The sequence below is a fragment of the Haliotis rufescens genome, unplaced genomic scaffold (assembly GCF_023055435.1).
Source record: "Haliotis rufescens isolate VD_foot unplaced genomic scaffold, xgHalRufe1.0.p SCAF_20, whole genome shotgun sequence".
NCBI classification, from domain to species: domain Eukaryota; kingdom Metazoa; phylum Mollusca; class Gastropoda; order Lepetellida; family Haliotidae; genus Haliotis; species Haliotis rufescens.
Genome location: NW_025963891.1, coordinates 11,662,427 through 11,723,374, shown reverse-complemented (window position 1 = coordinate 11,723,374; position 60,948 = coordinate 11,662,427). Strand labels below are relative to the sequence as shown.

The following is a 60,948-nucleotide window of genomic DNA, read 5'->3' as shown; positions in this document are numbered from 1 at the left end:
CTAGGTTGATGCATGTCTTCGTATCCCAATCACTTAGATCGATGCTCATGATGTCAGTCGCTGGATTGCCTGTTCCATTTACAGACCGCCGTCAATAGTTAGTTCATTGCTGTGTGTAGCTTTAAACAAGAAACAAACAAAACGGAACTCCATATGACACACGTAAACAAAGGGCTGGTCTTTTTAACCAAAAACAACAAAGGAAACATTTCCATAAACTTTTAATCTAAGCAATAGGTATAGCTTATTGTTTCATACAGTAAAATCGCCATTAGATATAAGGCGCAAATGATTTTGGATGTGCAGGTGGATGATTTAATACTGACGCAGCAAAAAATGCTTCCACTTTATTGTGGTTTCTTTCCATTTTCACCAGTATGCTTAAATGGATTTCAACATGTTAATGTACTATGTAGGCTTTTCAGCTGGTGTATTTTTCATTTTTTCCACTATATCATAAAATGGCTGATTCACTTCCTTGTAGTATGGTAATTCCTGTATTCTCTTGTACCAAGCCACGGCATTGGGGTACTTGGACATATCTCCTGGATAGATGACTCCTGCAGCAAACCCAACTACCACCGCAAAGTCGGCAATGGTGAGGGTATTTCCGGTGAGGAACTTCTTATCCTTGACCAGTGTATCAATCCGCTCGAAGGCCTTGAAGATGTTCTCTTCTTGTTCTTTTGTCCTATTGGTTTTTGATCTTAATGGCATCATCTGAAATGAGGTGAGGTCAGGTGAGATGAAATAGGGTTTAACGTGGCCTACAAGATTATTGCACTGATATAGCGACGTGTGTGTGGCTGCCTTAGTGCTTGTCCTTGTCCGGACTAATGCCGATTTTATGCCACAGATGCCATGCCACAGTTTAGGTGCAATTGGTTTTAACGTCGCGTCCAATATTATTGCACTTATATTGCGACGTGTATGCATGTGCGTGTGTGTGTGTGGCTGCTTGTACTAGTCTGAACTGATGCCGACTTATAGTACTAGCTCACTGAGATACCATGCCGCACTCAGTATACTGACTCCGAACCGGGCAATCCTTGTTTTATTCCCTTTATGCCGAGCGCCAGACAGGGTAACAACAAGTACCATCTTTTAGCGTCTTTTGATATGACGCGGCCGGGGATCGAACCCCGGACCTTCCGCTCTCCGGGTGGACGCTCTACCACTAGACCACGGAGGCGGTCTGCCATGGTTCAACATGACTACCCCACTCAGACACAGAAAACTGACTCCGAGCAGACCAGTCCTTGTTTTAGCACCTTGGTGCCGAGCCCCAGGCAGGGTAGCAATATGTACCATATTTTAACGTCTTTTGGAATAACGCCGGACCTGCTCTCCGGACGGACGCTCTACCACTAGACCACGGAGGCGGTCCCATCCGAAATGAGACATGTATTCCTTTTACAGGGTTTCCAACGTGTGAGAATCGTTCTTTAGTTACGAAAAGTTTTAATGAATATCCTCATCCAAATTGAAAGCAGTTCTCCAGATTCTTCAGTCGTTATCTTACAACTACTGTCTATTTATGAAAGAGCTCTACCCATTTGATCACGTAAGTACATTTATATCTCAGGTGGGCTGTCATCACCGATAATTGCGGGCATAGGAATATATACATGTATAACACTTCCATTGAAGGTCTCCATTGCTTTGCAACAGATACCATAACATACAGAGAGAATACTACACTCATTCTCGTTAGATACTTTTTTACGAAACGAGTTGACTTTCTTTGGTATCTGACCAAGCAAAAGCGAGGTCAAATACTATAGAAAGTACACGAGTTTCGTAAAAATGGTATCTTACGAGAATGAGTGTGGTATTTTATTCATTACCCACGTTAAATATGTATTTAAGTGTAAATACAAAACAACTTTCGTTCGTTAACAGACCAAACTGAAACCGGTTGCAAAATCTGGTTGCGCATGGATATTGATGTATGCCCAAATATGGGCATTGTTGACATTTCTATGCATACGCATTAACAACGTGCTCTTGCAGTTGTGTACGACACACTTGTGACGTACGGATTTAGTATGTTACCACCTGTATCCTCACCACGTGGGTAATAAACACTTCTATATAAAGATAACTAGAAGAAACCATATTCGTTTCATTTCATAAACATTGTTCGTTTTCTTCGTGAAATGGGGCATATACTTGTTATTGAATATATATCTTGAATATTAGAACACGTTAGTATTTCCATTTTCAAATCACTAGTGTTCCACGCCACATGTAAAGAATGTTACTATAAAGGGTTGTTGACACTGTACAACACGTGCACTGACCACATCGTCCAACATGGCTCTGTAGAAGACCCCCAGATCGTAGTCCAGGAGCCGGTCCACCTCTGCCCTCTTCTGAAGGTCTCGGGGGTACAGGCTGTTGTCCTCACCCCCATACTTCCCCACCAGGTAGCGCATGATGGCGCGGCTGTGGATACAATGCAGTTAAGTGGTGAGAGTTACAATATCATAAGATAAAATTGTATCCTCATCCTCGATTACCTGGCTATTGTCTCCATTCTGTTATGATAAAACACCCTGAACCCGGTCTCCAGGATATCCCCATCCTGGACCTGATTTGAATGCGCAAGCGCAACCAGTAGTCTCAAGTCAAATTACTTTCATGAGCGAGAGCAATCCTGCGAGAAATGGAGATTGCGATCATCACCGACAAGAAGCAATGGTTGCGAATGGGTCCACGGTATTTATTATAACTGAATGGAGATATAATAACACTGTGTAATCAAGGATGATGTATCGTCAGAAAAGGGCCCGTTGAAAAGGACATCTTAGATTTACGACTGCCGTCTCATAAGCTAACATAGAATTTACGATAAGTCAAGCGCAGCGGGGCCATTTGGCCACCACTTCCGATGAATGCTACTGTGGAGCATGACATGCTCGACCGTTTCGCGAACAGTTGGTGTTAGAAATATGAGTGAGTGAGTGAGTGAGTTGGGTTTAACGCCGCTTTTAACATTATTCCAGTCATATCACGGCGTGTCAGCTTAATGTGAGAGGAAAGCCCGAAGTGATGCAGGTCTCAGACGTTTACCACTTTGGTGAAACCCACGAGCACGGGTATGGTGCTGACAAACCTAGAAACATAATCGGGGCGAACCGGGATTCGAACCCACAATCATAGGTTTCTGGCGTGCCCAAGGGACGCAACACTGCACAGCGAATCGCGGCGCCTTAGACGACTGGGCCACCCGTGCCCCCGTTAGAAATATGAATACGTATGAATCCCTGTAAGGTTGTGGCGCTTTCAGGTGTGCGTAACGTTCTGTCTTGTGCACAGTAGATGCTCTTACCTCTCCCACAGCGTGAAGTCGCCATCTACAATTGTTGGGGTCGTGTGGTCCGGATTTATCTAAAATATTCACAAAATACGTTCACAGACAACTTGAGTGAGGGTGTTTCCGGCAAAGCAAGGAACAAAATTAAAGCGAATCTGAGATTCGAACGCACCGGCAGAGGTACTGACAAGGGAGGCAACTCCGTACTGTTCATGCAATATCTGGTCTAAAGTATAAGTATCGCTCTGTCAAAACGTCCCTCTCTCTGCAGGGTAGTATGTTTGTTTGGAACTTTGTGGTATAACCATTTATTAGTTGCTTGAAGCTACCTTTCACATAAAAAATACGAGAAATAATAGTTCAATCTCGAAATGTAATTATATTCCAATAAAGAAATAAGGTGACTAGAAAATCAATTAAAAAGGTACAGTTAACCCTTCACTATCGTTCCCCGAACGTCCAACTTTCCCCTAACCGGCGTGACTGTGTGTGTGTAGTAACGATATTAATGCTTCACATTATCGTTAATAATGAGGACAACTAATTTGACTGGGTTTTTTCTACTTTTAGTATATCTCATCTCATTCAGTTGTCGATATGAGTTCATAGATCATATATATGGTCATGCTAGAATGCGATCATTCACTGGTTTGCCTGGCGAAGGATCGTGTATTTACAGGCTGACGTGGTTTAGCTGGCGATCATTCACTGGTTTGCCTGGCGAAGGATCGAGTATTTAGTATTTACAGGCTGACGTAGTTTAGTTGGCGTCATTCACTGGTTTGCCTGGCGAAGGATCGTGTATTTACAGGCTGACGTGGTTTAGCTGGCGATCATTCACTAGTTTGTCTGGCGAAGGATCGTGTATTTACAGGATGAGGTGGTTCAGCTTGCGATCATTCACTGGTTTGCCTGGCGAAGGGTCGTGTATTTACAGGCTGACGTGGTTTAGCTGGCGATCATTCACTAGTTTGTCTGGCGAAGGGTCGCGTATTTAGTATTTACAGGTTGACGTGATTTAGCTAGCGATCATTCACTGGTTTGCCTGGCGAAGGATCGAGTATTAAGTATTTACAGGTTGACGTGGTTTAGCTGGCGATCATTCACTGGTTTGCCTGGCGAAGGATCGAGTATTAAGTATTTACAGGCTGACGTGGTTAAGCTGGCGATCATTCACTGGTTTGCCTGGCGAAGGATCGAGTATTAAGTATTTACAGGCTGACGTGGTTAAGCTGGCGATCATTCACTGGTTTGCCTGGCGAAGGATCGAGTGTTTAGTATTTACAGGCTGACGTGGTTTAGCTGGCTATCATTCACTGGTTTGCCTGGCGAAGGATCGAGTATTAAGTATTTACAGGCTGACGTGGTTTATCTGGAGATCATTCACTGGTTTGCCTGGCGAAGGATCGAGTGTTTAGTAGTTACAGGCTGACGTGGTTTATCTGGAATATTGACGACTACAGCAACACAGCCGCTGTCCCTTATTACTGGCAAAGGGCCATGAAGCTAGTTCCCATATCGATGTCATTCTTTTGTGAGCACCGGTTTCTGAAGTAGAGCTAATTACTAAGTTGGTTCCCGGCTCTCTATGCGTGTCGTCAACTTATACTGAGACATGGTGAGCCCCAATTTAAGCTATGGCCATCCATTTTAAGCCCAGTTCTGTTGGGCGTCTCAAATAGCCAGTTCCCTTGAAATGATTTCACCACCAGAGGAATGCTATAACCTTGATCAAACAACTGACAATATGTAGGGCAGTATTCCAGCAGCTCCAGCATTTGGTGACTATTTTTAACAAATTTTGAGATACAATCGAGCATGCTCTTTCTACGAAGATTTCAAAGAGAGCCATACGACTCTTGCTAAGCTGTATACCTATGTATCATACCAGCATGTGGCGGCGTTAAGAGGGACAGTCAATGACAAGGACTGGTATTGCGACCCGGTGCAAGGTGCATCCTCTCTTATACAAATTCCGAATAGAGGAATATAAAAATTGAATCAGTATGGTCAACAACAAAAGTTCCTGTGACATTGAATAAGATTTAAGGAAAAGTTATGTTTTTTACCAAATCTAAAACAATTTCGGTTTGCAACAGATAAAATACTCCTGTAAGTGTTCAAACGGTTTAATTTGCAATACTGACTTCAGAAAATGCGTGATTTCATAAAAAAAAACATGAACATGCCAAAATGTCAATTTACAATTCAATAGGGTGTGTCCACCTCTGGTTGCGATCAGGCGCCGATCCATCTCATCCCACATGTGCTCGATTGGTGAGAGATCAGGGGAGCGAGCCGGCCAGGGGATGACATTCAAGTTGTTTTGTTGAAGAGAATCCTGAACAAGTCGAGCAATATGAGGCCGGGCATTGTCATGTTGAAAGGTAACGCCTGGGTCATAACGACGCAAAAGCGGTAGAACAACAGGGCCGATGATCTCGTCGCGGTAGCGCTGTCCATTGAGATTTCCCTCTACCACTATCAAACGGGTCCTCTGTCTTGCTGTAATCCCACCCCATACCATAACGCTGCCGCCCCCGAACCGATCTTCTTCCATGACACAATGATTGACGTAACGTTCACCTCGACGTCGGTACACTCGAATCCGTCCATCGCTGTGGCTGAGGTGAAAACGAGACTCGCCAGTGAATAGAACTTGTCCCCACTGCATGGCCGTCCAGCGTAGACGCTGTCTGCACCACAGTAGACGTGCTTGACGGTGGTTTCCTGTCAAAATGGGACGTCTGGTGTGTCTTCTGGCGACAATCCCTGCACATCTGAGGCGACGACGTACGGCTTGTGAAGATATTCGTCGAAGGCCAGGGATGCTTCTTGCAGTCACTGTTGCTGGCTGGAATCGATTTCGTAGGTGTGTTGTTCGAATCCAGATGTCTTGTTGATTATTGGTTACGCGTGGCCTGCCACTCCGAGGATGGTCTCTGACTGCATTCGTCTGTTGCCAAAGTTGCCATAAACACCAAATGGTGTTTCTGTGGACGTTAAGTTGTCTCGCAACATCACGTTGACTCGATCCTGCTTCAAGCATACCAATGGCTCGCAGACGCACATTTTCGGACAGGCGTGGCATTTCGTAATGTAGAATAATTGCGCGATTTTGTTGTTTTTCTGATTGGTTGTTGTCAGCACGATGCTCAACAATGCATATGGAATCCCGTTAACGCACATGTTTTTATACCCATTCTTGGGTAGTGAAATGAATGGGGCTTGCATAAAAGTCAACTTTTGCATGGAATGCATGCTTTTCTGTAGCAGTTGCGTTTTAGTGACTTGATTCCATATATGTACTAACAATTTTGAAAACCAAACTTTACTTGTTTTAAAAATACACTAAAATATTGGTGTGACAGGAACTTTTATTGTTGAGTATACGATGTAAATGTATTTCTTAGCGAAAAATCTACGAGGTACGAGGAAATATGAATTATCAGTCCCGGTCGAATTCTTTTAATTAAGTCCAGAGCCTCGATCAGACACTTGTAATTTCGTTACAGGTATCCATGTACACAGTAGGATTATCTCCTGAGCGGAGACATCAGCTCAGTCGGTTGACTCACCCTTTCCATAACCATAAGAAATGTCTGCAAAAATAAGACTCCATTGTACGATTCCGATTGTATCATAAACATAAAATTTATGAATCCTATGAGTCTTGTGGAGAGTCTTTATCTTTATGCATAGATCTAAATAGGAAACTGCTCGGGTGAGTGACTTCAACGCTGATACGTTTAGACATGTATCAGACATACCAGACTGCACTTGTGGATATCACTTTGAAGATGCAATTCACTTTTTCAATATCTGCCCAAAATACGATAATATCAGAAACACTGTTTATTTCTACGCACATGTATATGATTTAAAAACAATATTACATGGCAGTAGTTCAGTCAGCAGTTCTACAAACATGGTTATTCTTCAATCAGTTCACGATTTCATTGCCAAAAGCAAAAGATTTGAGTAGCTTAATTTTATGCATGTAGTAATGGAAAACTGCATTATATTATTTCACAGACACCACCTGCTTCAATGTATTGGCTTCATGTATTTCATTTGTGTATTTAGTATGTTTATGTTTAGCACTGTCTTATATATAACCAGCTGTTGTTAAGTTATTACCTGGAGAGGTATTTACATAAGCAAGTTTTGCTTGTTTGACGATCCAGATTTAGTTTGAGATAAAAAATATGCTTAAACCAAATAAGAAACGGGAGAAGCCATTTCACTGGTCTCCCTTTTCTATCTCAGGTGGGTAAATCAGTGGAAGGAAATTAGCCATTTGACCATAATTGAACGATATCAGATCACCGATACACCTGAAGCTTAAGTTAAACTAAATCTTAAACCAAATTCCCGTGTTTTATGTTGCCAGTCCCAGCAGAAATGTCGATTCATCAACATGAAGAAACAGATCAAGGTGCGGAGCACACGTGGGGCTGATAAGGATGTTTATGAAACATTGCAGGTAGCAAACATGATGATACTCGGTGAGAATCATTGTCAAAAAACACAGGTAACCCTATGCGTCATATCAGACAGTTGAGAAAGGAAGGTCTCATCCGTGTTTTGCTGACCTTAAAGACACGGGTGGGTAGCTGTGTCGAATGTTGTTTGTGTGAAGCCCGTTTACCATAGCAATGTACATCGTGTTATGTGACCTGGTTTCTGAAGTGTGTTGGGGGGGGGGGGGGGGGGGGGGGGGGGTCTGCGGGGCCTCTGAGTTACGCGGATATTCCCCTACTTAAAACTCATCCCTACTTTTACATTTTGACAAAACATTCTGATGTCAGGCTCACTGACTTGGTTGATACATGTCATCGACCCCAATTGCGTGGATCGATGCTAATCATGTCAATCACTGGATTGTCTGGTCCAGACTCGATTTTTTACAGACCGCCGTCATATAGCTGGAGTATTGCTGAGTGCGGCGTTAAACAACAAACCAAACCAAATGGCATAGTGGGCCACACCCGCCACTTAATCCCCAAGTTGATTTGGCACCCCTACCAATGTCGGGAAAGTGGAGGGACACCCCCGTGACTCGGCGGGATTCCTTGCTTTCGGTGTCGCAACACGCTCCCCGTACCTGACATCGTTTGGCCATCACATATATGTAAGGGATCAGTTCCAATGTTCGATGTCCGATGACACAAGATTTCTTTAAAATTTCTGGTACTCAAAAATTTTATGTATTTTATTATATTCGGAAATTGCGTATATTTATTCGAGATAAGTTTAGATCTAGATACACGGAACGCTTCACATTTAAACAGGTAGTGGAATTCATCGGCTATAGCTGGCGACATACACAGTTTACATGTCCTAATTTCTCTGTTTATACCAAGCCAACGGCCAACTTCGACAGGTAGATTATGGTTACAGGTTCTATGTTTTAGAATAGGATAATAAATGTGTTCAGGTAGGAGAAGAAAGTTTTCAAATGACGGGATATCTTTTAAAGATATCACGTACAAAATTGAAATCATGTAAGTACGCACTATGCACGCACGCCAATGAGTTTTAACCGAAATCGAACATTTGAACTGGTACCTGATATGACTGTCTTCGAAAACACATATAGAATACCAATGAGTTGTTAAATCTAAAATTGTAATTGAAATTCAGGGTTGAATGTATTTTCCTGTTTTTATTTTCAGTTATTTTGTTTGCAGGAAAATTTACCTCGTTAACCTGGAAGTAATATGGGTCATGTATATAGTCGCTTAAAAAAGAATATTTGATGTTCCGTGCAAAATATATTTTATAGTGAGGAGTGTAGGGTCTGTAGCATTCGGACGTAGGGAGTCTGACGTCTTTGTTGCAGGCATCCAATGTAGATAAAGGTGTGTTTAATAAACATTTCAAAAGATAATTACAGTTCATTAATTCGACCGCTTCGGTTAATCACGAATCTCTCGCATTATATTATGATACCGGATAGATCAATTAAAACGCATGTTTTTGAGTGAAGTTTGTTTGTTTGTTAGTTGCTTTACGCCGCACTCAGCAATATTGCAGCTATATGACGGCGGTCTGTAAATTATCGAATCTGGACCAGACAATCCAGTGATTGACATCATGAGCATCGATCCACGCAATTGGGATCGATGACATGTATCAACCAAGTCAGCGAGCCTGACCACCCGATCCCGTTAGTCGCCTCTTACGACAAGCATAGTCACCTTTTACGGCAAGCATGGGTTGCAGAAGACCTATTCTACCCCGGATCTTCATGGGTCTTGAGTGAAGTAAGTGGATGACCGTTGTTTACTGCCGTTGTTGGCAATATCCTAGGCCGTCATTTCACGGCCGTCTGGCCACAATTGAGTCCAGCAGATTAGGCAAGTTGTTTGTTTGTTTGTTGTTTAACGCCGCATTCAGCAATATTCCAGATATATGACGGCGGTCTCTAACTAATCGATTCTAGACCAGACAATCCAAGGATTGACATCATGTGCATCGATCCACGCAATTGGGATCGATGACATGTATCAATCTAGTCCCCGATCCCGTTATCTAGTCGCCTCTTACAAGCATAGTCACCTTTTACGGCAAGTATGGGTTACAGACGAACTATTCTACCCCGGATTTTCACGGATCAGACCAGGGCAAGATCATGTGAAGTGGTTATCAGAAGGTTTTGGACAAAGTTTTTGTGTTATTTAACGCCGCACTCAGCAATATACTAGCAATATGACGGCGGTCTGTAAATAATCGAGTCTGGAGCAGACAATCCAGTGATTGACATCATGAGCATCGATCCACGCGATTGGGACATGATGACATGCATCAACCGAGTCAGCGAGCCTCGACTCCCGATCCTGTTAGTCGTCTCTTACAACAAGCATAGTCGCCTTTTACGGCAAGCATGGATTGCTGAAGATCTATTCTACCCGGATCTTCACGGGTCGGGGCAAGATGACACCAACCGGGTCCTATTTAGACAACTTTCGGATACTGGGCACATTCGGGGTGACAATGCAGGGAAAGTGGGAAATTTGCAGGAATTGTATGACATAAATGTTTCGCAATACTGTTTAAGAACTGGGACTTGGACGGCCAGGTCCGATTTAGTGGCCCCTTACAACCAACACTAGGATGGAGGGGACCTAGCCTAACCCGGTCTCTGTTGGGATCTCACCTTTATGAACTCTGGGCTAAGATGACCTTTGTTGTGGTACTCGAGTTGTTTTAACTCAAGTTGTACACCAAGAGCCTTGGCTGTCATGCGGACAGAACGACATGGCGGGCTTGCGGGGAAGTGATACAACTGAATACTCGCCATCTTAGCTGGGGCCACGTTCCACACAAAACTCGCTCTCGGGTTTCGACCTCGGGTTTATGAATGGGGTATGTCAACATCCGGGCTATCTGCTGTTGAAACAGGTCGAGCGAGAAGAGCTACCTTTATCCATCTAGGTCAAAACATAGTTAGGAAAGACTCAAAGATAAAAGTCCCAAGGTTGTTTTAAACGTGATGAATGGACTTGAATTGGTTAAGGTTTTATTTATTTTATAAGGCATGCATTCCTCCACACTGTATCCAACGTTTGCTGGGGACACAGTGTCTCACCATGAGCTGTAAACTGTGAGACTAACCCTCGTGTCTCAGAAAATAACTTACGTGCTACACCGACTTAAGGAATGTCTGCTATGTTGTGCGTGAGGTGAAATGGGGTTTTACAACGCGTCCAAGATTACTGCATGTGTGTGCGTGCGTGCGTGCGTGTGTGTGTGTGTCTGATATGCCGATTTATATAATGCTAGCTCACTGAGATATCATGCAGCAGTTTAACATGAATATACTGACTCCAAGCCGACCAGTCCTTGATTTATTCCCTAAATGCCGAGCGCCAGGCAGGGTAACTACAAGTACCATTTTTTAACGTCCTTTGGTATGACGCTCTCCGGGCAGACGCTCTACCACTAGACCACGGAGGCGGTCGCTATGTTGTAAGTGAAATGATGTTTAAAGTCAAAATTTGTTTGTCAGGACAGACAATCCGTAATTTCTCGTAACTCGTGGATTATTCTTCAGTCAAACATATTGCCAACCGTAATTATAATATCAATAGCTTTCAGTTTAAGTGCGTGATGTATCTACATGATTTCGAATGTGGGGAAAATATATGTATCATGCCATCCAGACAGCATACAAAGCTACAGCATACGTTAATTTTATGGCAGTAAGCAAAATGGTTGTTTTAGTAATAATGTAATATGCATGCCATTGGTATCTTTAAAACAATCGCTGGGTTCGAATCTCGGTGAGTCTCGATTATGTTTCAAGGTTCTGCCGTGTTCGTGGGTGAGGTGAGGTGGAATGGGGTTTCACGTCACGTCCAAGATTATCGCACTTGTATAGCGGCGTGCATGCACGTGCTCCACATTAAGCTGACATGCCACAATATAACTGGAATATTGTATAAAGCTGCTTTCAACCCGATTCACACACGGACTCATTAAAAATTAAACAATCACAAATACAAAATCCCTAATTATCAATATTCCTCCCATAGATGAGTTCAAGATACAATTTCGGCTTGAACAGAATTAAAAATGTCATTACTTTTTCAGGAATCGGCTTATAATATCAGTTATGACAGCCTTCATGTGTTTTTTCTCTGGAACCAGAACCCCTGGAACATTGACGATGCTATCAAAATTTTGTTTGATTCATCAAGACTTGAATATTTTCAAGCAGCGTGATATATCAAGAACAAGGCCGCTAAACCACTCCCAGAAGCCACTTGTCTTTGTATCGTGCATCAATTTGGCAAAATCACAGGGTACCGGAAGACCTCCTCTTCCATTTTGCAAACACATGGTTCATAAAAGTGGTTATCAATAGAAACTACATGTATTTGCAGCCTCCAGCGATGTTGAAGTGAGTGAGTGAGTTGGGTTTAACGCCGCTTTTAACATTATTACAGTTCTATCACGGCGTGTCAGCTTCATGTGGGAGGAAAGCCCGAAGTCATGCAGGTCTCAGACGTTTACCACTTCGTCGAAACCCACGAGCACGGGTATGGTGCTGACAAACCTAGAAACATAATCGGGGCGAACCGGGATTCGACCACACAATGATACTTATATTAGGTTTCTGGCGTGCCAAAGGGACGCAACTCTGCACAGCGAATCGCGGCGCCTTAGACGACTGGGCCCCCGTGCCCCCCGCTATGTTGAAGAGATACCAGGAAGAATAGTTAAATAGTTCAGGTGTACCGATGTTGGCATATTTGTTGCAGATTTCTCACCTTTGTACACCTTTGGTATCTTAATATCTTCATGAACCGCCTCCTTCCTAGTGGACCGTGCCCTGCCTAGAGAGCGAAGGTCACTGGTCTCACACACAGACACAGACACACACACGGTGAGTGAGTGAGTTGGGTTTAATGCCGCTTTTAACACTATTCCATTTATATCACGGGTGTCAGCTTAATGTGTGAGAAAAGCCCGAGGTGATGCAGGTCTTAGATGTTTACCTCTTCGGTAATACCCACGAGCACAGGTATTGTGCTGACAAACATAAAATACATGATCGGGGAGAACCGGGATTCAAACCCACAATCTGGCGTGCCCCATTTCATTGAAACCCCATTTCATTTACCTCACCTAAGGTGAGTGATTCTGTTTGTTGTTTAACGCCACACTCAACAGACCCATGAAGATTCTGGGGTAAAATAGGTCTTCAGCAACCCATGCTTGCCATAAAAGGCGACTAACGGGATTGGGTGGTCAGGCTCGCTGACTTGGTTGATGCATGTAATCGATCCCAATTGCGTGGATCGATGCTCAGGACATTAATCACTGGATTGTCTGGTCCAGACTCGATTATTTACAGACCGTGGTCATATAGCTGGAATATTGCCGAGTGCCGTGTTAAACAACAAACCAACCAACCAACCACACTCAACAATGAGGGCGGTCTGTAAATAATCGATTCTGCGCCAGAAAATCCAGCGATTGAGATCTTGAGCATCCATCTACGCAGTTGGAATATGATGACATGTATCAATGAAATCAGCGAGCCTCACCAAACAACGTCATTAGTCTTAGTGCCTCATACATGCTTGGTTGCTGAAGGTCACTTCTAACACTGATCTCCAGGGGTTGCAGGGGGTTAAGGTGTGTGAAGTAACTATAGGGATGATATAAAATGAATTAAAAGGAAAATATGAGAGTGAATCTTTTGACACTACAGCCAGCAACATCAGGGGATCATGTATATAATGGGTCTGGACCAGGCAAATCAGTCACTGGACCCGTGAAGATCCAGGGAAGAATAGGTCTTCAGCAACCCATGCATGCCATAAAAGGCGACTATGCATGTCGTAAGAGGCGACTAACGGGATCGGGATCGGATGGTCAGGCTCCCTGACTTGGTTGATGCCTGTCATCATATCCCAATTGCATAGATCAATCCTCATGATAACAATCAATGGATTGTCTGGTCCAGACTCGATTATTTACAGACTGCCGTCATATAGCTGGAATATTGCTGAATGTGGTGTTAAACAACAAACAAATCAGTCAGTGACTTCATTAGCACCTTGGGACATAGCCAAATCATAGAACCTGACCATCAGCTCTTACAAATATGATGTATTGGGAACCTATTCTTATCCAAAATAGTAAACAGGGCAAATATGTTTGTCTCAGGCTAAGTCTTCGGACAGGGGTGTCACAGTTATCTAAGGCAAAGATGTCTTTTTTAGGGTTCCGGAACTTATAATTGGGTTCGAATCCCAGACTTGCCCTGATTTCGTTTGTTGGTTTGTCAGCACCATACTGTGCTCATAGGTATCATTAAACACCTAAGACCTGCATTTCTGCTCGCTTTCCACCCACAAGAAGGCGGTGATCAAGATGACAGGTCATGATATATATGAAATACTGTTCAAATACTCTTTCACTCACATACATCTTCCCATTCTTAAATTGTTATTAACAGCAAAGATGGTCAATGAAATAAAAAAAACACCTTTATAAAATCACAATAAATTAAAGTTTTATTTACATTCCCTTAAAACACACACTCCAGTGATCTAGTTGTAAAATGTTTCACACTATGATGAAAAAGTGCTACATACGAATCAAGATGAGCATGTTAAGGCAAGAGAAAATATTCAACAAAGGTCATACTCCTCAATTCTGATACAGGTGGACAATACAAAATTACCTGTATCATGATTTATATTACAACAAATATTCTGTCAAACAAATCTAATTTCAATCCTTAATTTTCATACTTCATGTCATAACTATCAGAATAAAATGTCACCAGCAACTCTAGGGACAAGATCAATGTGTCTAGAGTTCTGCTGGATTTTGTTCCATGACTGTTATCAATGTTTGACATGTGCCTCATTACAAAAATAGAAATGATATTTAAAGGTTCAACATTACAAAGATTCAAACAGAATCAACTATAAAACGTCATGGAGTAATCAGTCCATTATCTGCTGAAACAGATTCCACAGACAGTAAAAGGCAAAATAGAGGTGAAAATTACATGAATTACCCAAAGGATATCTGAAGTAAAGAACACCCACTTAATCCTCCTCTTCCAGTATGACATCTTTAAGAAATCATCTGATGTAGAGGAGAACTATAGATTTTCATTTTGAGCTTAAAGTATAAACTGCCAATAGAGTGAGGATTAGGAAGAAAATATATTTTGTTCTGACAAGCAAACAAATGTGAAGTGGCTATCAGAAGGTTCTGCACAAAGTTTGTTTGTTTGGTGTTTAACACTGCACTCAGCAATATTCCAGCTATATGACAGCGGTCTGTAAATAATCGAGACTGGACCAGACAATCCAGTGATAGACAGCAAGAGCATCGATCCACCCATTTGGGACATGCATCAACCGAGTCAGCGAGTCTGAACTCCCGGTCCCGTTAGTCGCCTCTTACGACAAGCTCAAGACAAAGTACAGTGTAAACACCTGTTAGTGTGGACCCTGTTAGTTCAGAAGCTCTGCCTTTCATCCATTAATTCAGAATTTGGATCACTTTGTTGGGAACATTCCTTGATGAACATGGTTTCCTGTACTGGAGTCTTGTGTCCAGACCGGGCACCACTGCATCACACAGATGCAGAGGTAGAACTTTACATCTTCTACAACTACACATACATACCAAAACATCATGAATACCCGCTTTCTGAGCCTGAGGTCTTCCACAGCAGTTAATGTGTGCATAAAGATCAACCTGTGTATATTAATAAGAAACATAACCGAGAACTGTGCAATCAGTGATTGCTATGATTATGAGAACTGATATATGTTTTACTGAAACAAGGTCTGACACTGAGATATGAACATGGATGACTGTCTTTACAATTACTATTCCTTAAATATATCAACAACAAAATAAATAATATTTAACAGGCTTTGTAATCTGAATATCATCAATATTAGCCTGAATTAAGAATATGAATAAATGTAACTATTTTGGATTCATAAAAATAACATAGAAGTTCAAAATTCAGTTTAATTTCATCACAAATTCTTATTGAAATATCTAAGATCGATTTTAATGGAAACCCATACAAAAATGTGTGTACATATTCTTATTCTAAATGTCCAAAAGGGTATAATTGTTTTCAAACAATGAGGAATGATGGTACAATGTACAGTTGCATTAACGTCAACAGATAATGGACACTTAATGGGTATCTTCAAAATTATTACATAACCATGACAACACTTGTTCATCCATTCAATCAACCTTGCTTAGTCATATCCTCAGTTAATGATGGAAACAACTATGAACCAACATATTATGTGCTTAGCCAGTGAAATGTGTATTGGAAATAAACTGCTTGCAAGTCCAAACAAGCTGTCCTATTGCATTCAATATTGTGTTAATATCATAATATCTGACTTGAGCAAAGGCACTTCATTTCTCTACATATTCACCTAGTTTGGTTTAAGTTATCATCAGAGAAGCCGACAGATAACAGACAACTACAGAACACAACATGTGAGTTTGGATGTAGCTAGGGTATGCTAATTCACATATAATAGAAACATCTGAAAACAATGTTTCAGGTGTTTTCATGTCCTGATAAATTCCCTGGATATACAAGGCTGCATAAAGACAGAATGATGTTGAATAGCAAAATCTTTTTAAAAGTTAAACAGAACTGAAAAGATTAAATATCTTCATAAAAACAAAAGGACTGTAGACAAGTTCAGGTTTTAATTTCAGAAATATAATTTTAGAGAAAAGAAGTATTTTCAATGGTAAATCTTTCCAAAACAGATGGAACTGCTTCTAGAACACATACCATACGAAAAGAGCAAAGCATCCTTACCAAAGTAGCAGGATCTTAATATGTGATAAAGAAATTTCGTTTTAGGATACATGACCATTAACTGAATTAAAAATAAAAATCTAAAAAAAGATAAAAATTCTATTTCTAGCTAGATATATCAACACTGCACACAAGAAAATAATACTGTTACATAAAATCAAAATTTGGAATTTTCATAAAGCAACAATGATATGCACCCCCAACCCCACCCCCATTTAAGTGAGAATACCAGGTTAGCATTCAATCCATGTGTTTATCCCACAGCAACTGGGCTTATGCAAAGTTTTATTGAATGTATTCACAGACAGGTTTCCAATTGCCCCAGTGGTTGGAGGTGCGAACCAAATATAAGCACCTAGTAGTTTGGAATGATTTAGTGGCCAACCATTATATATTTATGGAAAACCTAATCTGTTCCAATAAAAATATCTTGTTCTCAGGAAATTCTGATAAATATTTGCATGTCTTTAACCACGACAAAATACCTCTAAAACAAATCTCCCAGCCCTTATTGATGACAATGTACACAACAACGAACACTAGTTTAACTTTGTACACAAAAATAAAATATACATAGTGCAATTCCTAGGTCTTCTCTAGCCTGCCTTTCATCATCACCCAGTGTGCCCAAGTGAGGTGCTGAACCATGGTGTCCATCACAGTCAGCCAGTTCTTTAACCTCAAGGCCACTCATCCCCTCTCTAGCCTGCCTTTCATCATCACCCAGTGTGTCCAAGTGAGGTGCTGAACCATGGTGTCCATCACAGTCAGCCAGTTCTTTAACCTCAAGGCCAATCATCCCCTCTCTAGCCTGCCTTTCATCATCACCCAGTGTGTCCAAGTGAGGTGCTGAACCATGGTGTCCATCACAGTCAGCCAGTTCTTTAACCTCAAGGCCACTCATCCCCTCTCTAGCCTGCCTTTCATCATCACCCAGTGTGTCCAAGTGAGGTGCTGAACCATGGTGTCCATCACAGTCAGCCAGTTCTTTAACCTCAAGGCCACTCATCCCCTCTCTAGCCTGCCTTTCATCATCACCCAGTGTGCCCAAGTGAGGTGCTGAACCATGGTGTCCATCACAGTCAGCCAGTTCTTTAACCTCAAGGCCAATCATCCCCTCTCTAGCCTGCCTTTCATCATCACCCAGTGTGTCCAAGTGAGGTGCTGAACCATGGTGTCCATCACAGTCAGCCAGTTCTTTAACCTCAAGGCCACTCATCCCCTCTCTAGCCTGCCTTTCATCATCACCAGTGTGTCCAAGTGAGGTGCTGAACCATGGTGTCCATCACAGTCAGCCAGTTCTTTAACCTCAAGGCCACTCATCCCCTCTCTAGCCTGCCTTTCATCATCACCCAGTGTGTCCAAGTGAGGTGCTGAACCATGGTGTCCATCACAGTCAGCCAGTTCTTTAACCTCAAGGCCACTCATCCCCTCTCTAGCCTGCCTTTCATCATCACCCAGTGTGCCCAAGTGAGGTGCTGAACCATGGTGTCCATCACAGTCAGCCAGTTCTTTAACCTCAAGGCCACTCATCCCCTCTCTAGCCTGCCTTTCATCATCACCCAGTGTGCCCAAGTTAGGTGCTGAACCATGGTGTCCATCACAGTCAGCCAGTTCTTTAACCTCAAGGCCACTCATCCCCTCTCTAGCCTGCCTTTCATCATCACCCAGTGTGTCCAAGTGAGGTGCTGAACCATGGTGTCCATCACAGTCAGCCAGTTCTTTAACCTCAAGGCCACTCATCCCCTCTCTAGCCTGCCTTTCATCATCACCCAGTGTGTCCAAGTGAGGTGCTGAACCATGGTGTCCATCAGTCAGCCAGTTCTTTAACCTCAAGGCCACTCATCACCTCTCTAGCCTACAGCAGCTGACAGAAGATCTAACCAATCTTAACCAATGACAGCCTTGAGGTAAGTATCAGAACCAATCACCGCTCTCCTCTCATAACACATCATGAGTGATGTGTGCAACATGATCAGGCTCCAGCAGGTTCCTCAGAGAACTACTTGTCATGAAATACTTGTTTAAGATTCCAAAATCAGTGCCAATGACTTAATTCTAAACTGGAACGGAGTAGGTATGTAGCAAGCAATGGAATATTACACATGGTACCAAGGATGGATTAGTGTTGCATATGCACACTGTCCAAATACACAGTTTGTGAAGAATAAGCTTAATAGTCTGACTTTTAATAAAATAGATAGGATAGAACAAATATACATAATCTTGACCATGCCAGGAACTGATTTAACAGCGAATGTGTCATGGGTCAAATTTGGCATCAATTTGTTTACGTGATGAAGACAAAAATTTGACACTTGTTCCCTGACATATATTTTCCATTAAGTGTTAAATAAAGGCAAATGGACGGATGCATATAGACACTTGTTTTTAAAATATAACAAATCTCAAAGAGCAATTTTCAACCACATCCCATAGTAAAGATATGTACATGGACATCACACATATTTAACGCAATGTCCTCAGAAAGTCAACATCATTAGACATCAGGGCTCTGTTTCACGAAGCAGTCTTAGCGCTAAGATGATTATAACTCCTATACTTCAACATGGGCTTACAACAATCGCAGCACTAAGGTCGCTTTGTGGAACAGGACCCGTGAACATATTCTACTAAATATATCAACTTCTAACTAGTGTATGGAACCCATAAACCTGAAAAAACTTGTGCAAATTATGTTCAGTTCTACTGACTGATGTACTGGAATTCCTAAACATTTATTACATAAAAATATTTCACAAATTAGCAATGATTAGTGTAACTTGAACATCTACATTACATTATGGTCTTTAAAACATTATCTGAACATGTTGCAGTGTTAGTTAAGCATGGCTTGTGGTTGTCTCTGCTGTACCCACAGTCAGTGTGCGGGGGATCTCCTTTAGATATCAGAGTATCATGATCATTTGTCACAAAGACATTTCAAATGATTTTACTTGTGGAGCATTTTGCTGACAATTTGAGGTTATTTATGCAGCTGAACACTGATAATATCTCCTCATCTTTTCTCACATGTACACAGAAAAATTGTACTTCTTAATTTGAAGATGTACATAATCCAGTGGCCATTGCTCTAGCCTGTATAATTTAAACTGATGACTTACTGAAATTCAGGTAGTTATACCTTTCCTTATTACAAAAACTGTATCCTTTTATAGATTCAGCTTAGTGTCCAATACAATCATATGGACAGGGAAGTGACCCACATTGTGACAAATCTGACTTAAATGTAGGACAGTTGCAGTGCCCGTCTCTTTTGAAAGCTTGCTGAAATATGTTGCCACACCTGTACACAATGCAATAAGCATGTCGATGGAAAGCCTGCTGATATATGTTGCCACACCTGTACACAATGCAATAAGCATGTCTGTGGAAAGCCTGCTGAAATATGTTGCCACACCTGTACACAATGCAAAAAGCATGTCTGTGGAAAGCCTGCTGAAATATGTTGCCACACCTGTACAAAATGCAAAAAGCATGTCTGTGGAAAGCATGTTGAAATATGTTGCCACACCTGTACACAATGCAATAAGCATGTCTGTGGAAAGCCTGCTGAAATATGTTGCCACACCTGTACACAGTGCAATAAGCATGTCTGTGGAAAGCATGTTGAAATATGTTGCCACTCCTGTACACAGTGCAAAAAGCATGTCTGTGGAAAGCATGTTGAAATATGTTGCCACATCTGTACACAGTGCAATAAGCATGTCTGTGGAAAGAATGCTGAAATATGTTGCCACACCTGTACACAATGCAATAAGCATGTCTGTGGAAAGCCTGCTGAAATATGTTGCCACACCTGTACCCAGTGCAATAAGCATGTCTGTGGAAAGCATGTTGAAATATGTTGCCACTCCTGTACCCAGTGCAATAAGCATGTCTGTGGAAAGCATGCTGAAATATGTTGCCACACCTGTACACAGTGCAATAAGCATGTCTGTGGAAAGCATGCTGATATATGTTGCCACACCTGTACACAGTGCAATAAGCATGTCTGTGGAAAGCCTGCTGAAATATGTTGCCATACCTGTACCCAGTGCAATAAGCATGTCTGTGGAAAGCCTGCTGAAATATGTTGCCACACCTGTACCCAGTGCAATAAGCATGTCTGTGGAAAGCATGTTGAAATATGTTGCCACTCCTGTACACAATGCAATTAGCATGTCTGTGGAAAGCCTGCTGAAATATGTTGCCATGCCTGTACACAGTGCAATAAGCATGTCTGTGGAAAGCATGCTGAAATATGTTGCCATGCCTGTATACAGTGCAATGAGCATGTCTGTGGAAAGCCTGCTGAAATATGTTGCCACACCTGTACACAGTGCAATTAGCATGTCTGTGAAAAGCATGTTGAAATATGTTGCCACGCCTGTACACAGTGCAATAAGCATGTCTGTGGAAAGCCTGCTGAAATATGTTGCCACACCTGTACACAATGCAATAAGCATGTCTGTGGAAAGCATGTTGAAATATGTTGCCACACCTGTACACAGTGCAATAAGCATGTCTGTGGAAAGCATGTTGAAATATGTTGCCACACCTGTACACAGTGCAATAAGCATGTCTGTGGAAAGCATGCTGAAATATGTTGCCACACCTGTACACAGTGCAATAAGCATGTCTGTGGAAAGCATGCTGAAATATGTTGCCACACCTGTACACAATGCAATAAGCATGTCTGTGGAAAGCCTGCTGAAATATGTTGCCACACCTGTACCCAGTGCAATAAGCATGTCTGTGGAAAGCATGTTGAAATATGTTGCCACTCCTGTACACAATGCAATTAGCATGTCTGTGGAAAGCCTGCTGAAATATGTTGCCATGCCTGTACACAGTGCAATAAGCATGTCTGTGGAAAGCATGCTGAAATATGTTGCCATGCCTGTACACAGTGCAATGAGCATGTCTGTGGAAAGCCTGCTGAAATATGTTGCCACACCTGTACACAGTGCAATTAGCATGTCTGTGAAAAGCATGTTGAAATATGTTGCCACGCCTGTACACAGTGCAATAAGCATGTCTGTGGAAAGCCTGCTGAAATATGTTGCCACACCTGTACACAATGCAATAAGCATGTCTGTGGAAAGCATGTTGAAATATGTTGCCACACCTGTACCCAGTGCAATAAGCATGTCTGTGGAAAGCATGTTGAAATATGTTGCCACACCTGTACACAGTGCAATAAGCATGTCTGTGGAAAGCCTGCTGAAATATGTTGCCACACCTGTACACAGTGCAATAAGCATGTCTGTGGAAAGCATGTTGAAATATGTTGCCACACCTGTACCCAGTGCAATAAGCATGTCTGTGGAAAGAATGCTGAAATATGTTGCCACACCTGGTCACAGTGCAATAAGATTGTCTGTGGAAAGCATGTTGAAATATGTTGCAACACCTGTACACAGTGCAATAAGCATGTCTGTGGAAAGCCTGCTGAAATATGTTGCCACACCTGTACACAGTGCAATAAGCATGTCTGTGGAAAGCATGTTGAAATATGTTGCAACACCTGTACACAGTGCAATAAGCATGTCTGTGGAAAGCATGTTGAAATATGTTGCCACACCTGTACACAGTGCAATAAGCATGTAAACCTCCTTCCAACATGCTGTGATAACTTTGGAACAGCTGTAGAACGTATCAATCATCCACACACTAGATATACTTTGTTGAAATGGTGCCCCTACCATGCATACAGACTCCTGCATTTGTTCATTGCACACATAAACCCTGTTTCTCTGTAAGCTGATGATGATATGTGAACTCTCATACAAACATGGCAGTCTGGAGTGGGTGGGGAGATGAATGTGATCATTTCATAAATCATTAACAATCATAATCAATCAATATCCTGAACCTGAAATGGCTTCAATAATGCATAATGTCCTCCAAACAAATCAACTATGCATGGATTTGTACTTATATCAGGCAAGATTTTCTCTAAACTACATACAGTAGACTCTAACCATGTTATCTCCAAGTTCACCCTCAACTCAACTGTTTGTTCTATGACCTTTGTATCAACTGCTCTTTCTAACAACTGAGGTGATGATAACTCTATTATTCCCTTCAAATCCAACTCGGGTTTCACCGAAGTGGTCAATGTCTGAGAGCTGCATCACTTCGGGCTTTCCTCCCATATTAAGCTGACATGCCACGATACAACTGTAATACTGTTAAAAGCGGCGTTAAACCCAACTCACTCACACACTCATATCCAACTCTGATTGTGTCCATGTAACCTCCAAGTCCGTACTGCATCTTGCATCATCTTCATCACTAAAGTATACTAAAGCTCCCTTGTACTTTGCGACAACAGGAGCCCAACTGTTTCATGAACTGTTTTCATTGTAAAGAAACAAATACTTTTTGGATAGGTGTATCTGCAGCAAAAGAATTTTCACAGTTACCATGGTTACCCGGTACTAAAAACAAACATGGGAAATATTTTCACAATATGTCAATATTTAAGCTATTTAGCTTCAACAATAATTTCTCTAGAAATCTCAACAGGAATATAGATCAGGTAGATACAGATGAGTATTTTCAATAACTTCTTGATCATTAGACCAACTGAAAAACAAACAGTTACATCGTAGGCTTGATGCGCTTTAAACAAACACAATTCTGTATATTTATTGCATCATGTTAAGTGTTCATCAAGTAATCCACACAGGATTATTTCACAATACTGTCTAAAAACGTTGCTCTTCCTTGTGAAAAATTAAAACTTGCGCCTTTTCTTAATGGCCAAACCTTTCCCAAACCAGCCAGGCACTGACGAGGCTGAGCTGAGGCGTCTCTTTGTTCGTTGAGCACACTTCTCTTTGGTTTCTTCGTCCTTTGTAACACTTTGTTCCCCCTTCTCCTGTTTCACTTCTGAAGTCAACGAACCCGACCTGTCCCTTTCTTCTTTAACTTTCACTGCCGTACTGCTCAACCTGCTCTCTGAGGGAGGATTGTTTTCAGTCAGTGATGGTGATAAAAGTGATGGTGATGAAACAGATGGAGACGACCTTGGTGGTAGGGACAGGATGGGCTGTGTGTGGAATACGGGTGGGCTGGCTATAAAGGAGGGTGGGAAGCCCATCATACAATACTTCTGAAGATCAGCAAATGTCTCAAAGGATGCTTCACCAGGACTCAGAGAGGCTGCCAGTACAAGACCTGGTGGTGCAGATGCAATCACTCCATCTTGTTCACTTGCGGCTATTTGAGGAGTTTGCACTAGCTTGGTTGTTACACAATGATGGGTTTTGGCTTGTGGTGATAAGTCCAAAGCTTCATCCTGAACGCTTTCTGAATACTGAACACTAGATAAGCTGGGAGCTACTGTGGTTTGTGGACTTTTCTCAGGAGAGTTCCGGCACTGGCAGTTGATCTGTCTACAGTAACAATGATCCAGTATGACACTCCCTGGGAGAGTAGGAACATCTGTTGGAACAGGAGTCTCTCGGGGCCGGGGAGCTGGTTGTACCGACACAAGTTTGAGATCATGGCCACCAACACCACTGGTGGCTAATACAGCACTTTGGAATGCAACTGGCACATGGAGTGATGGAATGACTTGAGGTATTAACATGTCATTAGAGTAGACACCTGAGAGTCTAAAGCACTTATCAGAATCTTGCATAGTTGATATATTGGTGTGTTCTGCTTTTACAAGAACAGAGTCAAGCATATCACAAGACATGGAGGAGGGATTATCAACTCTGAGCAAATGTGTTGTGTCGACAAAAGCCATGGAGTCGGGCAGTTCATCCTGCTGCAGCTGCTGGTGTCCAAGTAAATTCTTTATGGTGGAATATTTGGGCTTCCTGTCTTTGGTCAGAGGCTTTCTCCTGATTGCTGCTGGTTTTACATAGCCTTCGGGAATATCAAGAATTTTCTTTGAGGTAGTTTTTAATTCCCTTTTCCGTAATGGCGTTGAGAGGGAGAAGATCGGATCTATTTCTCTGAAATATTGAACAAGTATCACAATCATCCATCAATATTCGTCAAAGATATTGAGCTTCTCAGAGACCTAACTAAGAACTAAATTTAGTCCAAATCCACCAATGTTTGTAGAAGTCATCTCCTTAAAACTAGTCTCAATGAAGTTTTTGTCAAAGAGATATTGGCATAATCATGATAATGGAATGTCAACATTGATTTTTGCTTATCTATGATTTGTCAAACTTTCACCAAACAAGACAATATCATCAATCCTTACCGCTTGTAAGCTGGAACTTCATACCCTAAACAGGATATGACCTGCTGCATGACGTCATCACAGCGCCCTGAAGTGTAAAATGGGACACAGCTACAGTAATAATTCAGAAGGATCCATCATGTTTGTTGCAAGCAAGGCCGACTTTTACTCTTTAAAGGTATCGGAATAGTTCAATGTACAACTACTGCAAATGTTTTTGGATCAGTTGAAAGTATTGCTTAGAAGTTGACGGATGACAAAGTAGACCCAGTTTATGGATAACAGCTTCTTTATTTATTGTAAAGGCGATGTTTCGGTATCAATCCTTATACTGTTGTCTTGTTGACCACGGTATAGGGATCTATACCGAAACATCGCCTCTACAGTAAAATAAGAAGTTGTTATCCATATATCGTGTCTACTTCGGTTGAAAGTACTCCTACCATTCTACCATGTAGATTTCCTTACTTTACTTGATGTGATGAAAAAACCTCACACAGTAGATTGCTTTGAAAGTTGCTAGAGAGATAATGATGAGAGGTACCTCTGAGTGTGATGTGTATTGTCTGATGTAAATTTGAAAATGGCTACACACATCTCTTAAAGCAAGATTGTTTTATTAATCAAAACAAAAGGAAAATTAAATGATAAACAGCATTATTTATTCTTTTATTGTTATTGATTCTTTTCATAAATTTTGGGTTCAGACATCTTAATGGTAATGACGTGACCTGCATATGAAGTTGTTATTATGCATGGATCGTGTTACTAAACACTTCATGTCATAACATAATGGTTTAGTTAGAACAGACGCAGCTATGAAACTGTCCTGCTTACGTTTGTCTTAGGTGGTTGGGAGCTGAAGGTATAAACTGAATTGTCAAGTGCAAATGCGCGAAAATCAGAGAGATGTGCAAGGAAGATTAGGTAGTCATAAGGCTAGACTATATTTTGTTTGTTTGTTTATTTATTGTTAAACTCCGCATTCAGCAAAATTCCAGCTATATGACAGCGCTCTGTAAATAATCGAGTCTGGACCTGAAAATGCAGTTACTGACATCTTGAGCATCGATCCACACAATTGGGAATTGATGACATGCATCAACCACGTCAGCGAACCTGACCACCCGATCCCGTTAGTTGCCTCTTACGACAAGCATAGTCGTCTTTAGCATGAGCTGCTGAAGACCTATTCTACCCCGGATTTTCACAGGTCGCTAGACATTTACACTTTTTTCAGATACAATCAATGTACAATCATTACAAGGTGCTTCCATAGTAATTACACAATCCATGATCATGACTACGATGTCAATTTAGATTAACAATAATTATCAAGATTAGGGGATTTTATGCAACGTTTAAATCACACTTGCTGGGGTCACACTTGAGTAGACCTGTCTCAGTGATTAAACTCATTAGAGTCAAGTGCTTCACTGAATACTGCATCTGTGACTGGTGATTAAGAGACAGCCTTGTGAGTGGTATGTGAACACACCATTGATCTTGAGTGTTGCAACATTGTCTTTGGGTGTCCACTGTAGGTTGACGATGTACAGCTTGGGTCGCTTCTGAAGCTGGAGGTTCATACACCACAGGCAGGAGTATTTCTTCAGAATCTGACAAAACAGAGGTGGACCATCATTTACATGACTAAAGGGTTTCAATGACATACAATGAACAAGCTATTAGGCTAAAAAAAAGTCTTGGTTCTCCGGCACATGTGTATTTGTCTCATAAAATAAGCCAGAAATAGCAATGAGCTGTTCACACATTAACTCCCCATCTTTGGGTGATTTAGTTTTAAAATACTTAATGACATGGCCAATATCATAACTGAAAAGAAACTTGTGTACTTCAGTACAGATTTGTTGACATACTTCTTCCGGTGTTGTATGCTCACGATTACATCTTTGTATTGTGAAATAATACTAAGAATCATTCTGTGCATTTATTATGCAAACACTTATAGTCCAACAGCAGTCAAATACTGTATTCCCGTATTTAACTCATCAAGAAATTCATATATGTAGGGAGGCCCTTTCCCAGGTTGATTGTACAAAACTGTTTATTTGGTTACATACTAGTTTGAACAACAACAACAAAAAAAGGCCACCCACCCGCCCACACTATATTTTTAAAAGCCATTGCCTGAGAACCAATTCTTTTTTATCTAAGCCTTAGTGTTGGTAATCACTTTAAACATCATGATTATCACATTGTGTCAAACATCAATTACCAACTGAAGCTTGATCAAAGTGAGTGAGTTTGGTTTAACGCTACTTTGAACAGTATTTCAGTTAAATCACAGCATGTCAGTTTGGTGAAATCCACAAGCACAGATATGATGCCAACAAAGCTAAAAACATATCACATGAATCTGGCACGTCTAATGGACATGATAAATGCAACTCTGCCCACAAATCACTGCACCTTAGACAAATGGGTCAAACCCAAAGTGTAATGTGCCAGTTGTAAGAACATCAATCAATACTTGTTCACCACTAGTGCTGCACTCCACAAAGCCATCTCAGATCTAAGACTATCATAAGTCAGTGTTGAGTATGGGATTTTGATAATCACAGCTCTAAGACCGCTTTGTAGAATGGAGTCATGTTAATTGTGACGCGAGTACTGCGGACTTCGTCACATTTTATAATCATAGAGTACTGGGGGGCTCTTCACAACCGACAATCAGAGGGCTGGGGAGCTCATCACAACTGAAAATCATAGAGTACTGGAGACCTCATCACTATTGACAATAAAAGAGTACTGGGGACCTCATCACTATTGACAATCACAGAGTACTGGGGACCTCCTCACAACTGACAATCATAGAGTACTGGGGACCTCCTCACAACTGACAATCACAGAGTACTGGGGACCTCCTCACAACTGACAATCATAGAGTACTGGGGACCTAGTCACAACTGACAATCATAGAGTACTGGGGACCTACTCACAACTGACAATCATAGAGTACTGGGGACCTACTCACAACTGACAATCATAGAGTACTGGGGACCTCGTCACAATTGACAATCATAGAGTACTGGGGACCTCCTCACAATTGACAATCACAGAGTACTAGGGACCTCCTCACAACTGACAATCACAGAGTACTAGGGACCTCCTCACAACTGACAATCACAGAGTACTGGGGACCTCGTCACAACTGACAATCACAGAGTACTAGGGACCTCCTCACAACTGACAATCACAGAGTACTAGGGACCTCCTCACGACTGACAATCACAGAGTACTGGGGACCTCGTCACAACTGACAATCATAGAGTACTGGGGACCTCCTCACAACTGACAATCATAGAGTACTGGGGACCTCCTCACAATTGACAATCATAGAGTACTTGGGACCTCATCACTATTGACAATCACAAAGTACTGGGGACCTCATCACAACTGACAATCATAGAGTACTGGGGACCTCATCACAACTGACAATCACAGAGTACTGGGGACCTCGTCACAACTGACAATCACAGAGTATTGGGGACCTCCTCACAACTGACAATCATAGAGTACTGGGGACCTCCTCAAAACTGACAATCACAGAGTACTAGGGACCTCCTCACAACTGACAATCACAGAGTACTGGGGACCTCCTCACAACTGACAATCACAGAGTACTGGGGACCTCATCACAACTGACAATCATAGAGTACTGGGGACCTACTCACAATTGACAATCATAGAGTACTGGGGACCTCGTCACAACTGACAATCATAGAGTACTGGGGACCTCCTCACAATTGACAATCATAGAGTACTTGAGACCTCATCACTATTGACAATCACAGAGTACTGGGGACCTCATCACAACTGACAATCATAGAGTACTGGGGACCTACTCACAACTGACAATCACAGAGTACTGGGGACCTCGTCACAACTGACAATCACAGAGTATTGGGGACCTCCTCACAACTGACAATCATAGAGTACTGGGGACCTCCTCAAAACTGACAATCACAGAGTTCTAGGGACCTCCTCACAACTGACAATCACAGAGTCCTGGGGACCTCCTCACAACTGACAATCACAGAGTACTGGGGACCTCGTCACAACTGACAATCATAGAGTACTGGGGACCTCCTCACAACTGACAATCTTAGAGTACTGGGGACCTGCTCACAACTGACAATCATAGAGTACTGGGGACCTCCTCACAACTGACAATCTTAGAGTACTGGGGACCTGCTCACAACTGACAATCATAGAGTACTGGGGACCTCGTCACAATTGACAATCACAGAGTAGTGGGGACCTCCTCACAATTGACAATCACAGAGTACTGGGGACCTCCTCACAACTGACAATCACAGAGTACTAGGGACCTCCTCACAACTGACAATCACAGAGTACTAGGGACCTCCTCACAATTGACAATCACAGAGTACTGGGGACCTCGTCACAATTGGCAATCATAGAGTACTGGGGACCTCCTCACAATTGGCAATCACAGAGTACTAGGGACCTCCTCACAATTGACAATCACAGAGTACTGGGGACCTCCTCACAACTGACAATCACAGAGTACTAGGGACCTCCTCACAACCGACAATCACAGAGTACTAGGGACCTCCTCACAATTGACAATCACAGAGTACTAGGGACCTCCTCACAACTGACAATCACAGAGTACTGGGGACCTCCTCACAATTGGCAATCATAGAGTACTGGGGACCTTGTGATCACAATCCAAAAGCTAAAGCTACTGTGAACTTTATGGTTACAATCAACAAGCATAGAGTATTGGAGCCTCGACAAGTTGAGAATCATCAAGTTGGATGATGTACCTTGAGACTTGAGCCTAGACACAGTATGAGATCACAGTTGTTGGCAGCCTTGACTGCTTCCTTCCAGCGATATGGAGACTTGTAGCCACCCTTCTCCCCGAAGTGTACAATGGTATCCCGCAATGAGTTATTGCACTTGTGACATTTCCTTTCTGTTTCATGGCGCCGGACACCAGTCTTCTCCGTCACATCAAACAGTCGGATGTATTCTCGATGCGGCTTGCACTCCTTACATTGCTGAAGAGAAAAGGAGTCAAAATCAAATCTTATTTCTTGTTCTCCATGCAATGTCAGAATAGGGTTTTCCTTTCAAATTAGGTACATCATGTCAATCACATGCCCACATTCTTTAAACAGGTTACTGAAGAATACCCATACCTTAATGATATCCTGTTAGCAGCGATAGAAACTAACAGTTTTAGTCCACTAGTCCTTATAATGATAACATACGGTAAAACCTTCGAAACCGGCAAATTTCTACTAGTCCTTCGGATACCTCAACAATTGGGCAGTTTGGTAAGGACTATAGGACTTCTGACACTGCTGTTAGCTTGAGTAGTGACTAACAGTCAGAGTGACCTCTTCTTTATGCGGCTTTTCAATTTCCACAACTCTGTGTAGGAATACAATTTGGGCTGGTTTTTGCACATTTTATCCTTTTTTGCTTTCAAAGAAGTATAAACTAAAAAAACATGATGTTGTTTTCCAGGTGTGCAGGTGAGCTGTGGTTATTTTATGCAAAGGAAAGTTTAACGTAAAAGTTAAAATATATTTTGGACATATCATCGTGTGGATCATCTATGCAAAGTCTCAATTTCATGGGCATTATGATTCCAGTGAAGATGTTAAAAATGTAAAAGTTTACAACAGATAGAGAACTGAAGCTAAACAATGCTCAATAACATATTCTCACTTAAATGTTAAGTTCAGGTGAGCTAAGAGTCAACTAAACTGATGGTTCCTCTGTCAAATATATTCATGGCAGTTGGGAAACATGACAAAATTGAAAATTTTACATTAAACTGTATATATATATATACCGGTACTTATCCTTTCTCACACTATGCAGTTATTCTTTCATTTTTCAATCCTATGTGGAAACATGTCTGAACAAAGTTTCCAGCTTCTAAAATACAATTCACCCAAAAACACCCCAGCATCGCCATGGTCACCACCCAGACAAACTGTTACCCAGACACTGACTCTGTGTATGGTTCTCATGGTAGTTACCTCTATGAACATGTTCCCATGGACTTCAGACAACACCTGCCTAGTCAAGCCACTTCGTATATGAAGACCATCGCAGTTTTGAGACACCACATGCTTCAACTGCAAGAAAATACAACAAGAATATACATGTCTGTCCAGCATCATCAGTTCCTCCACAGCAGCAAAATACAAGGCATGTTTCCGTTAGACCCATAATGACATTCGAGGATCACCATCCATCAAACAATGCTGTAATGGGATAGTTTCAAGACATCATGACCTCTTTAGATCAAAACATTAACATATGCAAATATTAAAGAAACAGCACATATTTTCAATATTCCAAGACTAAAATGTTGGTGTAAGGCACCTCGTGTAATCTGTGTCAGTGACAAAAGCTTATCAATTGTATTAGGCCATTAAACATAATATATTACCCAATGAAGATTGCAGCAAGTATTGTTTGTTAGTTTATTGTTTAATGCCGCACTCAGCAATATCACAGCTATATGACGGCGCTCTGTAAATAAATGGGTCTGGAACAGACAATCCAGTGATTAACATTATGGGCATCAAATCATCAAATCCACGCAATTGGGATACGATGACATCCATCAACTCAGATTAACGAATGTCAGATTAACAAGACTTGACTGTGCTCACATGTCCTTCTCTGTAGAGCTGGGTGATGCCCATGTGGGTGTAGGTGGGTTCAGCATCACACAGATCCTGTGCCCTGTGGAATAATAATCATAATCATAATCATAATAATAATAATAAAAATATAGTGCCAAAATCCAACTAAGCTGCCCACAGTCGTCTTACACAATTATTACCCTGGTCAATCATGATGGATCAGTGTGAACTCATTTTCCATTCTCAACTCCCTGGAGAGTATACAACCCAAGCTGCCTGTGAGGTACCGGGTACCTATTCACTGCTGAGTGAACAGAGGCATAAATTGAACAATGTCACTTGACTAAGGAGACATCACATGTGTAATAACATGTGCTTCAGTGTGGGCCCTAGAAACTCTTCGGAACCAATGTTGCTTAACTTCACCTCAAACACTGCCTCTTAACCAGTTTTCACAACCAAAATGATCAGTGGTCAACATAGTAAAGGTATCTAACTATCTACGGCTGGACAGGTAACTCGGCTTCTCGGGTAAGGTGGGTCCTGGGTGGGTCCTGAGTAGGACCTAGGTACCCATAGGACTAGCCAGGCCAGTGGTTAGTCATTTGATATTTGTTTAAATACAATAACAATAAAAGTTGCTTATGTTTGCATTTCTTTCTGACTATGCACACATTGTTTCTGACTTTTATACATTTGACTTTGAGTAAAGATATGACTTCAGTTGACAGTGTGCATGATGTGATCCTTTTGTACGTGTATGTAAACAGATTTGCTCCGGGAAAACAATTCCCAATCGGACATTATGTCCCAGCTCATGAAACCTACAGTGGGTGCCCGGGTAGGGTGGGGTCGAGGACCGGGGTAGTAAATTTGGACTCACCCCAGCCCTATAACAATCCACGATTAATTTGATTAATATGATCTGATGATAAATTATCCTTCATACACATCATTATCAGGCAGGATGAGCTCCTGTTTTTGTTGCTTATCAGGAGTATCCATAGCCCTGTGTCAATTTGTTCATATCAAAATTGTTTTTTACCATTTTGTCCCTTGTTCATAATAAATAGAGAACATTAAGTATAGACTAATAACAGACATAAGCATTAATAGATATTCATGACGAATGTATTTTACCACTAAAACATACAAAATTTTGACTTTGAAATGGGAAATGTCGCAAAATCAAACAAACAGTAGAATCCTTTCCTCAACAAACAAGATGAACTTATGTATGATGCCTGTGCATGTCGGACTTACTGGAGTTCCTTCCCTTGCTTTAGTAGCGTCCACACTCCGTTCGGGCCTCTGTAATCTGGGATGGAAGCAGCCTGGAGAACAGACAACACAGCTACAGTCTTTGTAACTCACTCACATAATAGTTACAGACCAGGGACAGGCCACCACTGGTCATCAAACAACCAGAAGGACAAGTTGTATTGTCCCAAAATCTAGATAGTTCATATAAACAAGCAGTTGGAAACAGAGAGTGGACTATTTGGATATGACTTATCAGTGTTTGAAATTCAAAATCAAAGCCATAGGGTCCTTGTCATAATTTTGAGGTTAACAGTTACAGATTCGGGGGGTCCCTAGATTCACATAGCATAAGGCAAATCACAAGAAGCCCAGGACTCAACTAATTAAGAAATACAGTTGTTAATCATTCAATAAAACACTGCAGGGAGAATAAACCATGAGAGGCGAAGCCCCTAGTGGTTTATTCTCCCCGCAGTGTTTTATTGTACAAAAAACAACAACCACGCGTCGTTTATTTCTTATGAGATATCAATATTATGTACAGTCTCTTTAAGGATGTTGATAAAATGAACAAGTTTTTAAAATATTTACCCGTATTTACATAATGATGACTCCCTGAATAGAATCCTTGGCAATGTTCGACAAGTCCATTTTATAATCAGGGGGTCTTTCCCGCATACTCTCACAATATTCACATCGATTATCTGTACCTGTTCTCCCAATACTGATTGTCATATCTCTCTCACTTTTGGATTCGATCGTTCGACCATTGTGTTTATCTTCTTTGCCTAGCAACATCTATTGGGAAAAACTCACGAAATAAATCATACTACGTTCTTCATCGTTCTTTGTGATTTATCGCATAGCTATCTTATATTCATGAATTCTGCTAATGGTGCCTATCTCTGTGCATATGTTCAAAAGCTTTGTTTACAAAAAGTTTCATGTTAATTGATGTATGGATGTATTAATGAAATTAAAGGGCGAGCCTCTGTGTTGTTCTCACAAGAGCATCTTAATCTTGGGACCCCTAAATTTTAAAACATGTTAGAAAGGTTATTATACATGTTAGTATGCAAGGACCCCTTGATATATATACCTACGCTTGAACATTGTATCATTGCTGTATACCTTGTGTGACAGAAAAATAATGCAACTGAAAGAATTTCCATGTACCGGTACATGTTTCAGCATTGAGGGTTGAACCTCTTAAATGATGCATCATTGTGTAACCATTCCTCCATACATTTTATCTTGCTTACAACTGAAAACTGGTCAATTCTTATTGCGCCATCTGCAAACTAATACAGTAAAACCCAGATCCAACTTTAATGGCCTGGATCCAAGCCACTTAAAACATCAATACATGATCATACTGTTTAGGCAGTTTTATATCTCTTGTATGGATTAAGATGTGGGGGAAAAACTCTTAAGTGAATATCAGTATCAGGGGTAATTACAAAAAGCTCTGACATAAACTTTTAATTTGTTCCTTATTGTTGAATATTAAGGGTAGATGGATCTATATACTAAGTAGCACAAACACAATGAAGAGTCCCTGAAGGAGTAATCCTGGGCACATTCAAGCCAGGAATCACTTAGAGTAAGCTCACCCTGGGGTCTGCAACAGCTCGAAGCGTTTGCACACTCTTCCAAAATGGCAGCGCAACCACCTCTTGGTTGACCTGCCCTAATGAAGAACGTAACAGAAGAGACTCGATGACTAGCCGATGCATTTATGACTACTTTGTAGATGTGGAGCAGACTCAGGATGGTGCGATGTTAGCTGCCATTGCCAATTTCCCAGTTGATCCAGTCAAGAATTTCTTGTTCTGCTGTCAAACTCAGCCGCCATTTTGGTTTGAGAATGAAGCAACCTCAGCCAGTGGTTGTTGCGCATGTAAGCGGCTGAAAGTTAGCTCAATGTTGTAAGGTAAATCACTGTACATCGCTTAGAGGCGACTGGTGCTTTGCTATGCACCCCTGGTTTCCATGTGGCTATTACTGCATTCCTGATTATACTCACTGTGCTTATTCCTGCTCCTGTGTAGATGACTATCTTGTTGGATGCCTTGATGGCGTTGGCAAGCTGCTGACATTTCAACTTGAGGATATCAGGCTCATCTTCAATCTGTTGAATCAAATGTATTACAATGAAGAACCAAACAAGACATTTCAGTTAGATTTACCATTTAACAGACAGAAAATTCCCACTATTCTGATCAGGTGTAGCAAAGCTACTAAGTGGATACCCAAACAGGAAATGAAGGAAAATGAACTTACATGGTAAATTCTAAAAAACATACAACTGTTAAGACATCACAAGGTTCATTTTGACCCAATAGATATGACGTCCCTAAACATTGCAAGACTCTTTCATTGTCAATTACTGTGAAGTATTCTGCTAAAAATATAGTGCAACACGTACTTTGAATATTGTAGGAATGGTAACTCTGCTTTTGTAAAGTGAGTGAATTTGCTTTTACGCGGCTTTTAGCAATATTCCAGCAATATCACGGCGGGGGTACATCAGAAATGGGCTTCACACATTGTACCCATGTCGGGAATCGAACCCGGGTACAAAAGTACATCTGTTGATATGATTATCTGAATGCAACCATCCATTATTGACATGATAGAGAAAAAGTGACTTCCTATAAATATAAGCTTCCACAATGATTTGGCTGTCAAATCATCTGTTTTAAAGAGAGGATTTTTCTGTGTTTTGAAACCTCTGATTGACCAATCAGAATCGAGAATTTTCCAAACTCACGGTAGAATATTGATTTAGGTATTTGTGTTAAGTGTTATGCTTATCAAACAACCTCAAGTTCTCTTTGTTTTTGTGCATGTTGAATCTTCTCTCTCTTCTGTACAGCCTTGACGACTTCGGGTGACTCCTTTAAAATACTTGTCTCTTCATTTGTACGTTCATCTTCAGCCTTCTTTAAGATGTCACGAATCTGATGATACAAGAAGGAAAACACAAAGCTATAATTGGACATGGTTGAATCTGATGATACATGAAGGAAAACGAGAGCTGTATTGAGAGGTTGTTATCTTGACAATATTGGGGGCATACTGCAATTTATCGGATACCCTTTTCAGTTTCAATTAGCACTGCATAAGTACAGAAAGATTGAGCATGTCTGGCTGATAAGTTAATCTATTTTGCGAACCTTTACAACAGGACTGACTATGTTATCACAAATAATAAGTCACTCATTTACCTCTTGTTTACCTAGAGTGCATATGTGGCAGCCACTTTTTTCCAAAAAAACTCGCAACTTTAAATAAAAGCAAGGATTTACCTCAAATTACATTTGATTGGAAAGAGGTGAGAAAGCGAACCTTTGTTACAAATAACCCTAAGAACTGAAAAGTAGTACCTTACCCTTAGGTTCGTAAAAGGTTTTTGATAAGCAAGGGGTGTCGAACCCTGGGGATCGTGAAGGGGTGTTTCAATTGGAATGGGGTACCTAACCCTAATGACAATAAATGGGTATTTTATTGTATAGGGGATCAAAGAGCTAAGAATGGAGTTGTTTTGAGGCTTTGTCTATAAGCGTTGTAGTAGCATGGTATGCTATATTATCACTGTAGTTAACATATAATGGATCCTTTAGCGAATCTTTGCTAACATATTAAATATGTCATATGCAAAATGTTTCTTGCTCTTTTATGACACATCAATTAGGTTTGATCGATTCTGATTTTCTTTACCGAGTTTGGTAAACAATGTACCTGTCATAGGCGACTCAAGGACAGGCAACACTATCTTATCGCGGCATCACTATTTTGTGGTGCAATATGTGTGGATAATGTGCTTTATATCACTTCTTATTTTGGATTATGCACAATCAGTATTTATACAACCTAGGTTGGGTCAAGGGACATCGTCAAAACAAGTGGAAATTCCACTTCAAAAACATTCCAGAAACTATCATAAAAAAGTTAATGTGTATAGGCCCTGCCTACGAGTACCCATGACAAACAGAAACCGAGTTCTGTATTTGATCATGCAATGAAATATCGTGCTTAGATTTGCATAAGTAAACAGTTGACAGGGGGCGTGGATTACGAGATTTACACATACAGCGGTAATATAGAGCCCTTGATAATATAGAGTCATACTATACATTGCAGCGTTTCAATGGGCATAGATCTACTGATCCTATGCTATGTCATGAACATTAAAAAAGTTGGCGACAAAGTGCAAACATGTCACTTCAAGTTCCAATTACTCATACAAGATATTGGGACAAAATCGACATCTCATCTGGTAGAAACATTATTCTTTCAAATCTGTGTTCGAACTTGTTTCACGATTCACACTCCGTAAGATACGTGACAGCGTCGGCATTAGCGGACATCCCCTACAGTGAGGAATCACGAGAACGCATGTGCAAACGAAATTACAGTACGGTGGAAACAGAAAGTGTCCATGTGTTGTAATATAAAGCAAGAAATGATCCTACAATCACCCTGATGTTCTTAACATGTGTGTGCGTCTGATGATTTGTTTACAAACAAATCGCCATTTCAGGGCGATTTTTCACATCTTATTCCGATGGAAAAATGATGGAAATGCAATCATTTTGGTACACACCTGCTTGAACCTTGCGTGTATTTCATCTTTAGCTGAAACCTGACGTAAAAATTTACATTTTCTCGCTTTCCTAGTCGATTTCTCGATCTCGCATCCTTCTACCTCCGCCATTGTCAACACAGTCGCTTCTGACATACATCATCAATAATCAGTGAAATGTTGAAAGAGAACTTCACAAAAACAATAAATGTCCCACGGTTTAGTTTCATAGTTATACGACGTGCGTATATCACTTCTTAGTATTGAACACTGAATACAATACTTCGAAATGTAATGAATGTTTGATGATAGAAGGGGCAAAGATCTATTTTTCAGTTCCGTTTTCAATATCCGGGTCCGACCATGACTTTATCTCTCTCGCTCAGACATTTCATTGTTATTCGCCATATTCGTTCTATATTCAAAATGGGAAGAGCTATTGTGTATTTTGGATTTGCATTTCAAAAAATGTGTCGACAGTGACAAAAAAGAGCACACGTATCCATGTTGCAGGACAAGTATTTTAGTATCATTTACGTTGACTTCGCCTTATCTTCCGCATTTTACAGTCCGTGTCTGAAACCGGCATGCGCTTGGAGCTTCTATTTCCGTGTCCTACACACGTCAGAGTGGCCTGACACCATGGAATCCACTCGAACATTCACCTTTTCTGATGAAGGGGATACAATGGAAATTCTCATCCCAGAGGTATACCCCATATTTTGGAAAAATGTTCTGGAAGTGCTCGAGTGTTTTACAGTAGGCCTGTCTTATATGGTTATCTCCCTTTACCCGCGCCTCGAGGGCGGTCGGGTAGCCTAGTGGTTAAAGCGTTAGCTCGTCACGCCGAAGACCCGGGTTCGATTCCCGACATGGGTACAATGTGTGAAGCCTATTTCTGGTGTCCCCCGCCGTGATATTGCTGCAATATTGCTAAAAGCGGCGTAAAACCTCACTGACTCACCATTTACCCGCACCTCAATTCGCATTAGTCTCGGAGCAGCGGACAACGGTAGCCTAGTAGCCGGACACTCACCAAACATTTACTGAAAGCTAATTAGGTAATCTGCTGATAACCAAAATTAAGAGTCAAGCATACCGGTAATCCGTTTTCCCCACAGATCATTAATATGTCTGCTAGAGATAACTCTGGGGTAGTGCACTTTACCGGGCGCACTTTTTCAGATCCAATTAGCGCCAAAATAATACCCAGTCATGTATGATACGACATGTTAATATTGAGGTGAATGTTTTAATGTCGCCATTCCATTCTAATTCCATTGCAATTTTTTTTAAAAAGAAACATATGAAATGTCCGACTTCTGCCTCACTGCTGTCCGGGTACAGCTGACTGTGTCCGAGTACTACCTAAGCTGTCGTCAAGCTAAAAGTATCCAGCTTCAGGATGAGCAAGACGTTCTTTGCCTGTTGGTCAATTTTGAAACTCCCACAGTTGTCTCCCTTTGTATCAGCAATTTGCCGTTCAAATCTGACATTAAATTTTTTTTTTCAAAAGTCTGTGTGCTGTATTGCGATGATTGTTGTGTCTGGGTACTGCCTCCCATGCTCTAAACTATGTTTACCATCTATGGTCATTATTGTGGTATTAAGCCTATATACGTTCTACCATAAAAATATATACAATTATGTCTTATTTATTTACTGCAATTCGATGTCGTGTATTCCTTAGGTGATAGACCCTGCCTTTGGGATGTACGTGTGGCCATGTGCCCCTGTTCTGGCCCAATATGTCTGGTTCCACAGAGAAGAAATCAGAAACAAACATGTGCTAGAGGTAAGCTGCAGGGATAACGTTCTAGATGCCCTGTGTTCAATGAGTATTATCGTGAAAGGAAATGGGCAGGTAGCTTTGTGGTTAAGGCATTTGCTAGTCACACCAAAGACCCGGGTTTGTTTCCCGACATGGGTACAATGTGTGAAGCCCATTTCTGGTGTCCCCTGCCATGATATTGCCGGAATATTGCTAAAAGCGGCGTTAAGCCATACTCACTCACACTCACACTATCCCGCATGTCCTAGAGGTAAACTGCGGTAGTAACGTTCTAGATGCCATGATATTGCTGGAATATTGCTCAAAGCGGTGTAATAACTGTACTCACTCACGTGAAAGGTATCTGAATCTATGGTTAATGCATAATGAGATGACAGCTCACCATCTGGTTAAACCTAACCTTTTTGTGTGCCAGTCCATTAGATCTGTAGGTATTACACGGCGGTCGCAAAATAATCTCCTTGCCATGCAAACCAGTGGTTGATAACAGGAATATAGATGACACACAACCAGCCAGGTCAGCCATTAATTGTAACCACCCAATCAACATTTTAGTTGCCTTGTAGGACATTCGTGAGATGCCAGGGCCGAATCTGCCTGGAATCCACGTCATACCAGTCAGACTGGCCCTGAGGAATGTTGTTAGTTTGCTCACTCACTCACACGTCTCCTAGCTTGTTAATATCACCACTACATGTGTGCAGGTATTACTGTATATGTGGATGTCGGGTATCCTAGTTTTCAAAGGTTTGCTTGTCACATCCAAGGGCCTTTTTCAATAACCCATATGGGTACGATGTGTGAAGCCCATTTCTGGTGTTCTCCTCTGCTATATTGCTGGAATATTGCTAAAAGCTGCATAAAACCGCCCTCCCTCCCTACTATATCTGTATGTAATACTCAGTTGTCTTAAGCACTGTTATTTGCTGTGTTGTGTGTTATAGCCCCTTATTGTGCCAGGATCTGCTGACCAGGATTTGCGTTCTTTTGTTCCCAAAAGTAACTTCCTGGGTCACTTTAGACTTTCCTACAACATGAAGCTGACATCCATGATAAAACTTGTTCATGAATACAGTTCAGCTCAATCATATGCTCGGAGAAGTGAGCTCGGGTAATCGAATACGTTCTGGAATAGCTGCCTTTAAAGTGACAATGGTCATGATTCATAATTTTAGCAATGACTGTTCCATGAGTCAAAGATTTTATGATCCCTGTCAAACAACGTCTACAAAACATTGTGGATTTTATGATCCCTGTCAAACAACGTCTACAAAACATTGTGGCAAATATGTCTAATTCAGCTGCTAAAACTGATGCGTTACACGAGGTATAACATTTGTCAAAATGATTTATGTCCTGTTTGGCAGATCGGTGCAGGGACAGCTCTACCAGGAATCCTTGCTGCCAAATGTGGAGGAATTGTCTCCCTCAGTGACAGTGCCAACTACCCACGTTGCCTTGACAACTGCCGCAAGAGTTGCGAAGCTAACGGACTGAGGGGTGTGTCAATTCATGGCCTTACTTGGGGGGAGTTTTCACCCGCTTTGCTGCAGCTTCCTCCTCAGGACATCATACTTGGTTCTGACTGCTTTTATTCCACTAAAGGTAATCCGCCAATGATGAGAGGGGTTTAGCCCAGTGGTTAAAGCCATCGCTCGGCATGTAGGAGCCTCGACAATCCAGTGCAGAGTTGCGTCCCTTGGGCACGCCAGAAACCTATGATTGTGGGTTCGAATCCCGGTTCGCCCCGATTATGTTTCTAGGTTTGTCAGCACCAAACCCGTGCTCGTGGGTTTCACCGAAGTGGTAAACGTCTGAGACCTGCATCACTTCGGGCTTTCCTCCCACATTAAGCTGACACGCCGCGATATAACTGGAATATTGTTAAAAGCGGCGTTAAATTCAACTCACTCACACTCACTCGACAATCCAGTTAATTGTATCTACATTCTATTATGATCCATATCCTGGACCCAGTCATTCCTTGTCAGCCCGATTCAAATAACCAAATCACTTCAAATGTAGCCTAGCTGTCTAATCAAATTGCACCAATAAGCGAAAGAAAGTGCCCCATTGAAATTGTGACGTCACATCAGAAACGAATACCTGAGACTCATAAAGACCCTGGGTAGAATAGGTCATCAACAACCCATGCTTCCTGTAAAAGGCGACTATGCTTGTTGTAAGAGGCGACTAACAGGATCGGGTGGTCAGGCTCGCTGACTTGGTTGATGCATGTCATCGTATCCCAATTGTGTGGTCAATGTGTGGTCATGATGTCAGTCACTGGATTGTCTGGTCCAGACTCGATAATTTACAGATCACCGTCATATAGTGGGAGTATTGCTGAGTGCAGTCTTAAACAACAAACAAAAGAAAACATTGGACGAACACCCTGAGTAATACAGGTTGTTTTCCACCTTGGTTAAACCCACTTTCACTGGAATAGTACTGACAAATCTAGAAACAAAATCAGGGCAACCTGGGATTCGAACCAACGGTGCCAGATATCTGGCACCCTTAAGGGACCCAGCTTGAGGTACCTGAGAGGATGTGCTGGCCGTTTGATGATGAAAGATTTTGTGGACAGTTTTTGAAAACAGTAGTAGTATTGTTGCATACTTCCCCCCAGGATGGACAATACATTCGAGAGGTCACACTTAATGACAAACACATCACATGAGTAAGCTCCCTTTAGGATTAATTCATATTTGGTCCATTTAGGATGTACCAAAGCATGTCTCTTTTATGCTGATAAAATATGTGTCAAAATGTTCACAACAGGAGCAGACTCTGGAATTCACTGTACCAAGTTGCGTTTCTTAAGTGTGTCAGGATCCTGTTACTGTGGATTCCATTTCCAGATTCGCCCTGATTCTGGGTTTGATACACCATAACCCCCCTCGAGGGTTTCATGAAGTTGTAAAAATGTATCACTTCTCCCCCACATCAGGGGTGCTGTCGGGTAGCCTAGCGGTTAAAGTGTTCACTTGTCAAACCGAAGACCCAGGTTCGATCCCCAAAACGGGTACAATGTGTCAAGCCCATTTCTGGTGTCCCCTGCCAGGATATTGCTGGTGTATTGCTAAAAGGGGTGTAAAAGCAAACTCACTCACTCACTCACTCACTCTCCCCAATCAAGCTGACATGTCATGATGTAACTGAAACACTGTCACTCACTCACTCACTCACTCACTCACTCACTCACTCACTCACTCATTACAGGGGTTGTCTATATTTCAGATTTCGAAGACATCTTGGTCACTGTTGCCTACCTTCTCCAAAAGATGCCGACAGCTGAGTTCTGGACAACGTACCAGGAGAGAAGGTCAGGGTTTTTTTAAGTTTTGTTTGTTTGTTGTTTACACCACACTCTGCAACATTCCAGCTATATGACTGCAGTCTGTAAATAATCGAGTCTGGACCAGACAATCCAGTGATTGACATCGTGATCACCAATCCATAAAGTTTGGGTCAACCAAGTCAGTGAGTCTGACCACCCAATCCCATTGGTCACCTCTTGTGACAAGCATGGGTTGCTGAAGACCTATTTGAGCCTATTTTGTCATTGTCGATTATTTACATACCACCATAACATAACTGAACTATCACTGAGTGCGGCCTTAAACAACAAGCAAAAAACATCAACTCAAATCTTTGTGTACAGGATGCATCCAGTGATAGTTATAACGAACTGGTACTATTTTCCTTTCACAGTGCGGACCGGTCCATTGAGCACCTGTTGATGAAATGGAAGATGTGTTGCAGACACGTCCCACTCCCCTTGTTTGAGGCAGACAGTACCGGCATTGCTGGCTCGACTCTGCCAGGCAACCACACTGTACATATGATGGTCATTACTTTGTGCAGAGATAGTGGCTGATGGCATGGTTACCGATATACCCGAGTTGTCTCACAGACAATGTTCAGATGGATGAAAAACATAGCGTCCAGAGATAGCGGCTGATGGCACGGTTGCTGATGTACCCGAGTTGTCTCACAGACAACGTTCAGATGGATGAAAATCACGGCGTCCAGAGATGGGGGCTGATGGCGCGGTTACTGATATACCCGAGTTGTCTCAGACAACGCTCAGATAGATGAAAATCATGGCGTCCAGAGATGGGGGCTGATGCCGCGGTTACTGATATACCCTAGTTGTCTCACAGACAACGCTCAGATGGATAAAAACATCTTGTGTCCAGAGACAGGGCTGATAGCACGGTTACTGACATACCCGAGTTGTTGAGACAAGGCTTGATGGATAAAAACATGGCGTCCAGAGATAGGGGCTGATAGCACGGTAACTGACATACCCGAGTTGTTGAGACAAGGCTTGATGGATAAAAACATGGCGTCCAGAGATAGCGGCTGATGGCATGGTTGCTGATGTACCCGAGTTGCCTCACAGACAACGTTCAGATGGATGAAAATCATGGCGTCCAGAGATGGGGGCTGATGGCACGGTTACTGATGTACCCGAGTTGTCTCACAGACAAGCTCAGATGGATGAAAATCATGGTGTCCAGAGATAGGGGCTAATGGCACGGTTACTGATGTACCCGAGTTGTCTCACAGACAACGCTCAGATGGATGAAAAACACATGGTGTCCAGAGATTGGTCCAGACGGCATTGTAATGGATATTTTCTTATTGATTGAGATTGTCTGGAATAAAGACATGACGACAATTAATATGTCGCTGGTCATATGGTTGCCGAACTTTCCACGATACTTCAGTTGGTTGAGTTTATCAGCAAAATATGAAGTGTCAAGGTCATTATGATTACAGGCCTAATGTTCAAGACCGCCTCCGTGGTCTTGTGGTAGAGCGTCCGCCCGGAGAGCGGAAGGTCCAGGGTTCGATCCCGGGCCGCGTCATACAAAAAGACGTTAAAAGATTGTACTTGTTGTTACCCTGTCTGGCGCTCGGCATTAAGGGGCTAAAACAAGGACTGGTCGGCTCGGAGTCAGTATACTGTGTCTGAGTGGGGTATTCATGTTAAACTGCGGCATGGTATCTCAGTGAGCTAGCACTATAAATCGGCATCAGTCCGGACTAGTACAAGCAGCCACACACACACATACACATGCATGCACGTCGCTATATAAGTGCAATAATCTTGGACGCGACGTTAAACCCAATTTCACCTCACCTCACCTATTTATATAAGTGCAATAATCTTGGACGCGACGTTAAACCCAATTTCACCTCACCTCACCTAATGTTCAATGCACACAATTTGACATGTGACAACACCATCTTTAGGTTTGTTGGGAGATGTGATAACAACACTTTGACAAGAGTTCACTAAATAAGCTGTGTTGAATATGACCTTCGGTACAAACGAATAAGTTTAATGGTTAAAATATATACCGGATGTGACCTAAACAGATGCCAAACAACATCCAAGGCACGCGTTTCCTATTGTATAATTCCCTGTATTTCCATATTTGCATTATTACTAATCTACCTCAAAGAGGTGAGGTGAGGTGAAATGGGGTTTAACATCGCATCCAAGATTATTGCTCTTATATAAATAAGCACAATATATATAAAAGATATTGGTGTGTGTCTGCTTGTAGTAGTCAGGACTGCTGCTGATTTAGTGCCAGCTCACTGAGGTACCATGCCACAGTTTAACATGAATACCACCTTCAGACACAGTATACCATCTTCCCGAGGCAAGAGAGTTAACTGACTTTAAAAGTCCAGTTTCCACCCTTGCCGAACTAGGCTGGAATTACTGGGCTAGATCGTAGCGCCACCACTGGATGTTACCAGTTATGTCCCTTCTAAGCCTCTCCTATGGACTAATCAGATTCCACTTCTCGTATCACTTGTGTTTGCTTCACATAAAATGGTGGCGCCAAGTCAGGACGATCTGATCGATAAGAAAGATCTATACTGTGATAAAACGGGTCTCACATCGCGAAATGCATCAAATCACGAGAGCACCTTGATACCAAACATGAAAAGATTTGGAAAATATCTGCTGACAACGAGTTGGCAGTGCACATGCTTTGCAAATCCTGCAATCGACCGAAATCTGCATGATAGTTTACGAACCGGATTTCGATGCATAGACTCGTTAGCCCAGCCAAAATGTAACTCCATAATAGCCTTGTTCGGCAAGGGTGGAAACTGGACTTTTAAAGTCAGTTAACTCTCTTGCCGCGGGAACATGCAGTATACTGACTCCGAGCCAACCAGTCCTTGTTTTAGCCTCTTAATGCCGAGCACCAGACAGGGTAACAACAAGTACCATCTTTTAAGGTCTTTTGGTATACTGTTGCATACGGCGGGGCCTCGGTAATGGTTTGGGGATGTATCTCTCATGATTGCAGGTTGGATTTGGTCACCATAAGAGGCAAGTTAACAGGGGCTCAGTACATCGGGTACGTTTTGAGGCCAGTCGTCGTTCCTCATTTTGACAACCACCCTCTTGCTACTCGACTTCAGTACATGGATTACAATGCCAGGCCTCATCGTTCGCATGCAGTCGTGGATTACATGAAGGCCAATGCAATAAAGACTCTACCCTAGCCAGCAATGAGCCCAGATTTGAACCCCTTTCAACATGTTTGGGATATTCTGGGGCGTCGCCTACAGGCACGAGATCCTCCTGTACAAGATTTACGCCAATTGGAAGCAGCATTGCATCAGAAGTGGTTGTTGACCCATCAACAGATACAACGTCTGACTGGAGGCATGAGACGTAGGGTGGAATGCGTCATCCGGACACGTGGCGGTTATACCAGCTACTGATCTGTTTCACGTGAAATGTCAAGTAGAGACTTTAAGGAACATTTTCACTGAAACATCAAACGTAACTCTTTTACTTAAGCCTGCAGCTCGATACTTTTTTCAGGTATTGGCTAAGGTCAAAAACAGTACCTGTGTTACCATGATGTTTTTGTCAGTAAATTCCAATCACAACTCACCAATATCTTCTTTATTTGTTGTCAAATGTTTGTTCTATCCGATAACATTGGTATTGCCCAGCTCCTGTGGTCAGTCATCCCATGCCATGATTTTTGCGATTTGTCATGGTTCAGAAATAGGGGTGTGCTTAACTTTTTTCTTTGTGTATATGTTTTATCACCATTTTGTTTTTAATATGCTGTGGCAGTCGCACGTTTACGCCATTCGTCTCGACTCCGCCCAATCCAACCCGAAACTGCACCGTGAATGACTCCATATCTCGGTGGACTGTCGTCTCAGAAAGGACCCCCAAACTGACTCCGGGACAGCATTGGTCTCAAGAATTCAATGCTTTTCACAGCCGACTCAGGGTACCCGGACGTGAGAGGTTGCCACCAGAGGGAGAGTAAATCACTGACCTCGCTCTAACCAAGTGTCCACGAGGACTGGTCGGCTCGGAGTCAGTATACTGTGTCTGAGTGGGGTATTCATGTTAAACTGCGGCATGGTATCTCAGTGAGCTAGCACTATAAATCGGCATCAGTCCGGCCTAGTACAAACAGCCACACAAACACACACACACGTACATGCACGTCGCTATATAAGTGCAATAATCTTGGACGCGACGTTAAACCCCATTTTACCTCACAGTAACAGGCGACTAACGGGATCCGATGGTCAGGCTCGCTGATTTGGTTGATGCATGTCATCGTATCGCATTTGCGTAGATCGATGATCATGATGTCAATCACTGGATTGTCTGGACCAGACTCGATTTTTAACAGATTGCCGTCATATAGATAGAATACTACTGAGTGCGACGTTAAAAAACAAACAAACAAATATAATAACAGTTTATATTTTAATACTTGACAACAACAAAAAATATACAACTATATACATGGTAAGCATTCATAAACCCGAGAAGCCATGTACCTCTCCTGGGGGTACGGTGGCCCAGTTGACTAAGACCCCGCAAATCTATGTGCAGTCTTGTAGGCTCGAATCCCGGTATGTTTCTAGGTTTGTCAGCAACATACCCGTGCTTGTGGGTTTAACCAAAGTGCGTCACTTCGGTCTTTCCTCCCACATCAAAGTGATACGCCGTGATATAACTGGAATACTGTTCGAAGCGGCGTGAAAAAAACTCACTCCGTACTCACTGTACCTCGCCAGGAGCACTCAGTCGTCAAAGTGAATGTCAGTTCTAATAAATCACTGTATAATACCCCTAAGAATGCATACCTAATTTCATTTAGTAGGTGTGACCACATGTACTAACATTGACAGCCATACAACATCTGTATCGCGGAATAAAATAGTTCCTCAAAAGGAGAGTCGACACGAGCGTGTGTATACTGAAATGGTTCCACAGTAAAAAAAAATCAGTTTACTTACAAAAAAAAAGTTCAAATAATATACTTGAATGAGAACGGTCTGTTAAGTGAGTCAGACATGGTGACCGTGCGTCGAAATTCATTCACATTAACGTATAAGACGCCAAAATGGCTGACGCGATTAACGTGACGGGAGAGATTTCAGAAGTTGTTGATGAACCTGTGTCGATTACACGTGTTTGTCATAATTGATCTTTTGTTCGATCATCAGCTGTCTATAAAGATGTGACAAATATGTAAGGAGTAAATTCACAGAGTGGTGTTAACTCTCACTGTCAGCTTAGGTACGGGTCGAGTTTTGTTAACTGGGATTGGTCGCAGCCAGGATACTAGTCTTGGTGCAAGGGAAAGCAGTCGAACTCGCAGACTTTTCCCAATCAAGGCTAAAACGATTAGTTCGGCATTAAGGGATGAGAAACATCGCATCTGTATTTATTCGTGCTTGGGAGTTCCAAAGGATGTAGTACGCCAATATTTACGTCATTTCAAGAAAAGTCTTGTGATAAACGTTTTGAACGTCAAAATGTCGTCAATTTTGCTATGATATGACCGGCCGCCTCTCGTCCAATGGAAAAAAACAGTATATGTTGTAAACTTCACGTGTAAAAAGATGAAAAAATGAATTGTTTGTGCCAATAGACTGAGACAGTAAACAAAGAAGTAACAGTACATTTTAACACAGAACACATATAAAGATTCTTTAAGAATAAATATACACGGGAGATAAAAATATAAACACGTCATGATTTAATACAAGTAATTGATTTGTTCTTCTGGTTCTCCGTGGATGTTCTCCCGGAGACCCTACGTGTTGAGACACTTGCAGGATCCGGGCAACCTGACCCACTCGATTTGGTATCTGTCGTCGTCGTCTTCATCCTCGTCTTCGTTCACCGTGACTGCCGTCGTATATTCCACATTTTGGGAACACACGCCGTAGTTATAATTGGAAACATGACTGAAAAAGATAGAATCAAAACAATCAGTTCCTTCGGACATGGGAAGGTGTGCACCGTGACATACATGGTACCTAAGGACCGTCTCCGTGATCTAGTGGTAGAGCCCGGGGTTCGATCCCCGACCGCGTCATACCAAAAGACGTTAAAAGATGGTACTTGTTGTTACCCTGTCTGGCGCTCGCCATTAAGGGGCTAAAACAGGGACTGGTCGGCTTGGAGTCAGTATACTGTGTCTGAGTGGGGTATTGATGTTTAACTGCGGCATGGTATCTCAGTGTGCTAGCACTATAAATCGGCATCAGCCCGGGCTAGTACAAGCAGCCACACACACACACACACACACACACACACACACACACGTGCATGCACGTCGCTATATAAGTGCAATAATTTTGGACGCGACGTTAAACCCCATTTCACCTCACCTCACCACATGGTACATAACGGGACTTGGCGCGGTGGCAGTTCTAAAATGTTTTTTCTTTTCTTAAAACCCTTGTTAATACGAAGTTTAATCATGTATATTGAACTGGGTTTTTTGCGGTACGGACGGCGGACAGCGGTCCATAACGTAAGCACAAAAGCATTAATAGTAATAGGTGTTTTACCTGCACTGCTCGAACTTGAAGAACTGTTTCCTGTTGCCAAACTGGGCTATCGTCTTCAAAACGCCCGTCACAGAGGTCATTGTCGCTTCGTCTCTGAAGAACGCCTGTCTGTAACACAACATGTCAATAGAACACATCAATATCGTTGTTTCAATGTGAAAATGCTTTTCACCAAGATTTTGAACACGCCGTGTAAGAGTGAGTGAGTGAGTTGAGTTTAACGCCGCATTTAACAGTTATAGCGCGGCGTGTCAGCTTAATGTGGGAGGAAAGCCCGAAGTGATGCAGGTCTCAGTCGTTTACCACTTCGGTGAGATCAACGAGCACGGGTATGGTGCTGACGAACCCAGAAACATTATCCGGGCGAACCGGGATCGCCGTGTAAGAAGGGGAAACTATTCAGAAATAACGTTTGTCAACATAGTCAGTTTCAGGGGCACTTGGGGTGGGGGTTGGGGTGTATTTTTGTTATAATATGCAGCTTAAAAAAGGCGTATAAACAACAGGCCTCCACACGACGGAGATGGTTCAATGCAGGGAGCATTAGTTTTGTACCCCGGTCAACGTATCCGTCTACATTCAAACTGCATTAGGGGCGGTCGGGTAGCCTAGTGGTTAAAGCGTTCGCTCGTCACGCCGAAGACCCGGGTTCGATTCCCGACATGGGTACAATGTGTGAAGCCCATTTCTGGTATCCCCCGCCGTGATATTGCTGGAATATTGCTAAAAGCGGCGTAAAACCATACTCAGTCACTCACTCACTCAAACTGCATTCTAAGCTCCCTGGGGAATGTACAGTTAATACAGGTTAGTTTAGGGTCGGTCACGTCATTTGCTGGGAACCCACGAACATGTATTCGGCACTCATGTTCAGACGTCATTAAACAGCATTATAATAACACAGTGTCCCGATAATAACACAGTACCTGATAATAACACAGTGTCCCAATAATAACACAGTACCTGATAATAACAGCGTCCTGATAATAATACAGTACCTGATAATAACAGTGTCCTGATAATAACACAGTACCTGATAATAACACAGTGTCCTGATAATAACACAGTACCTTATAATGACAGTGTCCTGATAATAACACGGTGTCCTGATAATAACACGGTACCTGATAATAACAGTGTCCTGATAATAACAGTGTCCTGATAATAACAGTGTACCTGATAATAACAGTGTCCTTATAATAACAGTGTCCTGATAATAACACAGGGTGCTGATAAAAAAACGATACATATGATACTTACGATTGACAACATGCGTGGTTGAGAACAGGACCCGATATCTGACGCGCAGGAAAACTGCCATTTTTTGCGGCACACCTGACAGTGCAGTTGCTTTTCCCGAGTACCTTGCTCTTGACTGGCGTGTACTGTCCGGTTAAGTTGAACAGGCGCAACTGCTGCACTTCCGTAACAAACAGGGTTGGGTACCGCTCAACAATACGTTCTTCAATACTTTTCCTTGACCTGGATACAAGAAATTGGCCACAGTTAGACCCACAATAAAATGGATTTGGAGAAAACTGTACACATCGCTACCAGCTTGACGAGGCTAAATGCAGCATCGATGGACAAAAGCGTGTGTATGGGCGTTTTTATCAATATTCCAACATCATAACAATATTCTAGAATCATCACTGCGAGGGAAAACCAGAAAAGAGCTTCACACAGTGTACCCATATTGGGAATCGAACCTGTCATCGCAGTGACGTGTGAATGCTTTTCCGACCAGACCCAATGCCTCCTTCCACGTTAAGCAGAACTGATGACTCAATTACAAATGACGTATCTCAAGTGAATTAGTTAAGTTCCCATCCCTAGCATACATAAAGCTGTATCATTGTTTGTTTGTTTGCAGTTTAACGCCGCATTCAGCAATATTCCATTCATATGACAATAAATTGCGAATATTTGTTTGATATAAAGTGAAACGGTGTTAATCTGGGCAATGCCGTTCCTAGGGTAATCGTCGGGATTAATGAGTTTGTTTGTTTGTTTTACGCCGCATTCAGCATATTCTAGTTATATGACGGTGGTCTGTAAATAATCGAGTCTTGACCAGACAATCCAGTGATTGACATCATGAGCATCGATCCACGCGATTGGGATACGATGACAAGCATCAGCCAAGTCAGCGAGCCTGACAACCCGATCATGACAAGCCCTGGACAAAGTACGCCTTTTGTGGCAAGCATGGTCTGCTGAAGACCGATTTTTACCCGGATCTTCGCGGGTGTAAAGTTGCATTTACTCGGCAAGTCTACTGTGTCTACTCTGAACAGAAAATGTCAACACCATACACGAACGGGCGTCCTTACACGTGACAGTGCCTTATATTAAGGCTGTTATGTTTATAAGGTGAGGTGAAATGGGGTTTAACGTCGCGTCCAAGATTATTGCACTTATATAGCGACGTGCATGCACGTGTATGTGTGTGTGGCTGATTGTACTAGTCCGGACTGATGCCACACTCAGACACAGTATACTGACTCCGAGCCGACCAGTCCTTGTTTTAGCCCCTTAATGCCGAGCGCCAGACAGGGTAACAACAAGTACAATCTTTTAACGTCTTTTTGTATGACGCGGCTGGGGATCGAACCCCGGACCTTCTGCTCTTCGGGCGGACGCTCTACCATTAGACCACGGAGGCGGTCTGTTATGTTAGGCTAGTGTACTCCTTACTCATGCTTCCTGGAATATTATCAAATGATCATAAAACACGAACTCACCCGACCTCCTTCCAAATGAGGTAGCACGCCAATGATACAGTTGTTATACAGAATGCAATAGCAACAACAACCTGCAAGGAAAACCTTTACAATATTAGTCACATGTCATTGAAAGAAAAAATATTTATACAATGACCTGAATGACTTCATATAAAAAACTAAAAAACTTACCGGTCTTATGATCTAACAAAGGGTTGCCTCATATATATTGACCATTTGACAGACATAACAACTCAAAAACTTCACGGTATTATGATCTAACAAAGGGTTGCCTGAACTTGCCTCACATATATTGACAGTTTGACAAACATAAAAACTCAAAAATTTCACGGATTTATTATTTCAATAGCAGGTTGCCTCTTTCATTCTTGTACCGACCGCCTCCGTGGTCTCGTGGTAGAGCGTCCGCCCGGAGAGCAGAAGGTCCGGGGTTCGATCCCCGACCGCGTCATACCAAAAGATGGTACTTGTTGTTACCCTGTCTGCCTTGTCGTCTCGGAGTCAGTATACTGTGTCTGAGTGGGGTATTCATGTTAAACTGCGGCATGGTATCTCAGTGTGCTAGCTCTATAAAACGGCATCAGTCCGGACTAGTACAAGCAGCCACACACACACGTGCATGCACGTCGCTATATAAGTGCAATAGTCTTGGACGCGACGTTAAACCCCATTTCACCTAACCTCATTTTTGTACCACCCTGCGTGGTTTTGAGTACTTAGATGAAACTGAACCTGGTAATAGTCTGCATAGCGGGGTTTCCGGATTAAGAGGGTTCGTGTAATTACTAAAGCTCCTCACAGCGATAGTCACAGCAAGTTGAAATCGCAATCGCCTGTCGCGACGCCGAGTACGCTCTCCCCAGCAGCCAACAACCACGCATGAATTGAGATCACAATCCCCTGACCGCTGTTTACAAATAAGTGATGACTGTCGCGACGGCGAATACTTTTTCCCCAGCTTAATTATTTATTTCTGCTTGTCAATTTGAATTTCTATTTCACTTCAAATATCATATAATTGGTACAGTGAGAAAGCAAGAGGGAATATGGTACTTTTTCTGTCTGTCTGCATTCTGGTCTGATTAAACAAACAAACGTAAATTCTCAGGGAAATAGTACGTCAGTCGTATTTTTTTTCCTAATTCACCAGAATGGCATTCCCAAAGACACTAAAACATAAATAATGAAAATTTGCAAGATCCTTCTGATGGCCGGTTGCACACTTGTCCGATACCGGGAGGTTGACGATTGTGTCACGCGCTGGGAAAGAGCTTGGCTACCATTGTGGATTGTTCTTGTTTCCGGACACAACTAGGAGATATCGACAGAACAAATGGATGTACGGGAAGGTTCAAAGTCAGAGCAGGGTCACAGTTTCGATGTCCGCGGAAAGTTGTCGCCACTCGCTTCCGGAATTGCACGAATTGTCAAGAATGGTCCGAAGAAAGTCATTTTATTGTGTCAACCGCGTACATACTACGCATACAATTTTGGTTTTAAATGTTTCAATGATACACGCAGTGATTATGGTGCCACTTTTGGACAAAATGTCATCTCTTGACGGACATGTCCACGCGTGGACTCACTGGAATAATGTGAACAAGCCTCAGAGTTACCATCGCTGGTGGCACCGACAGAGTTTCGGTCTAGGAAATGCTAACAGCGCTTTTGTAATTCGTATGTTGAGTGCATGGGTGGCATAGTGTCTAAGGCACCGGAGTACACTCTACGGGGTTGCCTCCCTTACTCGTGCCAGAATCCGATGATCGCGAGTTCGAATTCCAGATTCGACCTTGTTTATTCGTCCATGATTATTGTATTTTCACTCATTCCCGTGTTCGTAGGTTTCATCAAAGTTGTCAACGTCTAACTACTTAATGAAGACACCCGTGAAGACCCGGGGTAGAATAGGTCTTCAGCAACCCATGCTTGTCGTAAAAGGCGATTATGCTTGTTGTAAGAGGCGACTTACGGGATCGGGTGGTTAGGCTCGATGACTTGGTTGATGCATGTCATCGTATCACAATTGCGTATATCGATGCTCAAGATGTCAATCACTGGATTGTCTGGACCAGATTCGATTATTTACAGACCGCCGTCATATAGCTGGAATATTGCTGAGTGCGGCGTTAAACAACAAACAAGCAAACAAATATTGACATCCCTTCTCTAACTGCCCCACTGAACACTAACAACATGCCCCTTGCATCAAATAAGGGGCGGGGATTTGATATTCAAAGCAATTGTATGTGTTAAAGCGCTATTAGGAAAATAATTTCTGCTTCACAATCAAGCTATACACTGTTCCATTCAACCACGCATATCGTGTAAGGACCTTGTCACAATAAGCCCAATAATTTCCATTAGGCCAATGAACTCCCAACATGCCCTAGAGTTGAATGTGCATTCAGCAGTGTATGTTTCATGGTGATTGCATCTTATTGTCTCGCTGTAAGCAGCAACACGGGGGTGAAACAGGTTGGGATATCTGTTGGCAATCAGTGGGTCCACGAGGCTTAAATTTGTGATATACAAGAACTACTTAATGAAGAGACTCGTGAAGATCCGGGGTAGAAACGGTCATCAGCAACCCATGCATGCCGTAAAAGGCGACTATGCTTGTCTTAAGAGGAGACTTGCGGGAACGGGTGGTCAGGCTCGCTGACTTGGTTAATGCATGTCATCGTATCCCAATTGCCTAAATCGATGCTCATGATGTCAATCACTGGATTGTCTAGACCAGACTCGATTATTTACAAACCGCCGTCATATAGCTGGAATATTACTGAATGCGTTTAAAAACAAACAAACAAAACTTAATGAAGAAGATAATGAGACTGGTAAGTCAGCATTCTTTTATGTTTGAGTTTGTCTGTGGATACTTGTCTTGCAGTATCCCACAATGCCAATGACAGACAACTGACCCACACATGACCCTGTTCTGCTGGACATGGTAATAATAACCTACGTGACTCAGGGAATATATAAAACTTAAACTCCCTGCTAAAACCCGTATCCCTTGTTGCAACGCGCATCGTGAACGCAATACCATTCAACAGATAGACTCGAGAGTCGACGATGTCCCCACTGAGTGTGCGACCAGCGTCAACAGGTAATCACATCTTCACGGCTCAATTGTACATGTGTAACTTACCCACAGTCTCGAGGTTGAACAGTTCCCTGCCATGACTGAAAGAACAAAGAAAACGCGGTTCAAGGTGGTAGGCGTGTGAGTGGATGTTTACAGGCTGTGAAGGTATGCGTCTCCTGTCAAACAGCCATGCTCGGTTGACCTTGCCACATGGTACCTGCTGGCTAGATGTGTATAATTATAAATATAACCAGCCTCCGTTGCCCTTGAGGGAATGAACGCTATACATTAGTAAACAAATGACGAGTACAGGTCGGAAAACGTGTTTCGAATAGCAACACAAGCTCTGTTAATAATTCATGTGTACTTGTATGGCTCCCTATTGATTTCGGTCAGATGTAAAATTAAATAGATTCAAATATTGAAATAACGCTTCTTGGATTGTTTGTTATGTTAAAGACGCCTCTTGTTATTATCACGCAATCGAACCTCAAGCATTTCCACCACTTTGGCTGAACGAAACATTCGCCTGTTATAAACAATAAACTCTCACTATAGGTACGACACGCCCCCTTATTCTCTACATGTTCCTACCTTGTGTTCGTTCTGTTTCGTCTGTTCCACTGTGTGACAAACCCCACCGAAGAGTTGATTTTTATAGAAGAGATGTAATCCCGGATACGATGCTCGCCCAACCTAAGTCATTACCTTCTTCCCGTGTCATTGAGTGCGCATAAGTAAGGGAGATAACTACTGATGGAAATATACATCGACGAGTCTTCCAATGCCCGTGTTAAGTCAAGCGAAACTGAGACTTGATATAAACTAACCAATCGGAAGTTTCCGGTATGAACGAATCAGAAATATATAAAGCGCGGCTTCCTGTTATTTTTTCGGAGAATGACAATCCCACTCAAGTACACATAGCGAAGGCTATACAAAGACCAGCTCGATTCTGAGAGCGCTGCGTGCATCTGTGACGTAAGAACGATCAGATCTTATGATAACACAAATATGTTTCTTGATGTGGGTGTCATTCATACCTTAACCAATAAGAATATTAATATATTGTGTTTACTATATCAAGCTACTGCACCTGTAGTTGTGTTATGATAAGATGAATTTGAAAACAAGCGCACAGCGAAAGCTATGATCAATGGAAGTTACATACTTAAAACCACATACATATGTCATCTTTTTCAACACAATCTAAGCTTTTAGAATAGTTTTTTAAGTATTATGTCAGTAAAGCAAAAGTAATTTACTAAATATATTTTTCAGGTTTTATTCAAATTGACGAGGAGATTGAGATACTTTCTAGTTAAATATGTAATTGGTCTTCATTTTTTTCTTAGTAGAAGATCAGCTGTGATCCATTACAAATACACCGCCTCCGAGGTCTAGTGGTCCGCCCGGAGAGCGGAAAACCCGAGGTTCGATCCCCGGCCGCGTCATACCAAAAGACGATAAAGATGGTACTTGTTGTTACCCTGCCTGGCGTTCGGCAACAAGGACTGGTCGGCTCGAAGCCAGTATAATGTGTCTGAATGGGGTATTTATGTTAAATTGCGCCATGGTATCTCAGTGGGATAGCGCTATAAAATCGACACACGCATACGGCACACGCACACGCACACGCGCGCACGCACACACACACACATACACACACACACTTTGCAATGTAAGTGCAATAATCTTGGGAGCGACGTTGAACCCCAATTCACCCCACCTCATTACAAATAAAACGCCTACATACGACGTTAGTGTGTGCTACTTCTTATCGTTTTATAGATGGTTCGGTGATAATTATGTCCCGTATCAGGACATAACGCGGTAGTCGGTTGCGTTGTTTTCTAGAGCATGACAATCCCACATTATGAAGACTTCACAAAGACAAGCTTGATCCTTAGAACGCCATGTACCTTTGTGTGACGTCAGAATGATCAGTTCTTGTTATAACACAAATATGTTCCTTGATGTAGGTGTCATTCATACCTTAACCAATAAGAATATTGATATATTGTGCTTACAATGTCAAGGTATTACACCTGTAGTTGTATAATGATGATATGAATTTGAAAACGATCGCAAAGCGAAAGTTATGATCAATGGAAGTTAGATACATAAAACCACATACATATGTCATCTTTTTGAACACTCTAAACTTTTAAAGTAAAGTGAGTGAGTGAGTTGGGTTTAACGCCGCTTTTATCAGCATTCCAGTTATATCACGGCGTGTCAGCTTAATGTTGGAGGAAAGCCCGAAGTGATGCAGGACTCAGACGTTTACCACTTCGGTGAAACCCACGAGCACGGGTATGGTGCTGACAAATCTAGAAACATAATCGGGGCGAACCGGGATTCGAACCGACAATCATAGATTTCTGGCGTGCCCAAGGGACGCAACTCTGTACAGCGAATCGCAGCGCCTTAGACGACTAGGCCACCCTTGCCTCCTTTAATCTAAAGCATTTTGTGTTATTTCAAATATATTTTACAGGTTTTATTAATATTAGCGCGGCGGTACTTTCTAGGTAAATATGTAATTTCTCTGATTTCCTGGAAGATCAGTGCTAATTCATTACAAATAGAACGCCTATAACATTAGTCAGTGACATCAGAGACCATATTATAGATATATTATTACCTATTATTACCTATTATATGGTCTCTGGTGACATATACTCTTTGTCATTATGTAGATGGTTCGTTGACGTTTGGCGACCACAATATTTAGCTCTTTCTAAACAAAGAGAAACACGCAGAGGTAGCTTTTAGTAGTCTGTTAACTGCCCTCAGGTAAAGTCAGTGCACTTGAAAGGTAAACCATCCGGGTTATACGACACCAACGAGTCGTGGTGATGTGTCACGGCATAATGCTTATATGTTGATATCTAGATAACCAGAAAGGCCCAATGCTATTCAATGGGACCATGCAATCGGCCGTAGGCAAAAATACCGACAACAAGTCGAGTTCTGAGTGAGGGGGCACGGGTGGCCCAGTCGTCTAAGGCGCTGCGATTCGCTGTACAGAGTTGCGTCCCTTGGCCACGCCAGAAACCTATGATTGTGGCTTCGAATCCCGGTTCGCCCCGATTATGTTTCTAGGTTTGTCAGCACCATACCCGTGCTCGTGGGTTTCACCGAAGTGGTAAACGTCTGAGACCTGCATCACTTCGGGCTTTCCTCCCACATTAAGCTGACACGCCGCGATATAACTGGAATACTGTTAAAAGCGGCGTTAAACCCAACTCACTCATCACTCACTCGACCTCTGAGTGAGAATGTCAAATAATATTCTTATATCTGTTTTCAGTCATCTTCTTGTGTTTACTAAGCTCTGGCAATAGCATGTGCACGTCCATTGTGAATGATACAGTTTCTCTGTTTGTTTGTTTGTTTGTTGTTTGTTTGTTTAACGCCGCACTCAGCAATATTCCAGCTATATGACGGCTGTCTGTAAATAATCGAATCTGGACCAAACAATCCAGTGATTGACATCATGACATCGATCCACGCAATTGGGATACGATGACAAGCATTAACCAAGTCAGCAAGCCTGACCACCCGATCCCGTTAGTCGCCTCCTACGACAAGCACAATCGCCAGTTACGGCAAGCTCTGTGAATTGTCGCCTCAGGCAGGCTCCCCGAGAGGGCCCTGGAGCAGAGGAGGTCTCAAGTATCCTACGTTTGTAAGAGCCGACGCATGTTTTGATTGTTTGTTTGTTGTTTAAGTCGCAGTCAATCTGTAAATAATCGAGTCTGGACCAGACAATCCAGGGATTGAAATCATGAGTATCGATCTACACAACTTGGGTACGATAAAAGGCATCAGCAAAGTCAGCGAGTCTGACCACCAGATCCCGTATGTCGCTTCTCACAAGCTTAATCCACTCTTACGACAGGCAAGGGTTGCTGGAGACCTATTCTAACCCGGGTCTTCACGGGTGCTGAGGCATGTTACGCCTGGACGTGTGAGGTGACCTTCCATTGGGAGAGTGGGGGCACGGGTGGCCCAGTCGTCTAAGGCGCTGCGATTCGCTGTGCAGAGTTGCGTCCCGCTAGGGCACGCCAGAAACCTATGATTGTGCGTTCGAATCCCGGTTCGCCCCGATTATGTTTCTGGGTTTGTCAGCACCATACCCGTGCTCGTGGGTTTCACCGAAGTGGTAAACGTCTGAGACCTGCATCACTTCGGGCTTTCCTCCCACATTAAGCTGACACGACGTGATATAACTGGAATACTGTTAAAAGCGGCGCTAAACCCAACTCACTCACCCACTCACTCCATTGGGAGAGTAGATCACAGACCTCGCTCTAGGTTGCTGACTTGGTTGGGATATCTGTTGGCAATCAGTGGGTCCACGAGGCTTATATTTGTGATATTCTATAACTACTTAATGAAGACACCCGTGAAGACCCGGGGTAGAATAGGTCTTCAGCAACCCATGCTTGTCGTAAAAGGCGACCCATGCTTGTCGTAAGAGGCGACTTACGGGATCGGGTGGTTAGGCTCGATGACTTGGTTGATGCATGTCATCGTATCCCAATTGCGTGGATTGATGCTCATAATGTCAATCACTGGATTGTCAGGTCAAGACTCGATTATTTACAGACAGCCGTCATATGGCTGGAATATTGCTGAGAGCGGCGTTAAACAACAAACCAACCAACTCTAACCTCGCTCGCTCCAAGTGTCGTCCTTGTCAGAACACAGAACATACACCATAATAATAGTTTGTGTTTTAATACTTCACAACAACACACAAAATACACAAATAAATGGTAGACCACTCAATAGAAATTCAAGAAAAAACGAGTTTTTTCATATAGCAATTGTTAATCTGTTATGTCTGGTGGGTAGTGCAACATACGACCTTCTAATTGTGGGAGTTCTTTAACTTACTTGAGATGAATAGGTCGGTGGTGTCAGAGACCATATAATAGGCAACAACGATGACTGCAGTTAACGCGTTTCGGCTCGCTTCCGGACAGGCTGCGCAGTACAAGCCGTAGCACTGATGGTTTCGCGCATAGGCTAGAGGGCCGTCCCTCTATTATATGGTCTCTGGTGGTGTAGCCCAGTGGCATTCGTCACCACTCGCCCCTTTCCGTAACCTGCAAGAAGACTCGTCCCCCTATCGATGAATGTTATGTGCGAAAATACGACAAACCAATCAGAATGCGCGTATGATTTCAAGTTCTTCGTCAAAGAATCCCTCAGAAACAATTTATGATTTTACATATGTCTTGCATCTAAAAATATACCCAAGACACAGTTAAATGTGGTCAATCATATTGTATAAATCCGCATGTCCCGATGTGCTTTTAATTGCATCTGAAATATATATAATATATGGGGACATATATGTGAAACATTACGCAACGATTTGACAATTGTTTTAGGTATGCCCGTTTGCGCTAAGACGGAACCCGGTCGCAAAAATGGCCACGAGAGGGGCACGAGTCGCTATTCGGCTTGTCCCGGAATAACACGAGTTGGTCACGAATGGCCCAGTGGCTTAAGCGACACTGACCGACATGACTTTACGACTCGCTGGTCAGCCAAGGGTCATCTAAGTCACGGAGGGATTGGTCTATCGGACCATACTCGAACTGTCTCCATCAGCATTCATGAGCCGACCCATACACACAAGGAATTAACACCAGGTTTATACTCACACATACTTTTAATAACGCCCCGGTCCATCCTCAATATACAACTACTCAACAAGACAGGCTAGACTCGTAACAGAGTGTGAAAGCATGTGACAACACCTCAAATTGATTCGTTATATGTTCGATCTGACCATGAACTCACGTGTGTCGTAATCGAAAAAATACCGGAGCCCACGTGACTAATTGAGCATCTCTCTATTGATTTTCTCACTCACCCTGGATTCTACAAATGAAAAAGTATTCTACCTCACTGCTGATTAATTAACTAATCGACGACCACGTGAAATCAGTCCGATGATAACTTGGACATGGCCTTTCCCCATCGATTCCTTTCCATACCCAAAGTCAAAGGTAATCCGGATA

General features: G+C 42.3%; 4 protein-coding genes across 4 annotated transcripts; 1 reads left to right on the top strand and 3 right to left on the bottom strand.

Moving 5' to 3' along the window:
* Nucleotides 1-203: 203 nt before the first annotated feature.
* On the bottom strand, nucleotides 204-10,666 carry LOC124133780 (glutathione S-transferase 1-like). Its single transcript, XM_046498311.2, has 4 exons — nucleotides 10,482-10,666; nucleotides 3,335-3,393; nucleotides 2,304-2,448; nucleotides 204-720 (listed from the first exon to the last, which is right to left on the bottom strand). The coding sequence occupies exons 1-4, from the start codon at nucleotides 10,623-10,625 to the stop codon at nucleotides 409-411; spliced, it is 660 nt and encodes a 219-aa protein (XP_046354267.2). The 5' UTR covers nucleotides 10,626-10,666; the 3' UTR covers nucleotides 204-408.
* A 12,729-nt stretch (nucleotides 10,667-23,395) lies between these two features.
* LOC124131524 lies at nucleotides 23,396-37,659 on the bottom strand. The gene is made up of 10 exons (XM_046494845.2): nucleotides 37,411-37,659; nucleotides 35,627-35,764; nucleotides 34,828-34,932; nucleotides 32,802-32,872; nucleotides 31,566-31,638; nucleotides 30,924-31,022; nucleotides 29,694-29,930; nucleotides 26,375-26,495; nucleotides 24,898-24,964; nucleotides 23,396-24,640 (listed from the first exon to the last, which is right to left on the bottom strand). Exons 1-10 carry the CDS (start codon nucleotides 37,543-37,545, stop codon nucleotides 23,410-23,412), a joined length of 2,277 nt encoding a protein of 758 aa, XP_046350801.1. The 5' UTR covers nucleotides 37,546-37,659; the 3' UTR covers nucleotides 23,396-23,409.
* An 86-nt stretch (nucleotides 37,660-37,745) lies between these two features.
* Nucleotides 37,746-43,875, top strand: LOC124131546 (probable methyltransferase-like protein 23). Its single transcript, XM_046494870.2, has 5 exons — nucleotides 37,746-38,097; nucleotides 39,080-39,184; nucleotides 40,549-40,786; nucleotides 42,425-42,509; nucleotides 42,899-43,875. Exons 1-5 carry the CDS (start codon nucleotides 37,894-37,896, stop codon nucleotides 43,062-43,064), a joined length of 798 nt encoding a protein of 265 aa, XP_046350826.1. The 5' UTR covers nucleotides 37,746-37,893; the 3' UTR covers nucleotides 43,065-43,875.
* Nucleotides 43,876-46,953: 3,078 nt separating this feature from the next.
* LOC124131517 lies at nucleotides 46,954-55,622 on the bottom strand. Its single transcript, XM_046494815.2, has 6 exons — nucleotides 55,499-55,622; nucleotides 54,968-55,002; nucleotides 51,814-51,884; nucleotides 50,330-50,551; nucleotides 49,070-49,177; nucleotides 46,954-48,460 (listed from the first exon to the last, which is right to left on the bottom strand). Exons 2-6 carry the CDS (start codon nucleotides 54,998-55,000, stop codon nucleotides 48,307-48,309), a joined length of 588 nt encoding a protein of 195 aa, XP_046350771.2. The 5' UTR covers nucleotides 55,001-55,002; nucleotides 55,499-55,622; the 3' UTR covers nucleotides 46,954-48,306.
* Between the last annotated feature and the right edge of the window lie 5,326 nt (nucleotides 55,623-60,948).

What these genes read in the sequence shown, in the direction of transcription:
- LOC124133780 (XM_046498311.2), bottom strand. Translation starts at nt 10,625, where the DNA reads ATGGCGAGTATTCAGTTGTATCACTTCCCCGCAAGCCCGCCATGTCGT. An exon ending in GACTTCACGCTGTGGGAGAG is followed by an intron (nt 2,449 to 3,334) that starts GTAAGAGCATCT and finishes TTGTATCCACAG; the next exon opens with CCGCGCCATCATGCGCTACC. An exon ending in GAGCCATGTTGGACGATGTG is followed by an intron (nt 721 to 2,303) that starts GTCAGTGCACGT and finishes ACCTCATTTCAG; the next exon opens with ATGATGCCATTAAGATCAAA.
- LOC124131524 (XM_046494845.2), bottom strand. Translation starts at nt 37,545, where the DNA reads ATGTCAGAAGCGACTGTGTTGACAATGGCGGAGGTAGAAGGATGCGAG. An exon ending in AAGCAAGGGAAGGAACTCCA is followed by an intron (nt 31,639 to 32,801) that starts GTAAGTCCGACA and finishes ATTATTCCACAG; the next exon opens with GGCACAGGATCTGTGTGATG. An exon ending in GAAGTTCCAGCTTACAAGCG is followed by an intron (nt 24,641 to 24,897) that starts GTAAGGATTGAT and finishes TCAATATTTCAG; the next exon opens with AGAAATAGATCCGATCTTCT.
- LOC124131546 (XM_046494870.2), top strand. Translation starts at nt 37,894, where the DNA reads ATGTTGCAGGACAAGTATTTTAGTATCATTTACGTTGACTTCGCCTTA. An exon ending in CTGCTTTTATTCCACTAAAG is followed by an intron (nt 40,787 to 42,424) that starts GTAATCCGCCAA and finishes TCTATATTTCAG; the next exon opens with ATTTCGAAGACATCTTGGTC. An exon ending in ACAACGTACCAGGAGAGAAG is followed by an intron (nt 42,510 to 42,898) that starts GTCAGGGTTTTT and finishes TTCCTTTCACAG; the next exon opens with TGCGGACCGGTCCATTGAGC.
- LOC124131517 (XM_046494815.2), bottom strand. Translation starts at nt 55,000, where the DNA reads ATGGCAGGGAACTGTTCAACCTCGAGACTGTGG. An exon ending in GTTCAACCTCGAGACTGTGG is followed by an intron (nt 51,885 to 54,967) that starts GTAAGTTACACA and finishes TTTTCCTTGCAG; the next exon opens with GTTGTTGTTGCTATTGCATT. An exon ending in CTCATTTGGAAGGAGGTCGG is followed by an intron (nt 50,552 to 51,813) that starts GTGAGTTCGTGT and finishes TCTTGTATCCAG; the next exon opens with GTCAAGGAAAAGTATTGAAG.